The sequence below is a fragment of the Elephas maximus genome, chromosome 25, assembly GCF_024166365.1.
Source record: "Elephas maximus indicus isolate mEleMax1 chromosome 25, mEleMax1 primary haplotype, whole genome shotgun sequence".
Lineage (NCBI taxonomy): Eukaryota > Metazoa > Chordata > Mammalia > Proboscidea > Elephantidae > Elephas > Elephas maximus.
Window position 1 is genome coordinate 39189680 of NC_064843.1, and position 71371 is coordinate 39261050.

The 71371-nt window shown below is 46.0% G+C and overlaps 2 protein-coding genes across 3 annotated transcripts; one reads left to right on the forward strand and one right to left on the reverse strand.

Moving 5' to 3' along the window:
• The first annotated feature begins 2937 nt into the window (after window positions 1–2937).
• PSMF1 (proteasome inhibitor subunit 1) lies at window positions 2938–48814 on the forward strand. Its single transcript, XM_049869101.1, has 7 exons — window positions 2938–3216; window positions 12597–12749; window positions 14672–14754; window positions 23113–23298; window positions 46612–46665; window positions 47667–47825; window positions 48409–48814. The coding sequence occupies exons 1-7, from the start codon at window positions 3088–3090 to the stop codon at window positions 48458–48460; spliced, it is 816 nt and encodes a 271-aa protein (XP_049725058.1). The 5' UTR covers window positions 2938–3087; the 3' UTR covers window positions 48461–48814.
• Window positions 48815–63749: 14935 nt separating this feature from the next.
• TMEM74B (transmembrane protein 74B) lies at window positions 63750–69293 on the reverse strand. 2 transcript variants are annotated; one of them, XM_049869565.1, is made up of 2 exons: window positions 69226–69293; window positions 63750–64714 (listed from the first exon to the last, which is right to left on the reverse strand). In XM_049869565.1, exon 2 carries the CDS (start codon window positions 64671–64673, stop codon window positions 63975–63977), a length of 699 nt encoding a protein of 232 aa, XP_049725522.1. In that variant the 5' UTR covers window positions 64674–64714; window positions 69226–69293; the 3' UTR covers window positions 63750–63974. The 2 variants fall into 2 exon arrangements, with proteins under 2 accessions (XP_049725522.1, XP_049725524.1); XM_049869567.1 differs by lacking the exon at window positions 69226–69293 and adding an exon at window positions 69003–69044.
• Window positions 69294–71371: the final 2078 nt, after the last annotated feature.

Consider the following 71371-nt stretch of genomic DNA (forward strand, 5'->3'; position numbering starts at 1 on the left):
GGCAGCACTGACCTCTAATCTCACCATTCTAGCTGCATTTCACAACTCTAGGCCTTTGCATATGCTATTCTCTCTTACTAGAACACCTTTTGTTCTTCAGTTTACTCCCAGAGCAGGCAATGAAGGGGAGCATTGTCAGTAAAACACGTAAAAGCAGTAATAAAACTGACCAAACGTAGGTCTGCTTTTTGTTGTTGTTAGGCCAAAGGTTCAAGGAAGCCAGGCATCTCTTCCTCCAAGAAGCCCATTCCTCATCCCCAGAAGTTAGATCTCTCCTCTGGGCTTGCACAGACCCCTGTGTGCCCATCTGTCAAGGCAGTTGTCACGCTAGCTACCTTCGTCATTTCTTACCACTAGATCGTCAGCTCCATAGGAGCAGGGACTCTGTCTTGTTCATCTTGACCTGGCTCCCAGTAGGCACTCAGGAACAGGGCTGCCACTGGGTGTGTACATTTTTTGCAGTATATAGCCTGCACCACTGTCCATGGCAACCCAGCCTCTGGAGGCTTGTTGACTTAATGAATGAACGAATCTGTGGGAATTTGCCGTTTCTGGGGAAGGACACTGCAGGCAGAAGGGAGTGCGCAAAAACAGGGAAGCCTGAGAGTGCAGGGCTTCTTGGTGGAAAGAGCAGATAGCTTTATGCCACAGATAGTACGTATCAGGGAGAGGTTCTGGGACACCACCCTCAGCATCACCCAGAGTGTGGTCAACATACCTGCACCCCACCTCAGAGCTGCTTGGCCAGAATCTTTGCAGATGGGGTTTGAGAACCTGGGCATCCCAGGGTAATCTCAGGAACATAAAGTTTGGAGAGGCACAGGGCCAGCTGATTGGTGGACTGTGAAAGGGTGAGACTGGCCTGATTTGGTTGAGCTCAGGATATGAATTCATTCATTCATTATCCACTCATTCATTTAATAAGCATGTATTGAGCCGTATTGAGCCCAGAAGACCCTCAAGTACAGCTGTGAACAAGACAAACATGGTTCCTGCTCCCTTGTCATGGTCTAGTGGGAAGACAGTCACTAAATAAGCAAGCAAATAAATGAATACCTAATAGTGTCAGGTTATGATTAATACTTTGCAGAAAAGAAAACAAGGTAAGGGGTTAAAGAGTAGAGGAAGTTATTTTCAATGAGGTGGTCAGAGAAGATGTCTGAGGCTGGTGGGTGAGGGAAGGAGTCATTTAAATGAAGAAGCAAATCATGCAGATGTTTGGGGGAAAAGCAGTGCAGACAGAGAGAGCAGTACATGCAAAGGCCTAGAGAACTAAACATGTGGAAGAACATACACAGTAGGAAGCTACTGCAACAGTCCAGGTGTGAAATGCTGGAGAATCAGACCAGGGTGGAGGCAGTGGAGTTGGTGGGAAGTGGCCAGACTCAGAATATATTTTGAGGGTAGAGATGACTTGCTTCGCTGTTAGATCAGATGTGGGTGTGACAGAAGGGAAGGGAGGCAAGGCTATTGCAGCCAGGAGCGCAGGGGTTGAGGAGATAGTTGAAGGAGATGAGGTCCAAGAGGGAAGTGGCTGGGAGCAGACCATACGTAGGTCCCTGCAGACCATGAGGAGGTCTTTACTTTTCCTTTGAATGTTATGGAACTTTGAGAGGCTTTTGAGCAGAGAGGGGACATGATCTTGAGTTCTAACAGACTCTTTCAGGCTGTGGAGAAGATAACAGACTGTAGGGGGTCAGGGATGGAGGAGGGCACTTCAGAGGCTGATGCAGTCATCCAGTGAGAGATGATGGTGGCTTAGACCAGGGTGCTGACTGGAAGGGAAATCTAAATTTATTTTAATAAAAACTGTAAGAGGATTTCAAGAAAATTATTGAGTAAATAATGGTGGTGAAAATCATGAAGGTGGTAGAGAAATGATTGAAATTTGAGAAGCTCCGGTAGTGAATCAAAGGTCCCTGGGTGGTATAAACTGCTAGCTCGACTGCTAACTGAAAGGCTGGCTGTTGGAACCTACTCAGCGCGGCTGGGAAAGAAAGGTTTGGCGGTCTGCTTCCGTAAAGGTTACAGCCAAGAAAACTCTAAGAAGCAGTTCTACAGTGTAACACATGGGGTCGCCATGAGTAGGTATGACTCCAGCGTAGTCATAGGACAGGTAGTAGTAGCAGCAGGTAGTGGATCAGGATAGAGGTCAGCAGTTGTGCTCTTTGGGGGAAGGGGCTTCAAATCTTTGAGTAGTTTTGTCATCTGCAAAACGGGGACAATAATGGAACATATCTCATAGAGTTGTTGAGAGGATGACGTAAAGGTTTTTGGCACAGGATCTAGCACACAACATACGCTTACTAAACGCTATCCTAGGAGCCAGACTGCTGTCTCTCCCACTCACTGAAGGGCCGTGTCACCCTAGTCAAATCACCGCTCCGTGGGTATCACTAACACCAATATCGTAGGCTTGGGTCATAAAGATTAAATAAATGAACACAAGTGAGGCATTTAGAATACGGCACGCAGCAAGCACTTCTTAACTGTCAACTATTATCATGACTATATTTTAGGCATATTTCCTTACCTCATTGATTAACAGCTCGGCTGCTAACCAAAAGGTCGGCAGTTAACCCACCGGCCGCAACGCTCCTTGGAGAAACCCTACGAGGTAATTCTACTCTGTCCTATGAGTCGCTATCAGTCAACTCGTCGGCAACAGGTTTGTTTTTTTTGTCAGTTTCTCCCTTTTGCGGATGAAAAGTCTGTGGCTCTTTGTAAAGGATTCTCATCACACGGACCCAACGCCCTGAGAGTAACGATCCAGTCCGCTGCGGGCGAGATGGGGATTCCAGTTTTGAAGGGCCGCGCCTCCAGCCGCCAGCCCAGTCCGGAGGTCGCCGGAGGAACCTTAAAGCGTGGCGCTCTAGTTTCCAGCCGGGACCGCGCAAGGGCGCCCGCGCGACGACGTACTTCCGACGGCCCCGCCCCTTCCCCGGACAGCTCCATTTTGGCCGTAGGTGGAGATTGAGCTAGAGCGAGCGGAGCAGAGAAGTGTGGAGTCGTCTGTTTTCGGAGTGCTGCTCCGGCTCACCACACTCTCGCCCTTCTTTCTCCCGCCCGCAGAAGCTGCGGGCAACCATGGCGGGCTTGGAGGTGCTGTTCGCGTCGGCGGCGCCGGCCATCACCTGCGCGCAGGACGCGCTCGTCTGCTTCCTGCACTGGGAAGTGGTGACGCACGGCTACTACGGCCTGGGTGCCGGCGACCAGGTACGATGCGGAGCCTGGGGGGAGGGAGGTGCTGTCTTCTTCTCAGACCCAGAGGACCGGAGGCCGGTCCAGAGCGCCTGCTGTCCCCGCCCTCAAGTCCGAGGCCTGGGGCTCAGGACACCGTTGGCATAGCCTGCGGTTCACGGAAGTGCCCACCTGCCCCAGCCCACGCCGGAGCACCTCACAGCACAGCTGGCACAACATGCTTTGTAAACTCAAGGACAGAAGCTCCCATCAGCACAGCCTGGCAGTCTCCCCAGGCCACGGTTGTGTGGACCTGGCACCGGGACTGGCTGTTGCTCCCTGAGCACAGCTCACCTACCTGAACTTCGCCCAGCTTCTTACCATACAAGCTTAGGGGAGCAGAATCTGCACACATACACCCTCATACTGTTCTCGAGCCTCCAACAGACACCCAGATCCGCGCACGGGTATGGAGATCAGAGCTTTGACCTTAACACAGCCCCAGCCCAGAATCTCGTCTTCATTCCTCAGCGTGGGTCCGGGGAGCTCCCCTGCTCTTCACTGAACGGCCTAGTTCAGACCTCACCGCTGAGTGCACACATACACCGTGGGTGTGAGGGCCAGGTAATGTTCCCTCCCCAGAGCTGTCCTACAGGGCCGGCCACTCTTGTTGCCCACTGACCCTCTGCCCACCCCAGCGCTAAGTCTGCCTGTCCTCTGGGAGATGGGTGTTTGGATTGCATACCGACTCTAGTGTATTTTTGCTCCGCTCCGTCTCGTGGGATGGTATCTACTTTTTCTTCTTAAGTGGCATGGAGGCTCAGGTTACACTTGTCCTCTACGGACTTCTGCTGAGTCTGCTTTCATTCACAGTAGAAGTTACTTGGAGAGGCGTCTTCTCTGTTAGTTTATTTAAGAGGGGGTTTAATTTTCTGGGTTGGGGCCAGCAGACTGCTCAGAGGGCCAGTGTTTGCCAAGCTCAGAGCATGTTTGTGTTCCCTCTTCAGATACCTCCTGCTCCCCACCCTTGTGGGGGCGATAAGAGAGGGGAAGGTCCTGAGAGAGTGTGTGTGACTGTATCATTTCTTGATAATTAAATAGAAAGCTAAGTGGTCTACTTTTTTGTTTGGTTTTGTCTACTCTGGTACAAGTTGTGTACACAAAACTTAATTAGTAGAGCAGCGCAGCCATTGCTTCAACAAAAGTCCAGTATTGGAATTTCTCACTTGAAGTCAGCACCTCATAAGAGCTTTATTAGCAGTGTCAAGTGGTTTAAGTGGCAGGGGATAGAGATTTATAGACTTAAATTAGGGAATTTTATTTTCTGTTATGGGAATGTAAAGATTATGATGAAAGAGGGAAAATGCCTCCATGTGCATTGCTTTGGGTGCATTCGGCCCGGAGGCGCTGGACTGAACCCATTGCCACTGATAACTGGTTCCAGCCCCCAGGATTTTGCCAAAGGGGACACTACCGTTACTCTCTTTGGGCCAGCCTGGTGGACCTGGCAGGGAATAGCTCCCCTCCAGACTTAGCCTAGTCAGCCAGAAGCTCTGAATTCCAAAGCCAGATGCACCTCACTTGCTGTGACCTTGGACAATTCTCAGCCTTAGATTTTTCATCCCAGGGAGTTAAACTACATGACCATGCACTTTGGCTACTTTCCAACCTTCGCATTCTGGGAGGTCTGATATTTGATGTCAGGGCCTAGAGGGTGGTTAAATGCTGTGTTTGGCTAGATATCTCCAGAGCCATTCCCTCTCAGTTGCACCTGTTTCCCCGTGTTGGGGCAGCCCAGGCCGGAACATGGGTTCCAGTGTAGTGAGAGGTTATCAGCCTCTCCCAGCCTCAGGATTATCTCTTCCTCTGGAAGCCAGAGGTGATGGGGTGGTGAGCAGACCAAATTATCTATATTTCAAGAGAGAGTTCTGGTGGATTGAGTGATGTACGTGTGAAGATGTAATATAAACCAAAGGGCCCTCGACAGAACAAAGACAAACCATGTTATTAAATTTCTGGGTCCCAGAGTAAACCCTGAATCTCCAACAGTAAACATGTTACCGGGGCCCTGGTGGCACAGTAATTAAGAGCTTGGATGCTAACCAAAAGGTCGGCAGTTCAAATCTACCAGCCACTCCTTGGAAACCCTATGGGGCAATTCTGCTCTGTCCTGTAGGGTCGCTCTGAGTCGGAATCGACACCACCGCAACTGACAACAACGAACATGTTACAGGAAGTCTGCTGAGGGGGTGGGGCGGGTGTCGACTTTCTCCCTTCGCTGAGGGGTTTGGTAAGTTTCCCTTTGGTTTTGTGGCTCTCATTTCTGTACCTCAGGCCTGCGAGTTTCCTTGTCGTCCAGCCAGATTTTAAACCCTGCCGGCTGTGACTGCCTAATGCTTCGCGCAGTGAGTCCCTGAGCACCAGGGGTGCCCAAGAGGAGAAACTCGAAGTTCGCGTTTCCTGCCCTCCCGTGGCCCTTGGCCTGTGGCATAAGGCCTGGCTTTGCTGGCCCTTGGCTTTTCCCTTCGTCCTTTATCTCTGATGCCACTCTACCCCCCGCCCATGGACACCCGTACATGGACACAGGTCTCCCCAGGTCCGCTGCTCCGTGTCTAGCTATATAAATGTCCATCCCTGAAAAAAATACGTAGTCTGTTCTGTGTTTGTTGTTTTATACAGATGATGCTAGGCTGTCAACCTTGATTTTTCTGAACTTGTCTGTAAATTATATATTTTACCTTTACCTACAACGGTACACAGATAGATCCAGATCATTCCTTCGGACTGTGATGTATCCCACTGTAAACATATTTTGCATTTTACCCCCACCTGGATGCTCCGGGCAGTGCTGTGCATCGGTGCACAGGTTTCTTCCAGGAGTGGAGATTGAAGTGATAATATCAGTCCAGCGGCTCTGACCTGGTATCTCATTGTTATAACTTGGGCTTCTCTGATTGCTGATAAAATTGAACAACGCTTTGTATAGTTATTAGCCACTTAATCTTTTGTTCGTATCTTTTGCCAGCTTTTCACGTGGGTTCCCAATTTTTTATTGTTTATTTTCCAGGCAGTCTCTTTATGTGCCGGATATTACTTTTTCATTTGTAACCATGGCAAATGTGTCTTCCTAGCCTACGGCCTGCCTGTTGACTTTGTGGTATCTGTTGTTGAACAGAAGCTTTGAATTATGAGCAATCTCAAAGGCTTCATATTTTTTCTTTTGTGGAGCTTGTTTAAGAAATCCCACCTGGAAATCATTCTGTTAGCTTTTACATTTGAGTTTTCCCTGTAGAACTGTTTCTCAAACTTTAGTGTGTAAAAGAAAAGCCTTAGAATTATTTTAAAAAGAGGCAAAAGAAAGCAAGACACTGCAACTGACAATAAAATGCATTTTACACCTACCAGGTTGGCAAAAAAGCAGCAGCTGGCATGAGCAATGTTGCTGACGGTGTACAGCGACAGGGGCTCTTTGACATTGCTGTTTGGGAGTGTAAGTCAGCACTTTTTTGGAAAACAATCTGACTTTATCTAACATTGTCAGGCTGGGGTGTGCCATAAAACCATGACCCTGGCCCTACAAACCGAGGAACCAAATCCCGTGAAGTGTTTGGTTGTACATACACAGCCTCAGCAGCTACTCCTTTTTTGTTGTTGATGTGAGTGTATCTATCGCACAACTTTTGTCAGTTCGACTCTTTACAGGTGTACAACTTGTTGACAGCGCTTACAATAACTGTGCAACCCTACCCTTAATCAGTGAGATTTTTCAATCCCCCTTAGCCCCCCTTTTTCTCCTCCTTCCCACCCCTGGTAACCACTAATAAACTTTGGTCTCTGTGCATTTGCCCTTTCTTATCTTTTTATGTAAGTGAGGTCATACAATATTTGTCCTTTTGTGATTGGCTTTATTTAGCTCAGCCTAATGTCTTCAGGCTCCATCCATGCTGCAGCATGTATCAAGACTTCATTTCTCCTGCTGGCTGAGTAGTATTCCATTGTATGCATGTACCGCATTTTGCTTATCCATTCATCTGTTGATGGGCATTTATGTTTCCACCTTTTGGCTATTGTGAATAGTGCTGCAGTGAACATTAGTGTACAGGTCTTTTTTTCATCCTCTGCTTTCAAGTCTTTTGGGTATATTCCCAGGAGTGGAATTGCTGGGTAATGTGGTAGTTCTGTTTTTCAAGGAACCGCCACACTGTTTTCCACAGCAGCTGTACCATTTTGCATTCCTACCAGCAGTTGATAAGGACTCTAATTTCCCCACATCCTCACCAACATTTGTTATTTTTTTGTTGTTGTTTTTTAATCTTAGCCGTCCTGCACCAAAAAAAGCCAAACCCGCTGCTATTGAGTCGATTCCAACTCATAGTGACCCTACAGGACAGAGTAGAACTACCCCATAGGGTTTCCATGGAGTGGCTGGTGGATTCAAACTGCTGAACTTTTGGCTAACAAAAACTTAACCACTCTGCCACCAGGGCCCAGCTTAGCCATCCTAAAAAAAAAAAAAAAAATTTCCTATTGGGAGTGAAATGGCACCTCCTTGTGGTTTGGGTTTGCATCTCTCTGATGGCAGTGATGCTGAGCATCTTTTCATGTGTTGGGTGGCCATTTGAATGTCTTCTTTGGGAAAATGTCTACTCAAGTCCTTCGCCCATTTTATAGTTGGGTTATTTGTCTTTTTATTGTGAAACTGTGAAAGTTTTATATGTATATATATATATTGGTTATTAGATTCTTATAGGCTATACGGTTTCTGAAGATATTCTCCCAAAAGGTAGCTTCTCAGTTTCTCGGTCAAGCCTTTTGATGAACAAAAGTTTTAATTTTTATGAGATTCCATTTATTTATTTTGTCTTTTGCTGTTTGTACTTTTGTTACTAGACAATCAGTTGTTAAAAGGTAGGACTGACAGCATTGCCCCTGCATTTTTTAAAGAATTTTATGGTTTTAGTTTGCACATTTTAGGTCCTTAAATCATTTTAAATTTGCTTTTGCATATGGTGTGAGGCATGGGTCCTGTTTCATTTTTCTGCACATGGATATCAATTTTCCCAGCACCATTTGTTGAAGAGATTCTTCTTTCCTCATTGAATGGACTTAGCACGCTTGTTAAAATCAGTTCACCTAGATGTGTGGTTTCATTTCTGTACTCAATTCAGTTTCACTGGTCTATGTTTCTATTGTTACACAAGTACCAGGCTGTTCTGGTTACTGTAGCTGTATAGTATGTTTTAAAATCAAGAAGTGTTAGCCTTCTTACTTTGTTCTTCTTTTTCAACATTGCTGTAGCTTATTCGGGGCCTCTTGCCATTTCATATAAAGTTGAGGATCGGTTTTCCTATTTCTGTAAAAAAAAAAAAAAGACTGTTGAAATTTTGATCAGGATTGCATTGAATCTATAAATTGCTCTGAGTACTGCTGACATCTTAACAATATTAAGTCTTCCAAGCAGTGAACATGGAACCTCTTTCCATCTATTTAGGTCTTGTTTAATCTTTTCCAGCAGTATTTTATATTTTTCAATTGTTTAAGTCCTTCACATCCCTGGTTAGATTTACTCCTAGATATTTTATTCTCTTAGATGCTATTGTAAATGAAATTATTTCCCTAATTTCCCTTTCAGATTTCTCATTGCTGGTGTATGGGAACCTAACTGATTTTTGTTTGTTGACCTTATACCCTGCAATTTTGTTACATTTCTCTATTAGCTCTAGAAGTTTTCTTGTGGACTCTTTGGAATTTTCTTTAGATAGGATGCATATCATCCATGAATACAGTTAATCTCACGTCTTCTTTTCCAATCTGACCGGTCCTGAGCCATCCTTACAATCGTTGCTATGCTTGAGCCCATCGTTGCAGCCACTGTGTCAATCCACCTCACTGGGGTTCTTCCTCTTTTCCGCTGACCCTGTACTTTGCCAAGCATGATGTCCTTCTCCAGGGCCTGATCCCTCCTGATAGCATGTCCAAAGTATGTAAGACGCAGTCTCACCATCCTTGCGTCTAAGGAGCACTCTGGTTGTACTTCTTACAAGACAGATTTGTTCGTTCTTTTGGCAGTCCATGGTATATTCAGTATTCTTCACCAGCACCACAGTTCAAAGGCGTCAGTTCTTCTTCGGTCTTCCTTATTCATTGTCCAGCTTTCACATGCGTATGATGCTATTGAAAATACCATGGCTTGGGTCAGGCGTGCCTTAGTCTTCAGGGTGCCCCGTTCTTCATATAGTCCAGCTTCAGGGATTATTTGCTCAGCATACAGATTGAATAGGTGTGGTGAAAGGATACAACCCTGAAGCACACCTTTTCTGACTTTAAACCACTCAGTATCCCCTTGTTCTGTGGGAACAACTGCCTCTTGCTCTGTGTAAAGGTTTCTCATGAGTACAATTAAGTGTTCTGGAATTCCCATTCTTTGCAATGTTATCCATAATTCGTTGTGATCCACACAGTCAAATGCCTTTGCATACGTAGTCAGTAAAACACAGGTAAACATCCTTCTGGTATTCTCTGCTTTCAGCCAGGATGCATCTGACATCAGCAATGATATCCCTGGTTCCACGTCCTCTTCTGAATCCGGCCTGAATTTCTGGTAGTTCCCTGTTGATATACTGCTGCAGCCCTTTTTGGATGATCCTCAGCAAAATTTTACTTGTGTGTGATATTAATGATGATGTTCTATAATTACCACATTCGGTTGGATCACCTTTCTTGGGAATAGGCATAAATATGGATCTCTTCCAGTCAGTTGGCCAGGATCTCTTCCAGTCAGTTGGCCAGGATCTCTTCCAGTCAGTTGGCCAGGAAGCTGTCTTCCATATTTCTTGGCGTAGACAAGTGAGCATCTCCAGTGCTGCATCTGTTTGTTGAAACATCTCAGTTGATATTCCATCAATTCCTGGAGCCTTGTTTTTCGTCAGTGCCTTCAGAGCAGCTTGGACATCTTCGTTCAGTACCATCGGTTCCTGATCATATGCTACCTCTTGCAATAGTTGAACGTCGACTAATTCTCTTTGGTATAATGACTCTGTGTATTCCTTCCATCTTCTTTTGATGCTTCCTGTGTCATTTAATATTTTCCCCATAGAATCCTTCACTATTGCAACTCGAGGGTTGAATTTTTTCTTCAGTTCTTTCAGCTTGAGAAATGCTGAGCGTGTTCTTCCCTTTCGGTTTTCTATCTCCAGCTCTTTGCACACGTCATTATAATACTTTACTTTGTCTTCTCAAGCCACCCTTTGAAATCTTCTGTTCAGTTCTTTTACTTCATCGTTTCTTCCTTTTACTTTAGCCACTCAGTGTTCGCGAGCAAGTCTCAGAGTCTCCTCTTATGTCCATCTTGGTCTTTTCTTTCTTTCCTGTCTTTTCAATGACCTCTTGCTTTGTTCATGTATGATGTCCTTGATGTCATTCCACAACTCCTCTGGGCATCCATCACTAGTGTTCAATGCATCAAATCTACTCTGTAGATGGCTTCTAAATTCAGGTGGATAGACTCAAGGTTGTATTTTGGTTCTAGTGGACTTGCTCTGATTTTCTTCAGTTTCAGCTTGAACGTACATATGAGCCGTTGATGGTCTGTTCCACCGTCAGCCCCTGGCCTTGTTCTGACTGATGATATTGAGCTTTTCCACCGTCTCTTTCCACAGATATAGTCAGTTTGATTCCTGTGTGTTCCATCTGGCGAGGTCCATGTCTGTAGTCGCCATTTATGTTGGTGTAAAGGTATTTGCAATGAAGAAATCATTAGTCTTGCAAAATTCTATCATTCGATCTCCGGCATTGTTTCTATCACCAAGGCCATATTTTCCAACTACCAGTTCTTCTTTGTTTCCAACTTTAGCATTCCAGTCACCAGTAATTATCAATGCATCCTGATTGCACATTCAATCAATTTCAGACTGCAGCAGCTTGATAAAAATCTTCAGTTTCTTCATCTTTGGCCTTAGTGGTTGGTGAGTAAATTTTTAACAATAGTCATATTAACTGGTCTTCCTTGTAGGCATATGGATATCATCCTATCACTGACAACGTTGTATTTCAGGATAGATCTTGAAATGTTCTTTCTGACAATGAATGTAACCCCATTTCTCTTCAAGTTATCATTCCCAGCATAGTAGAATATATGATTATCCAATTCAAAATGGCCAATACCTTTCCATTTCAGCCCATTAATGTCTAGGATATCAATGTTTATGCATTCTATTTCATTTTTGATACTTTTATTTCTTTTTTCTTATTGCTCTGGCTAGGACTTCTAACGCAGCATTGAATAGAAGTGGAGAGAGCCAGCAACCTTGTCTTGTTCTCTGTTTCCAGGGGAAAGCTGTCAGTCTTTCTCCATTAAGTGTAATATTAGCTGTTGGCTTTTCATATATGCCCTGAGTCATACTGAGGAATTTCCCTTCTATTCCCATTTTCTTTAGAGTTTTCATCAAGAAAGGGTGTTGGATTTTATCAAATGCTTTTTCTGCATCCACAGAGATGATCCCGTTGATTCTCTTCCTTTGTTTTGTCGATGTGGTGTATTATGTTGATTGATAATTTATTCTAGCATTCCTGGAATAAAACCTATGTGGTCATGGTGTATGACTTTTTTAATATGCTGTTAGATTCTCTTTGCTAATATTTTGTTGAGGCTTTTTGCATCTATATTCATAAAAGGTAATGGCTTGTAGTTTTCTTGGGGTGTCTTTGTCTGGTTTTGGTAATAGGGTTATGTTTTGTTCATGGAATGAATTAGGGCGTAGTCCTTCCTTCTCTATCTTTTGTATGAGTTCAGACAGTATTGGTGTGAATTCTTCCCTAAATATTTGGTAAAATTCCCCCTGTGAAGCCGTCTGGCCCAGGACTTTTTTTTGTTTGTTGACCTTGTACCCTGCAGTTTTGCTGAATTCCTCTATTAGCTCTAGAAGTTTTCTCGTGGACTCTTTGGGATTTTCTGTATGTATGATCACTAATTCAATCTCATCATCTGTTATGAGTCTGTTGAGTAGAATCTGTATTTTGAAAAAATACTTGGTGATCCTGTCACAGATGGCCCAAAGTCCAAACTTAAAAAGCAATGCCTTAGGATTTCGCAGTATTCCTTGAGATGATTGACTTATTCTTGGCACAGGGACAGAGGGGAGATGATTATAAAACAAAGGCTGCAGATTTTCGAAAGGTTATGGTGTTGTATCATGAAGGCAGTTGGATATGGAGAAGAAAGCAGTATACCAGGAGTCCATGGGCCTGGGTCCCAGACTTCTAACTTGCTGTGTGACCTTGGACAGGTCACATCTTTTGACCTCCATGACCTCATCCTGTGAAGTGAGGAGGTGGGATTAGATTATCTGTAAGGTTCTTTATAGCTCTGTGTTCTGAGATCATGGTCTGCCTCCTCTCAACCCTGGGTTTCTTCTCAGCCAGGTCCCAATGATAAGAAATCAGAACTGCTGCCAGCTGGGTGGAACAACAATAAAGACCTATACGTCCTCCGATATGAGTCTAAGGATAATTCCAGAAAGCTGCTTGTGAAGGCTGTCACTGTAGAGAACAGCATGATCATCAATGTGCTGGTGAGTCTCCGGAACACGTGGGGCCTGCTGATGGGAGTGGATACTGGGATGGCCCTTTAGGCACCTGTGTCACAGTACAAATCAAGAGCCTTAAATGTTTGCGGACCTTTACCCATGATCCCACTTTTGGAACTTTATCCTGAGGCGAGAATTCCAAAATGCAGAAAAGGTTTGTGCACAAAGATGTTCATCACCTGGTATTATAAAAGCAGAGGCTGTCCCTGGGTGGTGCAAATTGTTAACACCCTTGGCTCCTAACCAAAAGGTTGGAAGTTCAAGTCTACCCAGAGGCATCTTGGAAGAAAGGCCTGGTTATCCACTTCTGAAAAATCAGCCATTGAAAGCCCTATGGCACACAGTTCAACTCTGGTACACAGGTGGGTTTGCCGTGAGCCGGGGGGACTCAGTGGCAGCCAGTGGTGATGGTGTACATCCACAGGGGAATGATCGGGTTAATTCAGGTTAATCATTCAGTGATAGCGTAGAAGAAAGCTGATTGTAGCCCCAGTAGGGAGCACTGCTGGTGCAATGGTTAAGTGCTTGGCTGCTAACGGAAAGATCACTGGTTTGAACCCATCAGCTGCTCTGTGGGAGAAAGAAATGGCAGTCTGCCTCCTTAAAGATGACAGCCTTGGAAACCCTGTGGGGCAGTTCTACTCTGTCCCTGTAGAGCTGCTATGAGTCGGAGTCCATTCAATGGCAATGGTTCATTTTGTGGCCCCAGTGGCCCACTTATAGTTCCTTAGATAAGCCAAGCTCTTTGCTGCCTTAGAGCCTTTGCTTTCCTCTGCCTGGAACGATCTTCTTCCACCATCTGCCACCTCTTCACAGATACACACCCTCCGCCATTCCTTTAGCCTGGCCATTTCCCTATTATTCTTCACTTCCTCAAAAAGTTTAGTCCTGACTACCCACTACCACCCACCAAAAGAAGCTGAATTTTGACTCTTTACACCATCATTTTATTTTCCTCTCTGATACTTATCACAACTTGTAATTCTGCACTTACTTGTGTTTGGTTTAATGTCTGTCTTTTGCCACTGGACTATAAATGCTATGAGGGCAGTGACTTTGTTCTGTCGAGTTTTGTCTCAGTTGTCTGTGTATATTCATTTAAAGTATCATGCTGTATGTGTTTTACTGCACCTTAACTTTTCCCACTCAGTAGGTTTTGGAGGTCTTTACGTGGGACTGCATATAGATGTACCTGATTCATTTTAACTGCTATGTGGTGTTCTGTAATATGAGTATGCTGTAATTTATTTATCCTTCCCCCTTTTAATGAACATTTAGATCTTGTATGAAACAGGGTTCTTAGTTGCAAACAGCAGAATCCCCTCAGGTTAGTGTAAGTAGAAAGCATTTATTAAAAGAACTGGAATAGTTCAATAAATTGTTGGAAGGGCTAGAGAAACAAGTTCAAGTGTAGGTTTCCAGGAACAGTGGCCTAAACCATGCCGTGGAAGCTGCTGCTGCTGTCATCACCCCCAAGCATTACTACTGGCTAACATTGCCAGGCCTGGTGCCTGTTCTTCTCAGCCGCTAATGCTGTGGCCCCTGCCACTCTGCTGCTGCCCTCATTAGCAAGTTGTCTGCCCCTTGCTGGGCCTGTTTCTCCATGTTGCTCGCCTCCAAATTGAGGTTGTGCATCCATTTGACACCTCAGTTAACATACCAGGGTTGAGCTGGGAAGTAGATTTTCTTGCCTCTGCCTTGAAAAGACTGTTCCTACGTCAGAGGTGCCCGAAGCATTAGATAGGGATTTCATTTACTACAGACAGTCCTGTCTGTGTCTCTTCGTGCACCGGTGTATTTCTTTAAGTTGGAAACATAATTGTTGTTCTTCTCTCTCTCCCTCCTTCGCCCACCCATTAGTCCAGAAATGCCCGCAGTCTCATTTTTTTTTTTCCCCATTTTTCCAGGAATGTGGTTCACAGCAGGTGGCAGACTTGACTTTGAACTTGGAGGATTATATCGATGGAGAACACCTGGGTGATTTCCACAGGTACTTCCAAATGCTGTCTTTTCCCTGGGGAAAAGGAGAGGGAGCCAGTGGCAAGATACAGGAAATGGAGCGGAGGTGTCCAGAGAAGTGAGGAAGGCTAGCAGGAGGGTCTTCACCCCTAGGCACAGTCACGTCTCAACTCTTTCCTATTTTTAATGTATTTGAAGAAAAAACTCACATAAGAAATCCCACACAAGATAAAATGGTGCAGACGAATCCACAAGAGCTGCAGTGGGTACAGAGTAGGTGGGGCCGGGCCAGCAGGTTCAGGCGGGGTGGGCTTCTGGGTTCAGGCGGGGTGGGCTTCTGGGTTCAGTCGGGGTGGGCTTCTGGGTTCAGTCGGGGTGGGCTTCTGGGTTCAGTCGGGGTGGGCTTCTGGGTTCAGTCGGGGTGGGCTTCTGGAAGGAGGTATGCCTCCTCAGGTCCCCACTCCACCCTCAGCTTTTTATTTGGAAAATTTCAACTCCACAGAAAAGATGAGTTGCAAGAATAGTACGGTGAACACCCATATACTCATCACCTAGACTCACCAGTTTTTAATATTTTGCCACATTAGCTTCATCTTCCTGTATGTTTTTTTTCTTTTCGAACCATTTCAGAGTTAGTTGTAGACTTTGTGAACCTTCACCCCTAAATATTTTTGCATGTATCACCTTGTTTTTACAAGGGCATCTGCCTACATAACCCTAACCCAGTTATCACACTCAGGAAATTTAGCGTTGATACAGTAATATCATTTCGTACACAGTCCATGTTCAGATTTAAGACTCCAGGTCAGTTGTTTTGCAGAATGTCAGTTGTTTCCTCATGATTGAACTTACCAGATGGTTCCCTCATCGTTTGATTCAGCTTGCACATTTTCCACAAGAACACTGTATAGGTGAGGCTGTGAGATTCTCGGCGTTTTACATCAGGCTTGTGGTGTCTGTCCTTATTGTTGATGTTGTTGGCTAAGACGGTCTGCCAGGTTTCTCTGTAGTAAAGGCACCTGTTTTCCTTTGTGTTTAATAAGTAATCTATGGGGTTATACTTGGAAACTACGTGAATATTCTGTTTCCTAACGGTTTTTCACCCTATAGTTTTAGCGTTTATTGATGATTCTTGCCTGAATCAGTTATTACTGTGGTGGTTAGAAAAGAGTGATTTTCTGTTTTTATCATTCTTTCTATATTTATTAGTTAGCATTCTTTTCTAAAAAAGAGCTTCCTATTCTCGCCTTTCCTCTTTACTTTTAATTTTTTAAATATCTACATGGGCTGTGGATTCTTTTTTATTCAATGTTAAAATCAATTCCTGTCATTTTGAATGCTCACGCTGTCCCAGAGCTGACCAATGGGAGCCCCTTGAAGCTGACTCCTGTGTCCTTTTGACATGTCCCATCATTCTTTGAGCATTTTAGAATTTCCTGGCAGAATAAGATGTTGTCCTTTGGCATGCCCCAGCCCTGGAATTACATTTTGCTTTGCTTGCCCCAGCCCTGGAATCAGTTATGTCTCTAAGGACCTGTGATTTCTGTTAGTGAGGAATAGTATTTAGAAACCCAGATCCAGGCTCTGGGTGACACTAAGGTGTCATTGCTTCTAGGCCCTTTCAGTGGACAGAGCTTGGAAGCTTTTTTCCTTAAATCACGAGTTTCTACTGATACCTCTGATTCTAATTTAACACCACCGAATTCTTCTCTTACATCCCCTTTTTCTTGTGGTGAGAACCTTGATTCCTGAAAGCGTCAATATATTTACTCATTTGCTTCATCCTGAAATACAAGTAGTTTCTGAAACCCTACATTGTATCTTGTACGTACCAAGAACAAACTTATTAAGTAAAGTTCCAGATGTGATTTCTTTCCGGTCCTTTTTGTCTTTTGACTGTGTCCCACTGAGAATGTATGTAAGTTAGAGTGTTATGTTCAAAAGGTGCTTAGCTTAATGCTTGTTTTTTTCAGCAGTGTAGCTAACTTACCTGTTTGATATATAGTTAGATTAATTTATTTCCACTTTATTCCATTCTGGGGGAGGTTGTGCCCATTGTCACTGACCTCCTTAGCTTTTAGAGGAAGCCTGGCATCACCATAAATTCACAGTCACCAACTCAGAACTGCCCAGAAACTTGTTGCATGTCTCTAATCAGCTAGCTTTCCAAAGCAACAGCCATTCTGATCGTACCCACTGTGCTCACACGTTTTCAGACCACCCACCTCCCTCATTCTGCCCACACTTCTTTAACTCCTCCCCCTTCCACACAGCCTGAAATCCTCATCAGGGTTCTTCCCTCACCGCTTACAGATTCTCCCCGGCTGGTGTGCCCGCTTCTGTGGCTTCTGTTAACAGAAGGACTTATTTGGTGAGTTTCCTCCTGGGTATCTCTAGCCCATACTTGTTGTCTGAACTCTAGACCCTAGTGTTAATTCCTGCATGTCATCACGTGGAGGTGTAACAGCCACATCAAACTTGGTATATCCAAAATCCAGCCCTGTTCTTTCCCCCTAAACCCACTCCTTTTCTTGTGTTACAGTCACAGCAAAAGGGTCCACCGTTCCCCAGCTGTTCAGGCCAGAAGCCTGGGTCATCACTGATGTTGCTGTGCTCACCCTCACCCCCATGTTCAGTTCATTGTCAAGTCCTCTTTCTCCCGTCTCCTAAGTTATTTCTCAAGTTTGACATTCCCCATCACCTCCACCCCAGTACAAGCCAGGTCTTCTCGCCTGGAGCAACTGCACCAGCACCGTCATTGGTCCCCCTGCTTCCACTGCTGCTCACCACCCTCAACTGATTCCCCACATAGTAGTCAGGCCAGTCTTTTTAAAACATGGATCAGTCATGGTTAAAACCTTTCCTTGTTGAAAACCCTTCAGTGAATGTTTTCACTGGTAGGATAAAGAATAGAATTCTTAATGAGGCTTAAAGGTTCCGTTTCCACCCCTCCAACCTAGTCCTAGGGAGCCCTGGTGATACAGTGGTTAAAGTGCTTGACTGCTAACTGAAAGGTCCAGCTCTTAGTAAACACGCAAGAAAAAAAATCTGATTGCCAGGAATCATCCCCGTGGAGACTGAGGCTCTGAGAGCTGGAGTGTGGATCTCCCTCCTGTTCATAAGGCCCACCCTTGCCCCTCTCCCTCACAGCCAGCAGTGCTGGGTCCTCATCACCTTCCTTCCTCTGGCCCTCATGGCATGTCTCACCTGCTCTAGGAATTCTTGCCACTCGGTGAACAAACTGGTTTGCTAAGGAATGCAAGTGTAACCTTGCTTTGTTCCTTTCTGCCATGCATCTTCTGTGTCAGGCAACATGTGACAAGTTGTCTTTTGCCACTACCAAAGTGGCAGTTGCTCTACCAAGACTTTGAACCTACCTGCAGGCAGTTTTGAAGCAGGTCTGATTTCTACAAGGAAACACTTAGCTAGGGAGATAAGAGATCTTCTGACGCTGTCACGCGCAGCTCATTTGAAAGGACAGAGCAGTTAGACTTATCCTCTCCACCTGGCTTGGCCAGGGAAGCAGCAGGGTCCTCAAAGGTCTATGTTCTAAGTAAGAACCTGATGTGTGTAGGGATGTTTGGGTCACAGGCCCTGAGATCTTCCAAGCCATTGTTGGTGTTAACACTTTTTAATCATGGAACTCTTCTTCAAGCACAGTGTTCTTTAGGGTTGGTATGTTAGTGGAGTTGTCCTGGTGGAAAAGATCAGGCAGGAAGTGGAGGTCCCTGTGCCCTCTCCACTTGGCTTTCTCTCATGCCCTCCATGGGCCCCCTTCTATGCTAGAGAAACCCTGAAACCACTGCTAGTTTAATATTCTGTATTTTATGGTTATAAAATAAATACACTTTTTAATTAAACTTTTTTATTTTGGGATACTTGTAGACTAACATTCACTGTCAAAAGCAATAGATCCTTTGCACCCTTTACATAGTTTACCCCAATGGTAACGTCTTATAAAACTGTACTGCGATATCACAGCCAGGATATTGACATAGGTACAGAGACGATGATACAGAACATCTTCACCACCACAGGGTCCCTCCTGATGCCCTTTTATGTGGTCATGCCCGCCTCCCCTGCCCTGTCCCTAAGCCCTGGCAACCACCAATCTGTTCTCTGTTGTACAAATGTTCATTTTAAAAACATTATGTAAGTGGAATCATAATGTATGTTACCTTTTGGGATTGCTTTTTCTCACTCAGCATAATACCCTTGTGATCCATTCAGGTTGCCGTGTACATCAATAGCTGCTCCTCTTTACTGCTGAGTAATATTTCACGGTAAGGGTGTACCACAGTTTGTTTAACCATTCACCCGCTAAAGGACGTCTGGGTTGTTTCCAGCTTTTGTCTGTTACAAATAAAGCTGCTATGAACACTCATGTATAGATTTTTGTGTGAACGTAGCTTTTTGTTTCTCTGGGATCAATGGCCAATGATAATTGCATATTTAGTTTTATAAAAAAATTACGAAGTTTTCTAGAGTGCTTGTACATTTCACATTTCCACCAGCAGTGTCCAAGTAATCCAGGTCCTCCCCATCCTCACCAGCATTTGACGTCGCCACTGTTTCCTATTTTAGTTATTTTTTATTCTGATAGGTGGATAGTGATATCTCATTGTGACTTTAATTTGCATTTCTCTAATGACTGTTGACATTGAACATCTTTTTATGTGCTTATTTGCCATCTGTATATCCTCTTTGGCAAAATGTGTGTTCGTGCCTTTTGCCCATTTTCTAATTGTATTATTTGTTTTTTTTTTACTGTTGTGTTTTTGAGAGTTCTTTGTTTATTCTGGGAACAAGTCCTTTGTTGGATATGTGGTTTGCAGATGTTTTCTTCCAACCTTTAGCGTGTCTTCTCATTCTCTCAACAGGAATTCTCACAAAGCAAAAGTTTATCTCTTTTTGCCTTTGTGGGTCATGCTCTCTGTGTCGTTGCCTATCCCTAGATCTCAAAGATTTTCTGTTTTTTTCCTCAAATGTTTTATAGTATTATGGTTTACACTTAAATCTGTGATGTATTTTTAATTTTTATATAAGGTATGAGGTTTAGGTTGAGATTCAGTTTTTTTGTTTGTTTTTGGTTCTGTTGTGCGTAGGGTCACTTTGAGTAAAACCGACTGGACATCACTTAACAACAACAACAACATGGATATCAAGTTGCTCCAACTCCATTTATTCTTCACTCATTGACTTGCTTTTGCAACTTTGTCAAAAACAAGTTATCCATATGCGTGTGGGTCTATTTCTAGATTCTTTATCTTACTCCATTGGTATGTGTGTCTATCCCTCCGCTAGTATCACCCTGTATTGATTATATAGCTTTGTAATAAAACCAAACTCATTGCCATCCAGTTGATTCTGACTCATAGCGACCCTGTAGGACAGAGTAGAACTACCCCACAGGGTTTCCAAGGAGCAGCTCGTGTATTCGAATTGCTGACCTTTTGGTTAGCAGCCGAGCTCTTAACCACTGAGCCACCAGGGCTTCAGCTATATAATAGGCCTTATTATCTAGTACAGTGACTCCTCTCACTTTGTTCTTCTTTGTCCAGATAGTTGTAGCTATTCTTGAATCTGTGCCTTTCCACATAAATTTTAGAATTAACTTGTCTGTGTCTCTACAAACCTTGTTAGGATTTCGATAGGAGGCGCCCTGATGTTGTAGTGGTTAAAGCGCTCGGCTGCTAACTGAAAGGCCGGTGGTTCGAGCCCACCAGCTGCTCCATGGGAGAAAGATGTGGCAGTCTACTTCTGGAAGGATATACAGCCTTGGAAATCCCATGGGACTGTTCTACTCTGTCCTGTGCGATCACTGTTGAGTTGAAATTGACTCAAAGCAGCGAGTTTGGTTTAGTTTTCGGTTTGAGTTAAACGTATAGATCAGCTTGGGCAGTATTGATACCTTTACCGTATTGAGTCTTCTAATCCATGAACACAGTATGCCTTTCCATGTATTTGACTTCTCTCATTATCATTTTATAATTCTCAGTATACAGATATTGCATATGTTTTAAGTTTATACCTAGTATTTCTTTTTTTGTTTTATGGAGTGGTTATAAATGGTACTGTTTTTAGTTTGGGTCTTCAAATGTCCATCGTTAGGATGTAGAAATGCGGTAACTTTTTGTCTGTTGATCTTGTGTCCTGTCACCTTGCCAAACTCAAGATGTTCTAAGAGGGTTTTTTTGTAGATTTCTTGGAAATTTCAAGGTATACAGTCATGCCATCTGCAAATAGGGACAGGTTTATTCCTTCCTTTCCAACCTGTGTGCCTATTATCCCCACCCCCTCTTACTGTAGAGGCTGGAACGTCCAGTCTTAGGTTCAGTAAGAATGGTGTGAGAGAACCTCCTTGCCTTATTCATCGCGGAGTATGTTTTAGCTGTAGGTTTCTTGTAGATGCTCTTTATCGATCTGAGGAAATTCCCGTCTACCCTAGTTGACTGAGAGTTTTTATTATGAATGGGTATGGGATTTTGTCAGACGCTTTTTCTTCATCAGTTGATAGGATCATGTGATTTTTCGTTTTAGCTTCTGGATTTGGTGGAGCACGTTGATCTGTGAATGCTGGATTGGCTTTGCATACCCGGAACGAATCCTGCTCGGTCACGGTGTCCAGTTCTCATACGTCGTCACGTTCAGTTTGCTGATATTTTGTTGAGGGTTTTTGTGCCTTAAGTGCATGAGAGACACCGGTCTGTAGTTTGTTTTTGTTTTTTGTACTGTCTGTCTACTTTTGGTATCAGGGCAATACTGGTCTCATAAAGTCCATTGGGAAGTGTGCCCTCCTTTTCTGCTTTCTGGACGTGATTGTGTAAAATTGGTGCCAATTCTTCTTTAAGTGTTTGGTAGAATTCTCCAGGGCCTGGAGACTTCCTTTTTTGGTGTTTAAATATGCATTCAGTTACTTTAATAGGGCTATTCAGATTATCTGTTTCATTTTGGCTGAATTGTGGTAATCTATGATTTTTGAAGAGCAGATCTAAGTTGTTGAATTTATGACTGTAAAGTTGTTTGTAGTGTTCCCTTATTATAGTTTCGAAGACTGGAGAATTTGTTGTAATAATTGCCTGTTTCATTCCCGATACTGATAATTTGTGTCTTCTGTTTATGTTTATCAGTCATGCTAGAGGTTTGTCAATTTTACACATTTTGTGAAAACCCTGGCTTTTAATTTTCTCTGTATTCCTCTTTTGAATTTCATCTCTTACCTTCATGGAACCCTGATGGCAAAGTGGTTACGCATTCAGCTGCTAACCAAAAGGCCAGCGGTTCAGATCCACCAGCCACTCCTTGGATACTCTACAGAGCAGTTCTACTCTGTCCTGTTGGGTTGCTATGAGTTGGAATTGACTCGACAGCAACGGTTTTTTTTTTTTTTTAATCTTCAATATTTCCTTACTTCTGGCTTGCTTAGAGTTTAATTTGCCCTTCTTTTTCTAGGTACTTGTTATCAGACTTTGGATTATTAATTCGAGATCTTTCCTCTTTTCTAAAGTAAGCATTTAGTGCTATAGATTTCCCTTTCAGCACTGCTTTAGCTGCATCCCACATATTTTAATATGTTGTCTTTTCATTTTCGTTCAGTTATATATATTTTTTTATTTGAGACTTTCTGTTTTATTCATGTGTTGTTTAATTTCTGTGTGTTTAGAGATTTCCTGTTGTATCTGTTACTGATTTCTAATTTAATTCCATTTGATCAGAGAACATATTCCATCTGATTTCAGTTTTTTAAAATTTGAGAAATTTTGTTTTATGGGCGAGGATATGGCTTATTTTGAACCACCAATTGTTTAGGAACCTAGAGGCGTGCCCACTCCCTGTTCCCTCAGCCTGTCTCAGCATCTCAGCTGAAGCTCTCATTGGTTTTCTCTCATAGGCAGAGAAACGAGGTTCTGGCAGGATGGGGTAGGAGGTCGGGGCAGCCTTCTGAGAGCCTCTGAGTTAGTGACAGAACTGGGCCTTGGGTTCCCAGAGCCTTGCCTCCCTGGACCAGGAACCTGGTTTATCCCCCATAATGGACCCTTCCCATGACACGTGATGAACACACAATGAGGCTGAGGGCGGGGTGGGTGGGACGGGGTGGAGACAGATGCTAGCCAGTCCAGGCCCTATGCCCCTGCACCCTCAGCTCTTTCTAATGGGGTGGTAAGTGAGGAGGGGCAACTCAGATGCCTAAGAAGCTTAGGCCTAAACTTCGGAGACAACGCCGGGCTATCGCCCCCCTCACCCAGGTCCGCCGGACGGCCCGTTCGCACCCTTGCCAACAGGCCAAGCGCAACACCAAGAGCTGTCGGGGTGGCCGCCGCCGGCGGAATACTGTGCATAAGGTTGCCAGCCAGCTGCAAACAGCTGACACCTCATCTGCCTCCTGCAGGACCTACAAGAACAGTGAGGAGCTTCGGTCTCGTATCGTATCTGGAATCATTACACCTATCCATGACTTGTGGGACAAGGCCAGTGTGAGCAGTCCTCACCGGGAGTTCCCCCCTGCCACTGCCAGAGAGGTGGACCCACTTCGGATCCCTCCCCACCACCCGCACACCAGCCGGCAGCCTCCCTGGTAAGTACAGAGCCCCCAGCAGGCAACCCATGCTTCTGTAGGACCATTTCAGTCATCCCCATGGTGACACTTGACCTCATGTGTCCACAGCCAAGTCGGCAGAGGCAGGTATATGGAGGTAGAAATGAAGACAAGTGGAACAGTGAGTTCTTGCACTGCTGCCAGTCCCCCTAACTACCTTGTATCTTAAGGCTGCCTCCCTCCTTTGTAGGGGCCACACGGGGCCCCTGAGTCTGCCCAGGGTCATTACCTTTGGAGCTTGTGTAGTAGTCTAGGGTTTCTGTCCAAGTGATTAGTTGTTAATCATTCCAGAGCTCTTTGTGCAGAGAACCATAGATCAAGCTTTTTGGGAAAATGCAAAGATGTGGAAGTATAGTAAAACCTGCGAAAGCTGGAACCCATGTAAGGCAGAAACCTGTCAGAGAAGGAAAACTCAAGTATTTCCCACTAAAATGAGCAATAGAAAATAGGAAAACTGCACCCTTTCAAAGGAGGAAAACTTGCAAGACCCTGAAAAACAAGATGGGCCTGTCGAGTTCTGGCCCATATAGTTTCACTATACTTTCCGGGAGGGGCTGCAGTCCCAGTCTCTTGCCCATCTCTCTGCAGTTTAGTCCCCTGACCTCTCTTGACAACGTCACAGCTTTTCCAAAACAGCATGGTGTGAGTGAGTCACTTCCAAGGTCTTTGCGGATTCTGATGGCAGCATTTAGGACTGAGAATTTGCTCTGAGGGAGGAGACAAGGACCAGGGAGATTTTGTCTATAGCTGAGATAGCACTTAGCTCACAATGTGGTAGTCATGGTGGGCTTGGTGAGATGGAGGTGGAAGGAGGTTCACCAGGACACTGCCTGGCACATAGTAATCACTCAAATATTAGCTGCTATTGTTCTTTTCTTCTGGTATGCAGTTATATACCTTTGATTAGTTAAAAAACCCACTGCCGTTGAGTCGATTCCGACTCATAGCGACCCTATAGGACAGAGTAGAACTGCCCCAATACACCTTTGATTAGTTAAATGGGAAATCAATTATTAAAAAACCTAGTGAAAAAAACTAGGTGGTAAGTCTATTTTTTTTTAAGTCTATTAGGCAAAACCTTAAAAATAATAGGTCTCAGCGGGAGTGTGGAGAATAATGTTAAGCAGTTGAAAAGACTGTCTGATCTAACCTTATTTTACAGAAGGGAACAGAGGCAGAGGTAAGATGACCTACCTAAGGTCATCAGCCAAAATAGAGGCAGAGCCAGGGATAGGGTCCAGATGTCCTTACTCCCAGCACGGTGTGCTGGCTGTGATCAATCTAGAATCTGGTGGTAAGATTTAAGAGTAAGCCCTGGATAGGAATCGAGCTGGAAGAGATTTTGAGACTTTAAGTACGGAGTAATTCTCAGCTCTCTCAGACTCACTGCCCCCACTTTAAAACAAATAGCCTGTGAAATCTCTTTTACTGTCTTAAAATGGAATTCATAGATAATCTAACTTACCTAATGCACAATTTCAAAAGAAATTGGTATGAAGTCCTGACTATGAGAAAGAGTAATTAATAATAAAAAAAAAAAAATACATATTTAAACATGGAAATGCCTGGGCATGGTTACACTGGAAAACATAGTCAGACATTTGTGCCTGTATGTGGAGTTATCTTAGATTCCACAATAACAAAAGCTGGCAGATGCAGGTGTGTTGTATTGGCAACTCAAATACCACAAAACTGTGTTGCTATTACTAACATGATTTTTCTGAAATGGTATACAGCTCTTAGGAATATTGTGAACAGTGTTACTTCAGTTACACCATAGTGCATTCCTGGAAAATTGTGTTTCTATTAAAACAGTATAAAAGATGCTTAGCATTCATACATAAAGGGGCCTTAGACTCAGGTAATTTTCGTAGGCTCATGAATATCTAATAGGACATGTGAAAGTTTTGTGATATACAGGTTGTTTCTTCATCATGTGGGACTCCTGTGAATTGCAGTGTCCAGCATCTCTGGTTTCTGCCTATTAAATGCCAGGAGTCTCCCACCACCACTGTGACAAGCAAAAATGTCCCCAGGGCTTCTAGATTGGCCTGGAGGTGCTGCCACCCTAATTGGGAATCATAGACTTGGAGGTGACAGTAGTGAAGGTAGAAATCCTAGCCTTGGAAGAAGTGAAAGAATCAGAAAATAACCATGTTGCAACTCCTGCTGAAATAGTGTACCTAGGCGCAAAGTTCAGTGGTTGCTAAAACCATTAGGTAAAAGGTTACTGGGAACTTTATAATGTGTAGATCAGACTGATAACACCTGAACCCACTGATCAGTCAGTCTTAACACTAAAAGTGGGACAATTAGACCTTAAGTGTCTCCTCATGTGATGCAATAGCATGCTCACAGCAACCTGAATCCAGACCTAACTCAGTTTAAAGGAAGTGTGAGGGCTATAAGAATAAGTTAAACAGATCCATAAAGATACAGTAGTCAAACCTGGAGAACGGAAAAAATTTTACAGGACAAATTGACCTTGTGTTTTTCATTAAATAAGTGGCATAAGATAAAAATGGGAAACGGGTTGTTACAGATTTAAAGAGACTTAAGAGTCACGTTTGCTAAATACCATATTGAATCTTGCTTCACAAAAACTAATTTTTGAAAATGATTTTGAGACATTTGGGGAAATTTGGACACAGACCAGGTATTATATAACATTTGGAATTACTGATAATTTTGTTAGGTGAGATAATTGAATTCTGATTATGTTTTTTTAAAAAGCAGCCTTTATCTATTAGATATGTGTTGAAGCATTAAGGATAAAATGATATGTCTGGGATTTTCTTTTAAATAATTTCCTCCCCACGGAAGGGTAGGAAAGTATGAGGGGTAGTGGAAATAGTGAAATAAAAATGGTAGAATATTAATAATCATTGAAGCTGTTGGACAGGTACATGGGAGTTCATTATATTTCTCTTCTTACTATTTTTGTGTAATGGGAAATTTCCTTAGTAATGAGTTTTTTGTTAATACCAGTCTTTCACAAACTTTCTCAAAATATGGAAGAGAGATCACCCAATGAGGGCGATATTACTGATATTAAAACCAGAAACATAACAAGAAAACTACAGACCTATATTCCTTAGGAATGTAGATATAAAAATCCTCCACAAAACATAGAAAACTGAATCCAGAAACATATAAAAAGGATTACACACCATGGCCAAGTGAAATTTATACCAGGAATTATTGGTAAAACATCTGAAAATCAATATAGTATACCATACTAAATGAATAAAGGAGAAAAAACACATGATACCTCAGACAAAAAAAAAGCATTTGACAAAATTCCACACCTTTTCATGATTAAAAATAAAATCAACCATACACAGAAAAGAACTTCTCAACCCAATAAAAAGCATCTACAAAAAAAAACCCCACAGCTCCCCTTGTACTTAATGGAGAAAAACAGAAAACTTTTCCTCTAAGGTTAGATACAACACAAGGGTAATCGTTCTTGCCACTTCTATTCAAATTGTACTTTAGGTTCTAGCCAGGGCAGTCAGTCAAGAAAAAGAAATAAAAGGCATCCAAGTTGGAAAGTAAAAGGTAAAACAGTCTGTACTTGTAGATGGCATGAGATTTTGTATATGGAAAATCCTAAGGAATACTCTAAAAAAGTAGAACCAATAAATGAGTTCAGTAATGTGATAGGATACAAGAGCAATAAACAGAAATTAGTTCTATTTTTATATACTAGCAATGAACGACATGAAAATGAAATTAAGGAAGTGATACCCGTTATAATAACCCCTCCAGATTACTTAGGAATAAATTTAACAAAAGAAACACAAGATTTATACACTGAAGATGGCAAAACATCATTGAAAGAAATTAAAGAATATCTAAATAAATGGAAAAACATCCTGTCTTCATGAATTTTAAGACTTAATATTGGCAATACTTCTCAAATTCATCTACATATTCAGTGCAACCCCTATCAAAATCTCAGCTTTCTTTTATAGATGTTGACAAGCTGATCCTAAAATTCACGTGGAAATGCAAGGGACTTAGAATAGCACAATCTTGAAAAATAACAAAGTTGGGGGACTCCCGCTTCCTGACTGCAAAACTTACTACAAAGTTACAATAATCAAAACAGTGTGGTGCTGATGCTGGCATAAGGATAGACATATAGATTACTGGAATAGAATTAGAGTCCAGAAATAAACGTATACATTTATGGATAATTGCTTTTCAACAGGGGTGTCAAGACAATTAAATGGAAAAACAATAGTCTTGATAAATGGTGCTGGGACAACTGAATAGCCACATGCAAAAGAATTAAATTGGACCCGTACCTCACACTATATACAAAAACTAACTCAAAGTGGATCATAGACCTAAATGTAAAAGCTAAAGGTATAAAATGCTTAAGAGAAAACTTTGTAAATTTTTGTGACCTTGGGTTAAACAGTGATTTCTTAGATATGACACCAAAAGCGCAGGCAACCAAAGAAAAAATAGATAAATTGGACTTCATCAAAACTAAAACCTTTGTGCTTCAAACACCGTCAAAGAAAACAACTCACAAAATGGGAGAAAATATTTGCAAATTATGTATCTGATGAGACATGTATCTAGAATAAAGATCTGTTATAACTCAACAATAAGACAAACCAATTAAAAAATGAGTAAAAGATTTGAATAGGCATTTCGCCAAAGAAGATATACAAATCACTAATAAGCATATGAAAAGATGGTCAACATCATTAGTCACTAAAACCAAAAACCTGTTCACTCAAATCACTCCTCTCACAGTATCAGTTATTATAAATGGTTAAACTGGCACTCTCCTTGTGAAGAGGAGTCTGTGTGAAGCTGCCGTGGCATGACTTAAGATCTGAGAGGCAGGTGCACACCTTGGTGTACTGACAGATTCAGTGCCTGATACGATAATTCTGCTTTACCTTTCTCCCATTATAAAAGTGATGTGTGTTCATTATTTCTTTTTTCTACTTTGTTTTTGTTTCTAAAATCACTCATTCCGAACATCCAAAATCAGCTACTACTTACTGGAAGTTTCCTTCCAATCTGTTTTCTACGCATATGGAGATAACATTTAGCAGCTAATTAATTTCCTTTTCATAAGAATGTAGTACAGATTTGCGATACCAACTGACAGAATTCCTAATCAGCTGTGCAGGGAAGGGCTTGGCTGCTTCCTTCATTAAAAAAGAAAAAGAAAAAAACCAAACCTGTTGCCATTGAGTCCATTCCAGCTCATTATTAGAGAAATGCAAATGGAAACCACAATGAGTTAATCCTCATTTGTGCACACATTCACGTGTAAGTTTTGTACATGCACGTTCATTGCAACATTATTCATAGTAGCCAAAAGTGGAAGCCACCTAAATGTCTACCAGCCGACAAATGAATAAACAAAATGTGATGCATGCATGCAATAGAATATTATTTGGCAATAAAGAAAAAGAATAAAGTACTGATGCATGCTATAACATAATGAATCTTGAAAGCATCATGCTAACTAAAAGAAGTCAGTCACCAAAGACACATATGGTATGATTCTATTTATATGAAATGTCCAGAACCCATAGGTACAGAAAGTAGATTAGTGGTTGCCAGGGCCTAGAGTGTACGATTCGGGGAGCAGAAATGGGGAGTGGCTAATGAGTATAGGCTTTCTTTTTGGGGTATTGAAAATGTTCTATAAATAGATCATAATGATTGCACAAATCTGTGAACATTCTAAAAACCACTGAGTTGTGCATGTTAAATTGGTGAATTTTATGATATATGAAATATGTCTTAATAAAATTATTTTTTAAAAAGCTTTTTTTATTTGCTTTTTAAAAAGCCTTAGCCTGACTTAAGTGGGAAGCCACTCAAAGATTCTGGGGGCAGCATTTGGCTAGAGTCTGGTGGGTTGGAGAGGGTGAGCCTGGTCACTGCTCCACACCACTCTTAGTAGCTGGGACTTGGTCTCCTTTCCTCACCTCCTGTGCTGCCTCCCTTACCCTCCATGTCAGGGAGAGAAGAGAGTATTATATGGCAGTTAGGAGCACAGGCCTTGGAGATTGAGCAGCTGAGTTGAAATCCTGGCCCTGCCACTTTAACTACCTCTTAAGTGAGTACATTTAGCCTCTTAGAGCCTCAGTTTCTTGATCTGCAGCTTGGGAATAATTATAACTGTCTCAGAAGTTTCTTAGGATTAAATGTGATGATGGCTGTCATATGTTGAGCTCATTGTTCAGAATACAGTAAATGTCCAAAAAATAGTAGACTCAGTGGATGCTGTTCAGGTAGCAGGCAGAGATGAGAGCAAGACTGAAGGAGTAATGAGTGGAGGGTCCCCAAGAGGGGGAACCTTGTTTTATTTATTCACCAAAAAAGGAATTTGATGCAGTGCAGCCACTTAGGTATGTCAGTGAGAGGGTGTCTTGGAGCTCTGCGTTTAAGCCCAGACCTGGGCTCTTGATGGGCATCGTTTGCTGTATCACCATCAGGGACCACCATTTATTGAGGATCTGAGAAGCTGCCATTTCTTGGCCGTCCACCATGTGTTGACTGCTGAGCCAAGTGTCACTTATGGCTGCTCATCTTCCACACAGCCCTACAAGAAGACCAGTGGCCTCCCACTCTACATGGGGAGGAGACAGAAGATCGGGGAGGTAGTGTAACTTTCCAGGGTTATCTAGCAGGGAGGGTGGGTCTGAACTAAGAAGCTTATGCTTCCCCCCTCTGCCCTCTAGCTTTAGCTCAGTTGTGTACAAATTCAGTGTAGTACAGACTGATTATGGAGGAACCCCCTGCTGCTCTCCTCCGTCCATGAGGTCTTCCCCAAGCAGGCCTATCTCCCAGGACTTGGGCATGGAACTGGTTGAGACAGTTGGAAGAGGAGGCAGAATGTTTGGGCTTTTTGTCAACCACCCGCCAGTTGATAGCCTATCAGATCTCCCTCTGTAGTCACCTCACCGCCCTGCGCCCCCACCCCTGCTTACCGCCTTGCGAGCCCCCTCTTTCAGCACAGATGTCTGTGATGACGTTGATTTCTTTATCATAGCCACCACCACCATGTTGCTCAGCAACCAGACGCTCACACTTTTACCTTTTTGTTTCTCCCTCAAATGCCCAATTTGGGGGTGGGGCTGCAGGGCAGGAAGGAGGGAAAGCAGCATAGCAGCTGGCCCATTTGGCTGCTACAGGGTGTTAATTACCCATCACTGAGCAACAGTCACTGAACAGCCCTGGCTGGTACTGTGAGCAAGAAATAGCAGCCCCTGCCTCCTTCCCATACGGCATAGTCGTCTGCCTCACCCCTCAGCTCCCCTACCCTCATCTTGCCTGCTGCACACCTTGAAACCTACAAATGCAAACCACAGTCTGGCTGTCTGTCCTAGTCCATAAAGAGACCTGCTTCCCTAAGCATATAGTGATGTGTGTCCAGAGCTTGTTAAAGGATACTGTGTCTGCTGGTTTGATACTGTCTGCTTCTAGGCTAGGAGTATAGATGGAAAGGACTTTCCATTGTAATGGAAAATTGGGGGTAGAAAGTAGATCTGTCCTCCTGAGCTCTCTAGAGAAGAAGAACTGAAAACAAGCCATCTGTAAGGGAAGTTTTTTCATGTGAGCCTAATTTTTTTGTTGTTGTCTTTATGGTTTTAAACTATTTCTCGTTGCTCCATCTGTCCACGGCCCATCAGGAGACTTAGCCCAAATTCTGTTCCCTGTTATGAAAAACCAATTTTTCTATGCTTAACCAGCTTCGCTAAAAACAAATGGTTAGATATAAAGCATTTACTTATGTCATTCTAAATCCTTTTTTTTTTTTTTTTTTGGAGCTCTGGTGGCGTAGTGGTTAAGAGCTATGGCTACTAACTAAAAGGTCAGCTATTCGAATCCACCAGCTGCTCTTTGGAAACTCTGTGGAGCAGTTCTACGGGGTCACTATGAGTCGGAATCAACTCGGTGGCAACAGATTTTTTAATTCATTTTTAGAGCCCTTGGGTGGTGCAGATGGTTAAGCACTGGGCTACTCTCGGAAAGGTTTGTGGTTCAAACCCACCCGGAGGCACTTTGGAAGACAGACAGGTCGATGTGCTTCTGAAAAGTAACAGCCTTAAAAATTCAATGATGCTGTTCTACTCTACCCACATGGGGTTGCCATGAATTGGAACCGATTCACTGTCAGCTAACAACAACAAATTCATTTTTAATCTTGATCAGTGTATCTTTATGTATGTATTTTAAATGTTCACAATTAGTTTGAGTTCTGCACTTTTTAAAAATATTTCATAATCCATTTGCTAAAGGGATAAACATCTCATTTTTAGTAAGAGGCAGTTGTTTGAACAGAACAAGGGGATACTGAGTGGTTTAAAATCAGGAAAGGTACATCAGTGTTGTATCTTTTCACCATACTTATTCAGTCTGTATGCTGAGCAAATAATCCAAGAAGCTGGACTATGAAGAAGAATGGGGCATCAGGATTGGAGGAAGACTCATTAACAACCTGCATTATGCAGATGACACAACCTTGCTTGCTGAAAGTTCAGAGAACTTGAAGCACTTACTAATAAAGATCAAAGACCATAGCTTTCAGTATGGGTTACACCTCAACAAAAAGAAAACAAAAATCCTCACAACTGGACCAGTAAGTAACATCATGATAAACGGAGAAAAGATTGAGGTTGTCAGGGATTTCATTTTACTTGGATCCACAATCAGTGCCCATGGAAGCAACGGTCAAGAAACAAAAGACATGTTGCATTGGGCAAATTGGCTGCAAGAGATCTCTTTAAAGTGTTAAAAAGCAAAGATGTCACCTTGAGGACTAAGGTGCACCTGACCCAAGCTGTGGTATTTTCAGTCGCCTCGTATGCATGCAAAAGTTGGACAATGAATAAGGAAGACCAAAGAAGAACTGACGCCTTTGAATTGTGTTGTTGGCTAAGAATATTGAATATATCATGGACTGCCAAAAGAACGAACAAATCTGTCTTGGAAGAAGTACAACCAGAATGCTCCTAAGAAGCAAGGAAGGCGAGACTATGTCTCACATACTTCGGGTATCATCAGGAGGGATCAATCCCTGGAGAAGGACATCATGCTTGGTAAAGTAGAGGGTCAGCAAAAAGAGGAAGACCCTCAATGAGATGGATTGACACAGTGACTGCAACAGTGGGCTCAAGCATTAACAATTGTGAGGATGGTGCAGGACCAGGCAGTGTTTCATTCTGTTGTACATAGGGTCGCTATGAATCAGAACCGATTTGACAGCATCTAACAACAGCAGCAGTATTATTGTACTAGTATACTGTGGTTTGCCTAACCTCAATGGGGGTATTTCAAGCATTTCCAATTTTTTGTTATGAACAATACAGCTATGAACATCTATATAACATTTTTTTCTCTTACTTTCTTGAATTATATTCCCTATGCCAGCAGATCTCAAAATCTTTCGTCTCAGAAACCCTCTTAAAATATTATGGAGGACCCCAAAGAGCTTTTGTTTGTTTGGGTTATACCTATTAATATTTATCATATTAGAAATTACAATTGGAACTTTAAAAATACATATTCTTTCATTAAAAATTTTTATATAAAACTGAGGCACCCAACCCAAAACCAAACCCATTGCCACTCATAGCGACCCTATAGGACCGAGTAGAACTGCCCCATAGGATTTCCAGGGAGCGCCTGATAAATTCGAACTGCCGACCTTTTTGGTTAGCAGCCGTAGCTCTTAACCACTACACCACCAGGGTTTCCAACTGAGGTACAGAGAGGCTAACACAGGCATTCAGGCAAGAAATAATGGTGGTCTAGACTGGGTAGATGGACTTGGGGTATATTTGAAGACATATCTGACAGGACTAGATGATGGATTGGCCTAATGAAGGAAAGAAAAAATAAAGGATGATACAAGTTTTTTTTTTTTTTTTGCGTAAGTAATTTCTGATTTGAGGCTACCATAGCTAATGCTTCAGTGAACATTCTTCCCATAAAACTCTCAGACCGTATCTCTGAGTATTTCCTTAGCATACATTCCTGAAGGTAGAATTACTGCATTAAGGACTAAGCCTATTTTTTAAAGATTTTGATACATACGTATCATATGCCTGGTTGCCCTCCTTGAACAGTTTTATTAGTTGGCATTCCCACTATATTTCAATGCCATTTCCCTATCCATGCCAGTGTCAGGAGTTAGTCTCATTTTTCTTTTAGATTATTTACTAAAACAACATCCCATAACACCTGTAAGCTAACTGAACCCAAATTATAAGGCAAGTAGACTGAGGAAACTGTTTGCGGCATATGTGTATTAGGTTTTTATTGCTGCATAACAAATGACCATAAACTTAGTGGTTCAAAACTACATCCATTTATCATCTCAAAATTCTGTAGGTCAGGATCATAGATGGACTCAGCTAGGCTCTGCTCAGGGTACCATAAGACCAAAGTCAGAGTGTCAGCAGGGCTATATTCCTGTCTGGAAATTCTGGGGAAGAACGTGCTTCCAGTCTTACTAAGGTTGTTGGCAGAATTTAGTTCCTCGTAGTTGTAAGATTGAGGTGCCCATTTCTCACTGACTGTCGGCTGGGGGCCTCTCCCAGCTCCTCAGACTGCCCACATTCCTTCTCACATAGCCTCCTCCATCTTCCAAGCCAGCAGTGGCATGTCAGGTCCTTCTCATGCTCTGAATCTCCCCATCTGCTTTCCTCTTCTGCCGCCAGCCAGAGAAAGGTCTCTGCTTTTTAAGGGCTCGTGTGATTAGATTAGCACACCCAGATAAGCTCCCCCTTTTAAGGTCAACTGTGCCACGTAATATAAAATAATCACAGGAGTGTTATCCCATTATATTCACAGGTTCTAGGGATGGAACCATTGACATCCAGTTGATTCTGACTCATAACAGCCCTATGGGACACAGTAGAACTGCCCCACAGAGTTTCCAAGGCTATAAATCTGTACAGAAGCAGACTACCACATCTTTCTCCCACAGAGCAGCTGGTGGGTTCAAACTGCCAACTTTTTGGTTAGCAACTGAATGCTTACCAACTAAGCTACCAGGGCTAATCTAGAGATTAAAAACAACAAAACCAAACCCACTGCCGTTGAGTCGATTCCGACTTATAGCGACCCTATAGGACAGAGAAGAACTGCCCCATAGAGTTTCCAAGGAGCGCCTGGCGGATTCGAACTGCCGACCTCTTGGTTAGCAGCCGTAGCACTTAACCACTACGCCATCAGGGTTTGCAATCTAGAGATTAGGGAGCATGAAATCCTGGGGGGCATTTCTAGAAATTCTGCTTACCACAGTCCACCTGCTTAACCCCAAGATTCACATCCCTACTGTCACGGATTGAATTATGACCCCCCAAAAAACGTGTGTATCAATTTGGCTGGGCCATGATTCCCAGTATTGTGTAGTTGTCCTCTATTTGGTGATTGTAATTTTATGTTAAAGAGGATTAGGGTGGAATTGTAGCACCCTTACCCAGGTCACATCCCAGATCCAATGTAAAGGAAGTTTCCTTGGGTCTGCACCACCTTTTATCTCTCAAGGAAAGGGAATCAAACAGAGAGGGGGGACGTCATACCACCAAGAAAGCAGAGCACGTCCTTTGGACCCGGGGTCCCTGCAAGGAGAAGCTCCTAGTCCAGGGGAAGAATGATGAGAAGGCTGACAGAGAAAGCCTTCCCAAGGAGCTGATGCCCCGAATTTGGACTTTTAGCCTACTTTACTGTGAGTAAATAAACTTCTCTTTGTTAAAGCCATCCACTTGTGGTATTTCTGTTACAGCAGCACTAGATGACTAAGACACATACCAAATGCGAAATTCCTTCACAACTATCCCTGCACCCTCCCACACACAAAGTTCCCAAGAGTTTTATCCCATTACTGCATCAACTCAAAATCCAAAATCTGATCTAAATCCCATCTGCTTGAAAGATCTAAATCCCCCTAAATCAGTTGCAGTTGAGCCTCCTGGACGCAACTCCTTTCCATCTGTGAATTATGTGAATCTAAGGAAACAAGGCATGGGCTCTCAGCACAGCCAGCGTACACAGTGGTGGGGCATAGGATGAGTTACCAGTTTCTAACAAAGAAGCCATGTGCGTGAAAAATACTGATTACAGCATTATTTATAGAAGCAGCATTAATACCCTATAGTAGAAGATTAAGTAAATTTTAAATTTGCTTCACTTGAGTAAATATTAAAATGTTAATAAAATGTTTAATGGGCATTAAAAATGTTAATAGGAAAGATGAACAACTTGGGAAAATGCCAGATATAAGTGGAGAAAACCAGTGGAATCCAAAGTACATTTGTAACATTGTATAAAAACATGCTTAGGAAAGAAGACTTAAAGAGAATAACACAATGACTGTAACATAATAATACAATAATCCTTGTGTTAAAGTCAGATTATGGGTGACTTTTTTTCTGAATGTTTTAAATTTTTTTGGTATAATTTATGCATGTCTTTTTTTTTTTTTTTTTTTAATCCTTATCACCTTAAATGCAGTATTTCCCAACCATCCTCAGTCTCTTGTTCACCTTTGGACTCATAGGATATCCCTCGAGTGGTAAAACGAAAGGCTTATTGCCCTAGTTGCTTAGGACATTCTAACTGGTACCATACTTACACGTGTACACACCCCTGACTGCAGTTACCAGCATCGTCACTTCATCCTAAATTTTCACATTTGGCAGAACAAGGTAAATAAACTCAGACCACCAAAATTCCCTGGCTAAATATACCTTGACTGGGAAACAACCTAGCCCCATATGGCTGGGAGCTTGTTAAAAATGCAGAATCTCTGGCTCCACCTTTGATCTTCTGAATTAGAACCTGCACTTTAACAAGATCCCCCACTGATCCATGTGCACATTATAGTTTGAGCAGCACTGGCCTAGGTGCTTCTGAAGGAGCCTCTCAGATGCTGTGGAAACCAACCAGGCATGAGGGTCTGAAGTCCTCATGTTATTGCTGCTGGGTGCTCTGTGAAACCACAGCTGGCACTCCTGGAGAAGCCTGGTGTGCATACTGAAAACTTTGTGTTCTCACTCAGTAATCATCCACACGTGCAGACCAGCAGCTGTGTTGAAGGCAGTCATATATTGGTGTTCTGCCCTGGTTGGGAGCATGGGGTTTGAAGGTTCTGGTTCTGGAGTAAGTACGCTCCATCGTGACTTTCCTGTTGAATAACACATAGACAGAATGCATAGAGTAGCTGTTTGAGGGCTCTGAAAAGGTCTGGTAGGCAAATTAGGGAAGAAGGCCAGAATTCGAAGTGACCAGCAGTGAATTTACCATTCCCCCACCCCTCTCTCCTCCTTCAGCACCCTCCATCCTGAACTCAAGGAAACCCAGAATGAGGAAGTGGGCATTAGCATGGACGGAGAGTGCTCCAGAGCCCTCTAGTTCTGACTCAAGTTAGAAACGGGTCTCTTAATGCTCAGAGAGTAAGAAAAATGAACCTTTTCCTTTTCTTCCCATTTCTCCATTCTTTTGCACACCAGTCTGCAGCAGTCTGCAAAAACCTAAAACCGAGGGAGAGAAACCTTCCTTTCCATTAAGAAAGCTTGTGGTATAGCAAAAAAAAAAAGGTGGAAATAACCTAAGTGCCCATCAACAGATGAATGGGTAAACAAAATGTGATACATACATACAATGGAATACTACTCAGCCATAAAGAAAAATGAGTTCCCAAGTCATCTTGCCACATAGATGAACCTGGAGGACATAATGTTGAGTGAAATAAGTCAATCACAAAAGGACAAATTTTGTACGATCTCACTTTTATGAAACAACAATAGATAAATATACAGAGACCAGTGTTCATTGGTGGTTCCTAGGGATGGGGACAGGGAGGAAAGGGGGAAGCATTCCCTAGGTAGTAGTCATTTTTTGTTTATGGTGATGGGAACGGTGGCACCAAATGTGGGTGAAGTTTGCACAGCTTGACTAATGTAACTGATGCTGGTAAGTTGTACATGCAAAAAATAGGATGAATTGGCAAATGCTATGTTATATATATAAAAAAAGGGTCGGCAGTTCGAATCCACCAGGCGCTCCTTGGAAACTGTGGGGCAGTTCTACTCGGTCCTGTAGGGTCACTATGGGTCAGAATCAACTCAACGGCACTGGGTTGGGTTTTTATGTTATATATAATTTTGCAATAACAACCATATGTATATATATGTAAAACAAATAGGGACTACAGATGCTAATACTTCTTAGATATAACCATTCACCTCACAGGATTAGTTTTCTTGGTTCAAAGACTTAGGGTCATGGCCTTGTGGGACAGTTCGGTCAGTTGGCATAATATAGTTCTTAAACTTTATGTTCTACCTCCTAGTTTGGTGAGTAGTATCTGGGGTCTTAAAAGCTTACAGGCGGCCATCTAAGATAGAACTGTTTGTCTGTATTTGTCTGGAGCAAAAGAGAAAGAAGGAAACCCAAGAATCAGAGAAGGTACCAGACTACAGAACTAATTATCTCCATGAATCACTGCATCCTCTACCTTGAGACCAAAAGAACTAGATGGGGCCTGGCTACCACTACAGAACATTCTGATCAGGAATACAATGGATGGATCCTGACAGGGAGAAAAACTGTGGAACAGAACTTCAAATTCTTAAAGAATCCAGACTTACAAGACCCACAGAGACTGAAGGAATCCCTGAGATACTCTAAACCTTGAAGCAAAATTGTTCCCTAAAGTCACCTATTAACTAAATAGCAGGTTAGCTCAAAAAGTAATGACTGTCACCCTTGAGTACTGTGTTGTTTTTAAGTAAATTATGAGATCAAATGGACAACAGTTACTCTAAAGCATAGATGAGAAGTTAAGAGGGCAGTGAGACTAAGTGGGAATAAGAATGGGGACACAATGTGGAGAATGTAACCATTGTCACTGATCGCTGTGTAGAAATTGTTGAGTGGGAATGTGTTTTGTTATGTGTATTTTGAAACAAAATATTTAAAAAGGGTCTCAAGAGTAATGAGTATTGAGTAAACCTGTTTTTTTCTTCTCTCTGTCCTCCTCATTTGGCTCTGGACACAGGTGCAATCACAGAAAGTACATGGTGACCAAACCAAAAACCACACCCAGTGCCACTGAGTCGATTCCGACTCATCGCAACCCTACAGGGTAAACAAAGCCAGCTTACTAGCAGAGAATAAAAGAGTCCCAGGGATCTAGAAAGTACTGAAGAGATCACAGAGAGGAAAAAGCTCAGAAAGCGAATTCATAAAGTTGTTTATAAACTCCTGGCCTCGTTCCCAAGCTGTACTAAGTAGATCTGATTGTGAATAGCATGCCAAAGACTTTGAGAACAGAACTGCAGGGTAGCCTGCCATCAAGGTCCCAGACTGGGCACTGGATAATGTGTACATGAGACATCTGAACAGCACTGCAAATACTTTGAAAATAGAATTGACATCGAAATAAGAATTCATAGGAGGCTGGTTGGAACTTGGGCCCTGAACCCAACCAGGTTGGTTACGTACTAAAATAAAAATATCAATATTCTCCTAGAGCCTTGTAACAATGTCCAAAAGGTTCAGGATACAATCCAAAATTAACAAGCATATGAAGAACCAAGAAAATTTCATCTCACAAAAAAGTAATCAACAGAAAAATGTGAAGATGACACAGATGTTGGAGTTGTTTGACACTGACTTTAAAACAGCTGTTATAAAAATGCTCCAAAAAGTGAGGGCATTAGTCTTGAAACTAACGGGAAGATAGAAAGTCTCAGCAAAGAAATGGAAGCTATAAAAGGAGAACCAAATGGGATTTTTGAACTGAAAAATACAGTAACCGAAATAAAAGCCTCATTGGATGAATCAGTAGCAGAATAGAGATGGCAGAGGAGAGTCAGTTATTGTGAACTGAATTAAAGTTCCCCAAAAAGATGTGTTGGAGTCCTAGTCTCTAAATATGACCCTCTTTGGAAATAGGGCTTTTCTTTTGTTAGATTAGTGGAGCAGTGCTGGAGTAGGGTTTGTCCTAAACCTAATTGTGTCTAAGTGGTGTCTTATAAAAAGGGAATAGACACAGAGACACACAGGGGAAAACAGATGATATATGATGATGGAGGCAGATACATCTACAAGCCCAGGAACACCAAGGATTGCCGGCAGCTACTAGAAGCTGAAGGAGACAATGAAGGACCTTCCTCTACACCTGGTATCTGTTTTGGTTTTCTGGCCTACCAAAACTGTGAGACAATAAATTTCCGTTCTTTAAAGCCACCCACTTGTGGTATTTATGTATTGGCAGCACTACGTAACTAACGTATCAGTGAACTTAAAGATAGATCAATAGAAGTTGTCCTATCTGAACAACAGAAAAAAAGATTTTTAAATAAAACAGTCTCGGGGATCTGTTATAAAAGGTCTAACATTGGAGCCATCTGAGCCCTAGAAGGAGAAGAGAAAGACAGCAATGCAGAAAAAATATTTGAAGAAATAATGGCTGAAAACTTTTTCCAAAAATTGGCAAAAGACGTAAAACCATCAGATATAAAAAGCTCAGCAAACCCCAAACAGGATAAACCCAAAGAAATCCATACCCAGACACATCATAAACTAAAGACAGAGATCTTGAAAGCAGCCAGAGAAAAACGGCACATTGCTTACAGAGGAACAACAATTTCGATGAGTGTGGATTTCTCATCAGAAAGAATGGAGGCTAGAAAGAAGTAGAACATTTTTTAAAATAAAGGGGAAAAAGAACTGTCAACCCAGAACTCTTTATCCAATGAATAAGTCACCTTCATTTCTGAAGAATATTAAGAATTTTTAATAAAGGGAAACTAAGAAAAGTCATAGTCAACAGATCTGCTTAAACTGCTAGCAGGTGATATTTGACAAAGGTTCAAAGTCCGTTGAAAGGGGAAAAGACAGTCTCTTTAATAAATGGTGCTGGATATCCATCTGCAAAAAAATGAAACAAGACCCATAGCTCACACCATGCACAAAAACTAACTTAAAATGGATCAAAGACCTAAATATACAATCTGAAACGATAAAGATCATGGAAGAAAAAATAGTGACAATGCTAGGAACCCTAATAGATGGCATAAACAGAATACAAACTATTACTAACAATGCACAAACACCAGAAGAGAAACTAGATAACTGGGAGCTCCTAAAAAATCAAATACTTACGCTTATCAAAAGACTTCACCAAAAGAGTAAAAAGACAACCTACAGACTAGGAAAAAAAAAACTTGGCTACTACACATCCAGTCAGGGTCTAATCTCTAAAATCTACAAGATACTGCAAAACTTCAACACAAAGACAAGTAACCCAATTAAAAAATGGGCAAAGAATATGAATAGGCACTTCACCGAAGAAGACATTCAGGTGGCTAACAGATACATGAGAATGCTCACAATCATTAGCCATTAGAGAAATGCAAGTCAAAACTACAATGAGATACTGTCTCACCACAACAATGCTGGCACTAGTCCAAAAAACACAAATAAATGTTGGAGAGGTTGTGGAGAGACTGGAACCACTTACTGCTGGTGAGAATATAAAATGGTACAACCACTTTGGAGATCAATTTGGCGCTTCCTTAAAAAGCTAGAAGTACCATATGATCCAGCAGTCTCACTCCTTGGAATATATCCTAGAGAAATAAGAGCTGTCACGTGAATATGTGCACACCCATGGTTTATTGCAGCACTGTTCACAATAGCAAAAAGATGGAAACAAGCTAGGTGCCCATCAACAGACAAATGGTTAAGTAAATTATGGTATATTCATGCAATGGAATATCACGCAACGATAAAGAACGACGACGAATCCGTGAAACATCTCATAACATGGATGAATCTGGAAGGCATTATGCTGAGTGAAATTAGTCAAGTCGCAAAAGGACAAATATTGTATGAGACCACTATTAAAAGAACTCAAGAAAAGGTGTTTAAACACAGAAGAAAACATTCTTTGATGGTTACGGGGGTGGGGAGGGAGGGAGAGGGGAATTCACTAACTAGACAGTAGACAAGAATTATCTTAGATGAAGGGAAGGACAACAGACAATACTGGGGAACTCAGCACCACTAGACTAAACCAAAAGATGAAAAGTTTCAAAACACAACTGAACACTTAGAGGGACAGAGTAGCAGGGGTAGGGGTCTGGGGACCATGGTTTTGGGGGATACCTAGGTCAATTGGCATAACAAAGTTTATTAAGAAAATATTCTGCATCCCACTTTGGAGAGTGGCATCTGGGATCTTAAAAGCTAGCGAGTGGCCATCTAAGATGCATCAATTGGTCCCAACCCACCTGGAGCAAAGGAGAACAAAGAATACCAGAGACACAAAGAAAATATTAGCCCAAGGGACAAAAGGGGCCACATAAACCACAGACTCCATCAGCCTAAGACCAGAAGAACTAGATTGTGCCCGGCTACCACCAATGACCACCCTGACAGGGAACACAACAGAAAGTCCCTGACAGAGCAGAAGAAAAATGGGGTGCAGAATTCAAATTCTAGTAAAAAGACCAGACTTAATGATCTGACTGAGACTAGAGGAACCCCAGAAGACATGGCCCTCCAGACTCTCTGTTAACCTAAAAGTAAAACCATTCCCGAAGCCACCTCTTCAGACCAAGATTAGACTGGACAGTAAGACATAAAATGATACTCATGAAGAGAGTGCTTCTTAGTTCAAGTAGATAGGAGACTAAATGGGCAGCTCCTGTCTGGAGGTGAGATGAGAAGGCAGAAAGGGACAGGAGCTGGTTGAATGGGCACGGGGAATCTGGGGTAGAAAGGGGGAGTGTGCTGTCACGGTATAGGGATAGCAACTAGGGTCACATAACAATGTGTCTATAAATTTTTGTATGAGAAACTAACTTGAGCTGTAAACTCTCACCCAAAGCATAATTTAAAAGAAAAAGTTTTTTTTTTTTTTTTTTGGCTAAAGAAATTTCTTCAAACAGAGGGAAAATGATACCAGATGGAAACTTAGAACATCGGGAGTAAAGGAAGAACAAAATAGTAAACATGTAGCTAAGAGGACTGTTCTCTTGAATTCTTGAAAATGTTTGACAATTGAAAACATTGTCTAAAGTATGCAGATGTATTATATGACAACCATAACATGAAGGGGGGAGGGTAAAGGGACTTATGTGGTGGTAAGAGTTCTACACACCACTTGAAGTGGTAAAGTATTGATTCTGTATAGACTGTGAAAAGTTATGTATATTGTAATCCCTCAAAGCAACCACTAAAAAAAACTATACGGAGATATAATAAAAAATACAATAAATTAAAATTGAATACTAAAAGGGGAAACAGGAGCAAAAATCAGAGGGAACAATCAGAAAACTAATGAAATGGTAGACCTAAGTCCAAACATTTCAACAATCACATTAAATGTAAGTGATGTCAACACACCAATTAAAAGAGCCTGAGTTTTGGAGATCCCTGGGAGCAAATTGCTTGTGCTGGACTACTAACCGAAGGGTTGGCAGTTTGAACCACCCAGCAGTGCCATGGAAAAAAGGCCTGGCAATCTACCATGAAGATTACAGCCAAGAAAACCCTTTGGAGCTTGGATCTACTCTGTAACAAATGGAGGCTGTGTGTTGGAATCAACTCAATGGCAACAGATTTGGCTTTTGGATTTTTGGCTTTTGAAGTTGGGCAGATCTGGTTTGAATCCTGTCTTTGCCACTTACTACCTGTGTGGCCTTGTGCAAGAAATTTGGCCTCTCTGGGTCTGTTTCCTCATCTGTAAAATAGGAATAATAATAACACCTACCTCAGAAGGCTGCTGCAAAGGTGAAAGAGTGTATGTAAGGAGTTCAGCGCATTTATCTGTTAAAAAGGTAGAGAGATAAATACTTGCTCATATCTGCACAGAATATCTGTGGAAGGACATAAAAGAATCAGGTGACACTGGTTGCCCGTGGGAAGACCTGGTGGGCTAGGGGACAGGGACAACAGGGAGGCTTTTGACTGTTACAGGTCCACAATCTCTTATCCAGAATTCCAGAATCAAAAGAACTTTGAAAAACAAAAGCGTTTTTCTTAAGTTTGGTGCTAAAACATGTTTGGTGGCAAAGCCTAAACTGAAGTGGCACGAACCTCTTTATTCTTTTTTTTTTGAGGTTTCATATATTTTTTTAAATAATATTTTATTGTGTTTTTGGTGAAGGTTTACACAGTTTAGGTTCCCATTCAACAATTTCTAGAAAAGTTGTTCAGTGACGTTGGTTACATTCTTCACAATATGTAAACATTCTTATTATTTCCTTTCTGGTTGTTCGTTTCCATTAATGTAGTTTCCCTGCCCCCTTATTCCTCATCTTAGTTTTAAAGTAATTGTTGACCATTTGAAACTCCTTATATCTTCATTTAGCTCAGTTAGGGTGAACAGTCATTCATTTTGCAGCAGAAGTATTAGGGCATTGGTTGCAGGGTGCTGCTTGGAAGTATTACACAATATATGTTGGGTGCACCCGTCAGACCTTTCTAAAATATGAAAAATTCTGAATTCCAAAATGCATATAGCCTAAGATTATGCTCCTGTGTCCATTTTTACTCTTTAATTTTGAACCTGGTTAAACATATTACCTATTCAGAAAATGAAATTAAAAAAAAATAACCTTCTCAGAACTAAATTTAGCATAGCTCCTGACACATAGCAAGCTCTCAGTAAATAGTGGCGGCTGCTGTTATTCCGTTCTTCCAGACCTTTACCATCAACAAATCTGTTCACTTCCAATACTATATTTCACCATCACTGCAGACCCTGCGAGTGTTAACTACTTAGATTTTACATCTTAAAAAACTGAGGTGCAGAGGTTCCGTGACAGGTTGCTGCCAACCAGCTAGATAATCCCCAAGCCAGAGTCCAGAGCACACCTTGTAACTCCAGTCCAGAGCCCTTGCCGGTTCTCCAGACCACCTCAGCCAGCAGAAGGGCATCAGCTGGATTTGTGTGCCCAAGACAAGTGTGCTGCTGTTACATAAGGGGGGAGGGGCGCGCAGACAGGAGGATGCTGTGTAGTGTCACAATCCCCCTTAAGTCTCTTAGAGGGGCTCTTGGAGCTGGGACACTGGGGCCCGGCCTACAGGGTTACAGTGGGTCACTCTTGCCTTGAGCTGGTTACCAGATGAAGTGGTAGGGTTTGAGTTCAAAGGCCGTGTATAAAAATTACTTTTTTTTAATCCCTAGAACCGCACTTGGCACAGCCAGGTGCTCATACCTGAGAGATGTGAGGGACTGAGACTTGGCTGAGCGGGCTGTGGAGGGCAAGACAGGCCCCTGTGCTGTTTGTTTTTAAATGGGTTATAATGTATACACAGTGCACGAAAGTGTGCGTGTGTGCCGTGTGGCTGTGCACAGTGTGAGCCTCACAAACACGCTGTGGTGATTTCATGTACACACATTGAGGTGGGCCTTCCCCTCCCCACGCTCTTTGGCCCAACAGAGAAGAGAAGAGATGGCTGCATGTTTCAGGAGCTATCAAGGCTCAGTTCTTCTAGGCATTTTAACAGCCACTGGGTTACTGGTTTAGAAGCTCCCTGTGTTGGCTGCTCCTTGTGGGGGAGTTCATGGAGATGTAAGTTCAAGGGAGATGCTTGCTGCCCTCTGGCACCATCTGGTCTGTCCAGTGAGGAAGAGTGTTGGAGGCTGCCTGAAACTCTGGCCACCAGCTCCATGAGCCATGGCTTGGGCATAGTGACCTAGGTCAGGAAAACTTATTTCCCTTGGAAACCTAGCCACCTCTACCTAAATTGCAAAATCCTTTCCACCCAGTAGGTGGAACTGACTGAAAAGCGTCTACTTTTGGATTCTTTCCCAGTTCTTTAATTAATGGCTTCTTACCTCTAAGCTTAGATCAGCTGCCGTGTACCAGGCTTCCCTGAGGTCTGGCAGGAATCTGCCTGTGCCCTAGAACTGTCAGGTCTGCATGGCTTGCCTGGGTTCCAAGCAGATTCTAAAGCACCTTTTAAAAATCACAAAATCTTTTTGTTTTATTATAAACAAAGCATGCATCCTTTATGGAAAAAAACAGAAAAGTATAAATAAGAAGCTCACCACCCAGCTGTAACCGTCACTGTTTGCACTCTCAGTATGCATCTTACTAGTTTTATTTACATACACACACATTTTTACACAGTTGATTCCTGAGGCTTTTGGAGTCCCCTCTCTCCCACACTTAGCACTAGAGTGTCAGCATCTTCCCCGTCCTTTGTAAACATCTGAAGAACCTCGTTCCTGTTGTCTCTCTGCTGCATTTATGGGCACATCATAATGGGCCTCTGTCCCCATGTAGGCTGATCTTGGCTCCCTTGATTAATGTCTGTGGTGATGCTGAATTCTGTATTCTTTCCTTAGGATGGACTCCTAGACATAAAGTTACTGAATCAAAGAATATAGAGATGGATAAAGCTTTTAAAAAATAGATATATGTTATTTGATAGATAATATAAAATTGCTATCCAGGAAGCATGCAGTCATTTTGCTCCCAGCTCATGCATTCTCAGTAGTGGGGAGGGAGGTGAAAAAATCTTAGAGATAATGGTTTGTGGTCCTCCAGTGGGCTCCTGTACATAAGTAGGTATCTGTGATATTAATGATCTTTTACATATATATTAAACATTACAAATGTTTTATATATGTTTTTTGTGTGTGTTATTGTTAGGTGCCATTGAGTCAGTTCCGACTCCTAGCAACTCTGTGTACAGCAGAACGACACACTGCCCGGTCAGGTGCCATCCTCCATATATATATAGAAATAGAAATATCTGTGGTATTAAAATGTCACGGCAAGGCATAATGGAAAAAAGATTGAGAAGCACGGTTGTAGCTGTGTACGAGCACCCATCTCATTCCACCCTCGGTAGCTTTTAAATCTTGGCTTTGAGGTTTTAATTTTTGGTTTAGGATAATATATGTCTGATAAAAAATTGTTGCTGCTTTATACAAAGTTTAGAAACTTGAGAAAGGTATGAGTAAAATAAAATTTATCTGGAGACTGTCACTGTCAGTATTTTTATCTGTCTACAGAATTGGGATCCTCCATGTTTTTAGCTTTGTGTTTGGCTCTTTTCACATAATTGCCATTATAATACTATGGCTGTTAATCTGTGCCAAGGACCACTTTGAAATATCCCTTGTGTGATGGTCTCATGCAGGGCTTTCCCTGTCCCCCATACCTGGGAGTGCGTTTGTGACTCGCTGCAGGCGTCAGATACAGGCCCCTGGGAGCCCAGGTGCCCGGCTGCTCTGGGACTTGGCTAATTGTCCCTTGTTTGTTTCAGGCGTGATCCTCTGGGCCCGTTTTCTGTCGGGGGAGAGGACTTGGACCCATTTGGGTGAGTACTGCTGGAGAGGTGACAGCAACATAACTTGCTCTCATGGCTCGTCAGCCCTGGCTCATCTTCTAATTTTAGAGCTCTTCGTCAGTCTTGCATTGGGGTGAAGGAGGCAGGAGGTGAGTGCTCTGCCATGCCCGGAGCTGTGCAGGAGTAATCTGAGCGCTGGGGCAGGGCTGAGTAAGCCCAGCAGGCCGCTCCTCCGTCATTTCCTGGCCTGGGGTGCCCTGGTGGTGGAGTACAGCAGGGGCCCTGGGGTGGCAAACTACCATGAGGATTTATCAGGCACAGGTTGAAGAGCACACTGAAAGGCAGGCTTCAGACTTTGGGCAGTTCAGAGCTCTTCAAAGGTCACCACACTTGGTAAGGGGAGTCTCTGAGCCCCGTTAGACTCTCTGTGCTTCTTGCTGTCACCCTTCAAAGTTATTACAGCCTCTTTATGTGTAATCTTCTCTGAGTGACTCAGACTAGACTTTAGCCTCTGCTGCAGAGTGACCCCAAATTTAATTGACTGCAGCACAACTTGAACCATGACCTCAACATTTGGGGAATGTCAGTTCATTCACCCTAGTTTGAGCACATGGAACTATGCAGAGGGAAAATTTCCTCAGGAGCCAGACGGGCAACTCATAGGCCCCTTCAGGAAATGGCAAAAAAAAGAAAACAAACATCATGAACTGTCTCAATGCTATTATTAGTCCTTAGACCTAAAGTAGTGCCCTGTGGAGCCTTGTGATGGTTCTGCAACAACCCTGGTGAGTTCTGGCTCCTGTTCGTCACCATGTTGGCCCCTCGGGTCTAGGACATGACAGGGATCTTTATGGACTTGGAGAGCCTCTCATGTGGAAAGATGTGCCTTTTGTGTTGTTGTGTCTGCCCGGCTCCTACCCGCACTCAGGCAGACATCCCAGTCGTTCTTGGTCCATTCTCGCCTCCTTTACCTCTTCTCCAAGGGCAGCTCCTTGCCACACCTGCTTACCCATCTTTCCTTCTTACCTCAGGTGTCGGAGAGGTGGGATGATCGTGGATCCCCTGAGATCCGGCTTCCCCAGAGCACGTATTGACCCATCCTCAGGCCTCCCAAACCGGCTTCCTCCAGGCGCTGTGCCCCCAGGAGCTCGCTTTGACCCCTTTGGACCCATTGGAACCAGCCCGTCTGGGTAGGTATTCACTCAGGCACTCTGAGAAGTAGAACCTGATGGCAGCCATAGCTCAGCATGGCAGGAGCGAAGGTGTCTCTGACACCAGGTGGAAAGTTGCCACCTCCTTTGGCCTATTACCTCCGTCCCCTCTGCCAAGAGAGAGGAGCCTTCTCCAGGCCTCTGCTTGATGCCTCCCTGGAGCCCTCCAAGAGCTCCCCATTCCTGGGGTCCTCCTTTCCCCCAGCTCCCCTCAGGGGAGGATTCAGAGAAGGAGCTAACACTGACTGAAAATTTAGTGTGTGTCAGAAACTCATTGGAGCCTTATATCAACACTCTCCACCGGTAGATGCTACTATCCATATTTTATAGATGTAGAAATTGAGGCCCTGAGATATTAAATAACTTATCTAAATTCCTACAGCTAACAAGTAGAAGAGTTAGGATTCACACCCAAGCTGCCTGGCTCTAGAGCACATGCTCTTAAACCCCAAGAACCACCACATCATTCTGGAGGGCAGACTCCGTCAGTTCAAGGCCACGTCTGCCTGTGTGTGCAGGCCCCTCCATCACTTCAACTCACCAGCCCCTCTTTCCATTCCAGACCTAACCCAGACCATCTCCCCCCGCCGGGCTACGATGACATGTACCTGTGAAGGCCTCAAGAATGTAACATCCCAGCCTTCCCTCCGCTCTCCTGGAGCTGCCACCGTTGGCCCTATCAGCAACCGTGTTCCAGCGGGCTGGGGGCGAGGGACTCGGCCCATGTGTTTGCAGGCTGGCCGGGACTGCCTCCCCATCCCCTCCCATTGCCACGGCGCCTGCTGCAGCTCTCCGCCTGGCCGGCTGTAGGTCCCGAGGAGAAGTCTCTCCCCACCAGCTCCTCCCCACCTCCCAGGGGAGACCCCGGCAACACATACCCCCGACCCGATGCAGCGCTATGAGAACAGAACGCGGTTTGGATGTTATTATTGAGAACCAAATGTGAATACAGAAACCATGCTGCCGGTCTCCCGCTCTCCTTTTCCCGTTCACACACGGCTCCTGCCGCTTCACGGGGCTGGAGCATTTGCGTCTTTGGGGATTAAGCCGCCCCTACCCAGGGCCCATTTTTGCTTTTCAGGTGCCTTCCTTTGATAAATTGTGATTGTTCTTGACATCACTAAGATGGGTCTCAGTCTGGCTATATAGGTGGAAATGGGTGACTGGAAACCCAGTGGGCCACAAGGACGACTTCCACAGCATAGGCACATTGGGCAAAGGCAGCGTCATTGTGATGGGGGTAAAATCCTCCAGCTCTGCCCATTCTGGGCTGGTCTTCTGGATCTTTCTGGGCCTGGGCATTAGCGGCCCAACAACAAAGGAGCAAACAGACCTGAAGGCTAATCTCATTTTTGCCACTAACTTACTGAGTGACCCTAAGCAAGTCCCTTTGCCTCACAGAGCCTGCGTGACCACCTATAAAATTTGAGGTCCATTTCCTGCTCTAAAACATTCTGGTGTCTCTTTCTGTATATGGCAACCCATAGGAACTGAGGCCAGAGGAAAAGAATGAAGGTTGATGGCTTCGTGTGGCACTTAGCTACAGAGCCTGTAACTCAGTGCCTTTCGTTCCCTCAGGGCACAGATACGCACAGGAGCATGGGCTCCATCTGAGAATGGTGTTGAACTTTGGAAGGAGCAAGGAACCCCAGCGTCTAGAAGCCAGTGGTAGTGAAGCAAGACACAACCCAGGAAAGCGCTTCACCCCCAGGGAGCCCCTGCCACTGGAAGCCTGTGTCTGTGTCCCACCTGACCTTTGGTGTTCTCCGGATCCTTTGCAGCCCGAGACCTGACAGACGTGGTCAGTGATGAACCCGTGTGCTGGAGTGGAAAGAGCACCATAGAGCACCAGGCTAAGAGGCAAGAGACCAAGGCGCTAGTCACTTACGCTCGGCAACTAGCACTTCAGCCATGGGTGGGTCCTCTCATTTCTCAGCACCTTGGGTTCCTCCCCACAAAATAGGATATATTAGTTACCTATAGGCAGGGGGCTACTAGCTTTCTTGAGATTCCAGCTTGTGTTCTGTAGTTTAGGATTGCCTGTCTGCTCAGCCTGCAAATGAGTTAGGGAAACTAAACTGACACATAGGCCCTGGGTCAGTCTCAGATGGAGGCTGGGCCTGGGTGGGGAGGCTAGCATGAGCTTGCTTCCCAGGTATTTCTGGCAGATCATTGCAAGCACCAGTTTAGTAAAAGGCCCCAGAGATAGGAGAGCTGACCAGCTTGAAGCCTGTAGAACATCTCTGCCTTGCACAAAGACCCAGAGGTCAGACAGAGCCACAAACACAATCATCAGTCATAGTCTTCTTCCTCGGGGGCTGGCACATGGGTGGAATGTTAGCTTTTGCTTTGGAATTGGCCTACACCTGCAACCAGAAGAACCTGGGGCAATTTGCTCATAAAGGCATCCTTTATTATAAAAGGAAGCAATTAAAGGACCACCAGACAGAGTAGGGAAGAGAGAGAACTTTTAGGACCCTGATTTTAGTAAAAGACGAAACTTAGTAAGTTTGGCACTTCGATTTTCTAGTAACAGGTCGAAAGGAAAACCCTTTGGGTGGTCATATATATAATCCCGTTTTCTGAACAGAATCAGTGTTTTCCTGAAGCTAAATCCAGGCAGCATTTTCTCTGTGGGTCTCCTTGCATCAAGGACACGGAGGAACAACGTCCTAGACGTTATGTGGGGAAGAAGTGAATGGGGCCTTTAGGAACTTCCTAGTCCAGCTGTTAGTGCTTGTTTGGTCTGGGCCACATTCCTCCTTCCAGCTGTGAAATCACCAAGCAGTAATGGGAATACTTTAGGTGTGTGTTTTGTGGAACTTAAAAGCTAGAGGCTTAACAATAAACATCAGCACTTAATGACCTGTTCCTCTTTTTATTTTTTAATAACTTTATTGAGATATAATTCACATACCATTCAGTCCACCCTTCTAAAGCATACCATCCGGTGGTTTTCAGTATATTCACAGTGTTGTGCAGCCATCACCTTATCTGCACCCCAAAACAAGCCCCATCACCATTAGCAGCACTCCTATTTCCCTCCCCCCCCAGCCCCTGGCAACCACTAATCTTTCTAAGGATTTGCCTATTCTGGACATCTCTCATAAATGGAATCACACAGTATGTGGCCTTTTATGTCTGGCTTCTTTCACTTAGCATGTTTTCAAGATTCATACATGTTGTACATTTATCAGTACTTCATTCCTTCTTATGGCTGAATAATGTTGTTACACCACATTTCGTTCATCCAGTCATCAGTTGGTGGACGTTTAGATTATTTCTGGTTTTTTGACATTAATGATGCTGCTGTGAACATCGAGTATGAGTTTTTGTGTGGATATATCTTTTCATTTCTCTGGGAGTAGAATTGCTGGGTGATATAAGTCAATGTTTAACCTTCTAAGGAACTGCCGAACTGCTTTATGCAGAGGATATACCATTTTACATGCCCCCCACCAGCAGTGTTGGAGGGTCACAGTTTCTCCACATCCTTGCCAACATTTGTTATCATTTGTCTTCTTGCTTATAGCCACCCTAATGAGTGTGAACTGGTATCTCATTGTGGTTTTGTTGTCTTTTTTTAAAAAAAAAGAAAATTTCGACGTAGGCCGAGCAAGGCAGAGACCAGAGCCAGTCACCCTGGGTGAGCAGACAAGGGCTTTGATAATCACCACCTTGGGCTGACCATGGCTGATGAGCTGCAGGGGAGTTGGCTTTGACTTTTGGAAAAGTTCTGGGCTGGATGTGTGATACAGAACAGGTCCTATCTCTAGGCAAGTTCCCATGACCTTTCCAGGTCTAGTGAGCTCCACGGGCATTACCTTTGGTTGGTTTTAAATTTCTTTGTTCATCGAGTGACTTAACATGTAAAATGAAGGTCTGGTTCCAAATCATTGTCTTTCAGTGCTGAGGTGCCATTAGACCTCTCATACCATCTTTAAGATGCACCAATAGTCCCCACACCCCAACCTTCACTCCCTTGACTTGTCTTCTCCCCAGTTTTTAAGCTAGTATTTCTCCTTTCAGTCATGGACTTCTTCAACCTACACAGTGAAGTCATGAGTCTCGTAAGACACCATCTCCAAGAATGTATTATGCTCAAAATATAGGCTGCCTCTATATTCCTGGATAGATGGTCAGTACCTGTTGACCCTCGAGTAGTTAGAAAAGCCCCACAGAACCTCACTTTTTGGGACCCAGCTTCTTTTGTGGCCTCTCTTTCTACTGTCAATGACATTCTGCTCCTGATCCATGCCCCTCTTCACAGGAGGAAAATTAGGATCCGTGAAGCACTTCATATCCCGTCACCTTTTATTCTTGTCTGCTTTGGTGCACTTCCTGTAAGAAACCAAGGGGAGGAAAGATTCCTCACATGCACAGCCCAGCTTTTTCTGTCATAAAACTTGCATGGTTGCAGCCACTCAACGTTTTGCACCAAAACCCAGAAACCCAGTGCCATCGAGTCGATTGCGACTCATAGCGACCCTCATGGCACCAAAGGAGAGACTCAAAGGCAGGCTTCCAAGCCCCCAGCCCTTGTTTTCCCTTGGGGCACCACAAAGCCTACACACTCCAGCTGTGTTTGGCCTCAAATCTGCCCTGGAGGGTGGATCACAAAGGCAGAGGTGTCAGGCACTGAGCAGTAGTGGCAAGGCCCAGGGGACTGAGGACAGGTCTTAGAATGCAAGGAGCAGCAATGACAAGTTTGACACCCCACTAGTGGCAGGGTCCTGTGGGGGGCGCAAAGTGGAAGGCCCAGTCCCTGTTTGGAGGAACGGTGGGCTGATAAAAAAAAAAAAAATTGGGTGTTTTTTCAATCAGCCCACCGTCTAATAGAGGAGGCTGGACATGCCTGAGAGAGGCTGTGTCCAGGTGAGTCGCATAAGGTGAGTGGTGAGAATCAGCGTGATGGGGGATCAGGGGGAGGAGGGAGTGGGCCCTGCTGAGGTGTTAGTCCTTCTGGAGTTCAGCTGCAGGAAACAAGCCATCTTAACTATTTTAAACAAAAAGCTTTAGCCGCAGAGATCGGCAGGATCACAGCCCATTGCCGTGATCTGGGGATCAGGAAATTCCAGAGCCTCACACAGCTGCCTAGACCTGCACCAGGAAATGGATGACCTTCATACTGCCACCTCCACCCCTAATCAGCTCAGTTCCAAATTGAAGGCTCGGCAGAATGCATCTAGTTGTTGGAACTACATCACCTCTTGAACCATAGCTGCAAGGGAGCCTGGGAAAATGTCCTTGCTTCCTTTCCCCATCTTGCTATTCAGGAAGGCACTTTAGGAAGCTGGGACAGAGGTCTGGTGAGCCAATCTCGTGGGCCTTCACCATGTGTCATGATACAGATGGGTCCCACAGCCATGCGTCCCTGGCTTGCCCAAGCCCAACAGTCTGAGATAATTGCTCAAAGCACACATTTGAACATGCTCTGCCCCAGCCCAAACCTGAATCCAAATCTCCAGGCAAGGGCCTGCAAATCCGCTTCTTATGAGCCCCTTGAATGATACATATTATCGGGCAAATGTGAGAACTGAGAAGGGAAAGAAAAACTTTCTATATCCTAGCAATTCAGACTGCAGCAGTAGCATTACTTGGGAGCTTGTTAGAAATGCACGTTCTCAGGCTCTGCCCCAGACCTGCTGAATGAGAATCTGCATTTTAGCAAGCTCCACAGGTGATTCCTGGGCACAGTAAAGAAACTCTGGTCTACAAACTTCAGCTCCTTTTCCTTCACCTGGACCTCAGCTGCAAAGAAGTGAGTCACTCATTCTTGGTTCCTAGTACATTATGTATGATTAATGCATGCAAGAACCCTCTTGTTAAGTTTTCCCCCCACTTACCCTAGTCTCCATTCCCCTGCCCCCATGAGTCACTCAGATGTGTTCCATATATGTCCTTCAGTATATGTGCATCTTTGTAAAATTGTGTGTGTGTGTGTGTATCTTCAAATCATAATGGGGTACTATCCCTTTTTTTAAGACCAGAAAAAGAGTTTAAAAAGGTCCAGTAATTTGTTCAAGACCAAGCAGAGGTCTCAGCATCAGGCAGGCATGGGTGTGACTCCCAGCCACCCTTTGCCAGTGTGTGAACTTCCTCATCTGCAAAACAAGCATCACCCCTACCTGCAGGATTGTTGTAGTAAACCAAAAATGTTTCTTATTAGCAGGTGGTTGGATCGCTCAGTGGTTAAGCTCTTGGCTGCTAACCAAAAGGTCAGCAGTTTGAACCCGGCAGCTGCTCTGCAGGAGAAAGGTGTGGCAGTCTGCTTCTGTAAAGATTACAGCCTTGGGAACTCTAGGGGACAGTTCTGCGTTGTCCTGCAGGGTTGCTATGAATCGGAATCAACTCAGCAGCAATGGGTCTGGTTTGGGTTTTTTCAGTTGGGGCTCAGTGGGTGCCAGCGGTTATTGTTACCGAGGGTGGGTGGGTAGGTAAGGGTGGGTTCAAGGACAAGAGGAGAGGAATGCTGGGCTGCCCCACGATGCAGGAAACAAGCATGTGCCTGGTGCCCACAGTGTTTTGGGCTTTTCCCTCTAATCTCATGTAGTCCTAACAACCCATGAGGCAAACACTATCGGCGGCATTAGGGTGCTGGGCATGCCTCTCTGGGGTGGCAGAACCACAGTTGGAACCTGGGCCAGACTAATCCTAAAGCCAGTGCTCTTTTTAGTAGAACCACTGCACCCAGACTTCACAACCCCTCTCAGGTGAGGAGCATAGGTGCCTGGGCCAAACCCACTCCTGAAGCTGGGAAGCCAAGTCAGGACAAATGTGGGAAAGGAACAAGGCTGTGTAATTCCCAGGACAGCCGAGACTCAGTCTTGTTTGCAAAGTGTGGCTTATGTTTCTGAGCACTTCCACCTACAGTCATGGTGCCCAGGGCACCGAGGTTAGGGGGAGCGTCTGAAACCACCCAGCACAACCTCCACCCTCAAGGGAAGAAATGGGCCCGGAACCCCTCTGTGAGGGTGAGCTTCTGCGAGACTTCACAATGCCCCATGGGTGAGCTCGGGCCCTGTGCAGGGCTTTGTCGCCTGGCCCGAAGTGACGCTCACCTCAGCCTGTGAGTTTAGTAGGATACGAGCTACTCTACATTTAGCAGGTGGGAGAGCCAGTCTACAGCAACTGAGAGGCCACAGGCCACAGAAATCCTGATTCCACGCCCAAGGCTTTCCCATAAACACTGTGTGCAAAACAGTCGGGGGGGGGGTCCCTAAGTGATAAAAACATGAAGATCCCCTTTCCACCTCCATTTCACCCATCAGCTAGAGTGAATATTAAGAGGATGGTGCCTGACAGGTTCAGCACCCTGGCCAGCGCCCATCCTCTGTGATGCTACCAGAGGCAGCCTTCAGGCCAGATTAGGTTAAATGGTATCTGCAGCTACCCAATGCAGGATGGCCCACTCCTGGGGGCGGGTGGCAGGCATCCCAGGGACCTGGACCTGGGTGTCCTGCTTCCCAGACACAGCCCCGCCCTCCTCCTCCCCTTCCTCCAGACTAGAACCACAGGAGCATTTTCCTATAGGCATGTTGGTTCCCAGAGCATAAATTCAAGTGAGAAGCATATGAAGAAGAGGCTTGAGCCGTGGTGATCCTGGACAAGTCCTGTCCCCCCTTAGTTTTCCCATCTGCAAAATCGCCTAAGTGGACCTGATTGTCTTTAAGAGCCTACCCAGCTGTGAGGTTCCATGATTCTAAGTGGGCCATGAGCCTGACTGAGTTCAGTACAATCCTTCTTGTCCTCCTCCTTTCCCCAACAGAGCTTCCCAATTTACATCGAGACCACAGCAGTCCACAGCTCAGATCCTTCCACTAACATGCCCTGAGTGGCCTGCACAGCATGTTTTTAAATATGAATTATGACTGCTGCTTACCAGCTGTGTGACCTTGGGCAAGTCATGTAACCTGCCTGTGCCTCAGCCTCCTCATCTGTAAAGTGGAGACAATGACAGTGCCCACTCCACAGGGCTGCTGTGAGGTTTAAATCTGCTCAGAGATGTGAAGCACTTAGGAGAGTGCCTGGCACAGCAAGAACACTATATTTTGTTGTTTAAAAACTAGATGATCTAATGGGACAGTTCACTGAAATGTTTAAAGCTGAAATGGTTTCTTTTTACCCAACTGAGCTCTGTTGGATAAAAAAAAAAACTCCCTTCTCAACATCTAGGGCCCAAACAATAACTCAGTCCAGTCCAGTTTAAAACTTTGCAACTCACACCCAGTTCCAAGCTCGAGAAGTCTCCTTTGGCCTCTTCGGGGCTCTTGCTCAGGGTGGGGAGGAGGAAGGGAGAAAAGTGTCTCTAGACTGGCCATGGTTATGGGGATGGTGAGGGGTGGGGAGTGGTCTTACTCTAATTCATACTGGGTTTTGTTTTTGTTTTTGCTGGAGTCTCCAATAGACAGCATGTATAATTTTCTTGGGGTGGTGAGAGCTTTGCCCTGGGCCTTCCAAGAGGGATGGGGGTCTCTGTCCAGTCCACCAGAAGCTCACTGCCCATTCCCTTACTGAGGTAGTGTGCTGGGCTGCACAGCCACCTGTGTCACCCCACAGCTCTCAGCTACCTCTCACCTCGCCACATCAGCACTTGGAGCCCCTGGAACGCCGGGGCCTTCCATCTGCTTCCACGGGCCTCTGCATCAGGCAGGGATGCAGGACGGCCCTTCTTCCTCCTCAGTCCTCAACACTACTGCCCCTTCAAGCCAGCATGGGCTGCTCCCAGGGGCCTCCCACCTTCAGAAATCTCTGGGTCAGAAATAGACTTTGTCTCCATGTTCACAAATGCTCCTGAGCTCCAGAATACTCTCTTTACACTTCCATCTGTCCAGTGCTATATTTCCAAAGCCTAGCACAATGCCTGGCACAGATCCAGTGCCAAGAATGAACGATGGCAACACTGAAGTGGACTGCAGGCCCGCAGCTCAGCAGCCTCCAGCTGGGAGGCAGAGGCCAGTCCCCTACTTGAAGGCACCCCCACCTTCTCTATGAGTGACTTGTCATGGACCTTACCTCAGGACAAGGAGGGGAGAGAAACAGCCAATGATGACAACCCCTGTAACTCTCCCCTGTCCTCTCCTGATACTGGATGGAGGTGAAGGGCTTAAGGGCCTGTTCTGCCTTGACTTGTTAAGCCTTGGGTGAGGGGGCGGGCCCCAGTCTGGCCCCTGTAGGTGGCATCTCATTGGCTACTCCGTGGTTCTCAGCTTTGGCCTCAGTCAAAATTCTGAGGCAGCAGGATAATCCCATTCAGCATTCTTTTACCCACATAAAGGTCCAGATGTCCAGCTGTTCTTGAAAAACAGGAGCTCTGGCAGCCTGAGCCCAGCCGCCACAGGGCAACAGCCAACCAGAGTGAAGCATGCATCCCTTTAATCCTGCCACAGCTGGCCACAGCCACCTGCTTCATCCATTAGCATCACCTGCCAAGCCCTGCAGGCATTTGCTTTGGGGCCCCTGCTTTAATCTTGATGGGGGAGGACAGGGACACACAGGAGAGTCAGCAGCAGTAACAGCTCACCTGTGGATGTCTAACCCCCAGCACTGGCTTCAGTGAAAGGAGATGAGGACACAGAGGAATCAAAAAGAGCAGGAAGGAGGATAGGGAGAGGCTGGAGGGAGAGAGGTGGCCTTTTCAGAATGCCCTTGGCCCCAAGTCAGAATCTGTCCAGACGCCCTGCCACCTGGGAAGAGGTTGGCATGACAGCCGCCTTCTTCCCCTGCTCCCCTGGGGCCACCTTTCCTGCAGAAGATCCTCCCACTCACTAACCTTCCCCTGGGCCCAGGAGAGCAGTATTCACCACCTTGACCTTGGCAGCTCAAAGGCCCAGGAGGGACAGGCCACTGACACGGAGGGAGGCCGAGAGCTCGAGGTTGTGTCCACTGGCTATAGCTGGAGCCCTGAGAGGAAGGCTGAGGGGCTGGAAACCACAGGCCCGCAGCCTGTCCTCCCCAGCGCGTGTTGCCCCCACAGTGCACCCAACACCAGAAGATGCTGCCTGCCCACACATTTGAAGGCAACGACAGTGGTGAACAGCAAGCTTACAGCATGGACCAGGCACCATGCTGGGCACTCGGAGAATCCTCACAGTGACCCTACGTGTTACTACTGTGGTAGTCCCCATTCTACAGGCAGTGAACGCCAAGGTCCACTGTGAGGCCCTGCCCTCCAGTACCCCCTCCCTCCTGCCCCCACTGCACTACACACCAGGCTGTCTTATGCCTCTGAGCTCCTGCATATGCTGTTCCTCTCAGCTCAGAGTGCCTTTCCTTCTCCCCAGTCTCACCCACATCAGACACTGCATCATTGCTGAGATTCCTATTAGACATCACCTCGTCTGGGAAAGCCTTTTCTGACCCTGGCTCAATCAGATGCCGCCTCTGCAGCCCATACTCCCTGCAGCCCACCGTGCACCCCCATCACAACACAGTCACCCCAGGCAGTCTGTGAGCGACCCAAGGGCGGTGTCTGTGTGTCCCCACAGTGCCTAGCCCAGGGCCAAGTGCAGGGCAGGTGTGAATGAACAAATGGATCAGTGAAGAATAAGAACAGGTAACATTCACTCAGCAGTTATGATGTGCCAGGCCCCGTGCTAAGTGCTTTATAGGCATCGACTCATTTATACCCCCCACACCCAGCCTTACAGGGAAAGTGCTGTTTTCAGACCGCTATTTTACAGGTAAGGAAACAGGCTCAGAGATGTTAAGCAACCATTAACTGCTCAGGCAATGAGACTCCTGTGGAGCCAGTGCCTGACACCATGATCTGATGGAGATCCTCAGCGGACCCTGCTTAAGGGACCCTGCCCAACTCCTCTGAGGTTTGAACAGGGTGAAGGCGCAGCACTTGGCCCCAGTGAGGGGGGAGGCGGCCGTCCTTCCACCCTCTGCATCATTCAGGAGTCCTGCCTCTACCCATCTGCTCACGGACAACGTGACGCAGAAAGAGCGATGATGTGGGGAAGAGGGTATTTGGGCCACAGACAAGAAGATACAGCAGGGCCAGAGTTGCTACTGTCTTTAGCCAGGTTCTGGCCTTTGGGACATTGGCTGTCCCCAGTGGAGCGGATTTGGAAACCTGGGGGGGGCTTTTGGCCAAATCCTACCCAACTCCACTACACTCCATCCCTGAAGATACCCAACACCTGACCAGTGAATGGTAGCATACCTCCAGTGACAAGGAGCTCCCTCCCTACCACTCCATTCTGGACAAGATCTCAGCAAGCTTCTTCCCTTAGCTGAAATCGACCTCCTGGGGGCCACCAGAGGGGCCCGCTGTGTCGAGGAGGAACTAATGGGCCCAGTCATGTAGAAGATGACATGCTGGAAGTGCTGAAGAGCCTATTAGACTTTGTTAGTGCCACCGACAGTGCCACTGACACTCACCATTCCTCCCTAACAGACTTGGATTTTCCCTACCTCTTGTGGCTTCTTCATCACACCTCCCTTCCTCCCTCCTCCTGTCCCACCAGATACGGGGTACCATGTCTTAACTTTGGAAAGCCCTTCTGCTATGCTTCCTGATTCCCTTAACCCCAGGAGAAGGCAGAATGAGGAGGCTCCCTAATTTTACTCTGAAAAACCAGAGAGGTGGAGTGATTCGCCAAAAGGCCCAGAGGAAAGGGGGTGACCAGGAGGGCCTGGCTTACCTGGTTCCGGCCTGGGACCACCTAGTGCCCTCCCCACATGGCTGGGTGGAAACACTCCCTGCTCCCTTGCAGTGGGGAAGCACGAGGGCCACAGAGGCACCCAGCCAAGCCTGGGAAGGGAAACTTGACTGTTGCTGAGAGTTTACCGTCCTGGGAACTGCAAGGCCTGCGCTTCTAGAGAAAGAGAAGACGTTATCAATAATCCCGAGGATGTCCTGGCTTGGAGCTGCTTCAAAAGAGTATGTGTCCTTGGCTTCTAAGCTGGGTCAGATGACAGAGGAAGAGAGAATGTGCAATGTGTGTATGCCTGCGTGTGCTTGTGTGTACATGTGTGTAGGTGTGTGTACATGCAAGGATGATATTTTAAAGAGAAGCCCAGAGAAGGTAATGCTTAATCCCAAGAAAGGGAACAATAATGGTGGAACCCCAGGCACAAGCGTCGGGGGCTGGGAGGCTCTCAGGATGCCTAAGGTAAGTGAGCAGGTGTGATGACGGACACTGGGATTTCAAAGGTCCGGGTCCAGGCACTCGAGGCCTTTCAGTGGGCAAGACTCAGCCTGGTGTGTCTAATAGCCTCCCAGACACTCGGCAGATGTCTCCCGGGACTAGCTTGGCAAGTTGGCTGGGTTCAGACAAGGCTGGGGGAGAGGGGCCGTTACCCAAAGTAGAACCAAGGCCTGAGAGAGGAAGGCAAATGGGTTCCCAAGCTCCGACTGCAGGGCCCAGTGACAAATCAGCTCTTCAACACTTCCAGCACGTCATAATTCTGCACGGCTGATTCTCACCTCGGGGTTCCAGGAGATGGGGCAGAGATGGTGGGTCTCCCGGGCCCCACCTGTACTGTAGGCATTGGAAATATTTGCAAAATTCATTCACTCAACAACAAATACGTACTATGTGTCAAATACTGTTTTAGGCACTGGGGGTGCAGCATGAACAAGTGAGACCAAGATGCCAGTCCTCATGGAGCTTGCAACCCAGTGGGGAGGTGGTGGGAGGTAGACAATAAATAATGACAAGATACAGCCTGCTGGGTGGTGATTAGAGCTCTGGAGAAAAATAAAGCAGGCTAGGAGAAGAGGGAGTGAGGGTGGGTGGTGGGGTACAGCTTTAAATAGGGTGATCAGCAAAGGCCTTAGTGAAGTGATATTTGGAAAAAGACCCTGAGGAGGTTGAGGGTGTGGGCCTTTCAGATATTGAGGGGAAGTGCCTTCAGGCAGAGGGAGCAGCAAGTGCAAAGGTCCTGGATGCCAGTGTACCTGGCACAGTGGAGGAACAGCAAGGAGGCCACTGTGGCTGGAATGGAGTGAGTGAGGGGCAAGAGGTGGGAAATGAGGTCAGAGACGAACAGGAGTTCAGATGCATTAGGGCCCTGTGGGCCACTGTGAGGAATGAATCCAGGTTTTGGGTGTCTGAAGCTTATGCAATTTAGGGGGCTAGCCTTAAGAAGAATAAATTAAAGTTACAAATACAAAATTCAGTTTAGGGCCTTGAATAAGTCAGGGGCCCAGACACTTAAACTTCACTAGCCTTGTGGTAAATCTACCTCCAGCCACGGTGAGGACGGTGGTTTTTGCCCGGAGTGAGGGTTTTGAGCTGGGCATGACATGACCTGATCACCCTTTAACCGGCTGCCTCTGCTGCCAAGTGGAGGATGAACTGGAAGGGGCAGGGAGCCAGGATGCCACCGAGCAATCTGGACCAGGTACTGGTGCCAAGGAGTGAACAGCAGTTCGATTCCGAAGGTAGAATCTGAACCTACAACATCTGCTGATGGGTTGGATGTGAGATGCGAGTTTCTCCTCATACCGTGCACGTCTTTATCTTATCTCTGATCTGCACCAGCCCCTGTGGCAGAGCTTTCATTAATCCCACTTCACAGATAAACTCAGATTTTAACTGGCCCACGGTCACACAGCCAGTAAATGGCAGAGTCTGGATTCAAACCCATGTCTGACTCCAAAATAGACATCTGTTCTGATACAACAGGAAACGCAAAGTTTGGAGACCTTAATAGCATGTTGGGGTGGAAGAAGCAGTTCCTGCAGGTGAGCCATTTTCAATAACCACAGGGTCCTCTGGGGCCACACCATACCTACCCCCAAAGAAACCTGCAAAGAAAGTTTTTGCAATTCTATCCCAACTCCTTCCTAACCCTCTTTCTGCTCTGCTGACTGGGAGATCTCAGCTGCAATCTCAGGGAAATGTTTTTGGCATCTCTAGGTTTTCTTAATTCACTGACAAGGTAATGACTGCCTCGCGCCATTGTACACATTCTCTAAAGGAGGCTTCTCCATTGGGATGCAAAGCAGGCTTCTCAGGCTTGGAGCAAACCTGAGATTTCTGGGATTTAATCTTCTAACAGATTTAGACCTTAAATACAATTCATTGCATTTAAACTCATATGAATTGATGGTCCCAGATGCATCCACTCAACGGGTTTCATCTCCAAATGAGCCCCCCCCCCCACTGTCACAATAATCCATCTGGTTTGGATGGATATTTTTATTATTATGGATTTGAAAGACCTTAGCCCATCATTTGGGGTGTCCAGTTCTACTGTAGCTAACCTAGAATGGCTCATGCCACTTCCTGCAGCCATTCCTTGCCTGGAACCTGGAAGAAATTGACCCACCAGTAGAAGTCCACAACCTGTCCAATCTTTCACCATCTTGGGGACTGTGTTCTTTCCAAACCGTATTCCTTCAAACTACAAACAGGCCAAGCTAAACAGCCCTTGTCCCCTGCAGCCCTCCCCCAGCCCTCTGCTCCTGGCAAAACCTGCCAGCAGGAGCAGATATTTGATCTGTCGCTGAAGCTGCGACTTTACACTGCCTAGATGTTCAACCCACTGGACTGAAGGTTAGTGTTACAGCTAATCAAGGCCTCTCTGGCCTACAGACCCCAGCCCCACCCCACACTCCAGCTCCCAGGAGACAGGTAGGATCCCACAGCCACACCTACTCAGCAGATTGAGATACAGGCAGGGGGCTCACTGGAATGACTCTTCTAGAGGTCTTTACCCCAGTGGCTTAGAAGGTGTGTATTCTTGAAGTCCCCTAGGGCAGTTCAGGCTGGACGAGGCCTCCCTGCAGACCTCTAACACAGCTGTATCTCCCTGCCTCCTAGGGCCCACTTCCTCTCCTTGTTGGGAGTAAAGAGAGTCTGAAAGAAGCCTGAAAGCACTCCAGAAGACACACAGAGCAAAATGGTGATCAAGGTGACCAGAGTGTCTAGGCCTTCCAAATGAGCCTGATTTCTCCTCCCAAATAAATCGGGGCTGTATTTTACTACAAATGGGGGTGGGGGCAATGTTACAAATTCAGCATTCAATTCTTTTTCTGCTACCAGAATAAGGGTAGGTCCAACAGACATGTTACTGAGGGGACAATGAAGGCCCAAGCCACAGCCGCAGAAACACTAAAAAGTCCTCACCATTTCATGCCTAAGAGACCCCTCTCATCCAGACAGCTGGTGTGGCTTTGTAAAATGTGTGCTAAGAGTTAGTCGTGTCAGGAAATTAGAGCCTAAGACCAAAAGCCAAGCTGTGGGGGACTTTGGATGTAACTGGTTGGAAACCCTGGTGGCGTAGTGGCTAAGTGCTAACCAAAGGGTCGGCAGTTTGAATCCGCCAGGCACTCCTTGGAAACTCTATGGGGCAGTTCTACTCTGTCCTATAGGGTCACTGTGAGTCAGAATTGACTCGACAGCAATGGGTTGGGGGCCTGACCAGGGGCTCGGGGGCCCTTCAGCATAACTGTGAGCAGTCTGAGCACTGCTGGCCACCTAACAATGGTGATCACTAAAGCTGGGCCAGAAAATGGCATGGAGAATGGTTAGTACCTGCTGGGCCCCTGCCTCTCCTGAAGGGACTGCTGCAGGCAGAGATGCTTCTGCCCCAGGGCAAACTTGAGGGGCCCGAGACATCACCCAGTCTAACCCCTCACCTTATAGACAGGGCCGTTGAGGCCCTGAGAGGGAGGGTCACAGTTAAGTCAGTGAGGGTATGTGGGCGGGGGGGGGGGTCATGCCAGTGCTGACTTCTCCCCACATCATGAAGCCATCTCCCACCTTAACTGGTCAGGGATAAAAAGGGTCCCTACAAGGTTACCCAACACCCACGCTTGACCAATGAGGACAGCAGAGGTCCTGGAACTCCCCAAGGCGTAAGGAATGGGATGGGCCACATTTCAAACAGCTCCCAGTCCTCAGAAATGCCAAGAAACCTCATCCTCCAAGCGCAGTGGTTTCCAAACTTTTGTATTTTTAGCAGCAGAAGCCATCTTCCAAGCAAAACCTCAAGCTACAAAACAGACCAGCAGACCGCTCGCCTGAGTGGGGCCTGCATCAGGCCCCAGGCTTCTGCCCCAGCGCCCAAGGCGCCTTCCACAGGATCCTGTGTGGGGCTCAGTTGAAACCCCAGGCCTTCAGAGGCCTTGTCCTGGAGCTACAGCAGCCAGAGAGGGTGGGCTCTTACTTAAGAGCCCTGGAGGGTATGGCTGGTCTCTGAGACCTGGACAACTTCATTCTCCACCAGGGCCTGGCCCCCATCCCCATTGAGCTGTCTCATGCGCAGGTTAATAGAGCCGTAGGTTTTCCTGGGGCCCCTGCCAGGGACGAAGGTCTGCCGGCGGTACAGCTCGCCCTTGCACAGGGAGACCATGAGCAGCACCGACAAGAGCATGCCGCCCACCGTGAGCAGCCCCAGGCCCGCAATGATGCACTTGTCCAGGTGGGAGCCCAGGCGGGCGTAGTACATCTCTAGGCGTTCCATCTCCCGCGCTGTCACTGTGTCTGGGTTGACGCGGGCCTCGCGGGGGATGGCGTACGCTGTCACCACCAGGAGGATCCCACTCACCAGGAAAACCAGGGCAGAGACAAAGCCGTAATCCACTGGGCGGCTCACGGGCTCCAGGCCTGGCCCTTCTTCTGAATGCAGGGACGTATCATCCCGCTGGGATCGGGGCCGTAAGGTGACACCCCCTGGGAGGCTAGGGGAGCTGCCTATTCCCGCTTCCCTGGGGTTCTGGAAATGGGTCTCGTGCTCCTCCGAGGAAAAGCAGGCATTCTCCACACCGTCCCTTGGTGGAGCCACTGGGCCCAGAGCAGCCAGTCTCCTAGAGGCCTGGGGACCATTGCTCAGTGTCTTCAGTTCCAGACCAGGGGGCGATGCCATTGGAAAGGAGGGCCTCAGCTCATCCCTTGGCCCCTGGGCAGCTAGAAGAGACAATGGAAAGTCAGTTGAATTTAGCAAACCTCTGCCAAGTGTCTGCTGGTGCCGGACATCACACTAGGCCTGAGCAATGTGAGCATGAGTCAGACCCAGTTCCCACCTGCGGAAGCCCACTTATGGGGGGAGACAGGAAAATAAGACAATGACAGAGCAGTGCAAGCCTTTCTAGGAACCCAGTCTCTTAGCCTCTCTGAGCCTCAGTTTCCCCATCTATAAAGTGACAATAATACTACTACCCACCCCCTGCTTCATGAGGCTGATGAGAGATTGAGATAATGCATATAAAAGTCCTCACAACAGTACCTGGAACATAGCAAGTGCTCAATAAATATTAACCAAAGCCAGTTGCCATTGAGTCAATTCCAATTTACGCCTACCCTATGTGTGTGTCAGAGTAGAACTGTGTTCCACAGGGTCTTCAGTAGCTGATTTTGGGGGGGGGGGGGATACAGGTCACCAGGCCTTTCTTCTGAGGTGCCTCCGGTGGACTCTAGGCTCCAAGCTTTCAGTTAACAGCCAAACGTGTTAAGCATGTGCACCACCTAAGGACTCCTTCAGTGTTAGTGGTGAGCTATTATTATGATTGACATCTCTGGGTGGTACAAACGGTTAAGCCCTAGGATGCTAACTGAAAGGCTGGAGGTGGAGCATCTAGAGGCACCTCGAAAGAAAAGCCTGCAATCTACTTCCAAAAGGTCACAGCCATTGAACACCCTATGGAGTACAGTTCTTCTCTGACACACATGGGGTCACAATGAGTCGGAACTGACTCAATGGCAACTGGTCTATTTTTTGTTTTTTTTTTTCAAATGATGCAGGGATGTAACCCCCCTCACACCCCCATACTCATCTGTAAAGTGGGAACAAGGGAAATGCCTCCCTTGAAGGGTAGTTATGAGGATTTCGTAAAATAATACACATAAGGTCTCAAGCTCACTCAACAATTGGAAACCACTGTGATGAGATGAGAATGATGGGGGTGGGGGCAACAGACAGGATGAAGGTGGTGTGGGAACAAAGAGGAGAAAGTCAGGGAAGCTTCCATGAGTTGATGGCATTTGAAACAGCCCTCAGAGGATGCATCAAAATCCCCCAGCAACAAGAGGGACCAGGGCATTCTGGAGAGGGAAGAGGGGCCTTGGAGGTCAGCTGCTGCCAGATCATAAAGCTCTCTGAAAGCCAGGCCAAGCAGTCAGGGCATCACTCTGGGAGCGACAGGGAGGAGAAAGCTCACCTAGCTGCACATGGGGGACAGGCGAGGTGGGAAGGAGCAGAGTGGAGGCTGGGAGTCCAGTGAGGTCAGCACAGTGAGCGATGGCCTGAATGGTGGCTGAGAGGGCAAACGGGAAGGAGCAGATCTGAGAGCCATGATGGACGGCAAAGCCAAATGTCTTTGTGACCAACTGTATGTAAGAGAGCTGGGGTGGAGTCCAGAGTTGAGGTCAAGGACTTGGATGAGGAATCAGGAGGAGAGCCGGGAAGGGGAGGGGGCAGATCATGAATTCAACTTGGGGGCTATTGAATTTGGGGATCCAAAGGAACAGAGGTGAGAAGGGGCCACTCTCTGTGCTGCAAGGAGAAAAAAGCCCACCCAAGTACCTGGACACACCGGCACAGACAGATAGCACATGGGCATCCCCATCAGAGGATGCCAACTCAGAGCCTGAGGGCCACATTTGGCACATTAAAGTTTTGTTTTGTTTCTGGTCTATTTGTTTTTGGTGGATTGGTTGCCAATAGATGAAAAGCAAAAGATTTTACATTTGAAAATTTGAATCCCTGGCTTCTCTTGCAAAATGGGAGGGTCTGACCACCCTGGGCCCCATTCCCTCACGAGAACACTCAGCTGGAGTTGGCAATGGGGTTTCCCTTAGGCAGATCAAGTGCTCTTCCCCTACAGCTCCTTCCTGGGGACCCCTATCCAACAGGCACGCGTGATTCCTGATCCACCCTGACGTCCTGGGAGTACATCCACCCGAGGCCCCAGGCCCACACACCCAAGTCCCCATGCTGTATAAAGACCCCCAGGTGCAGAGTGGCTCATGCCCTGGTATGTCTACACATGCATAGGTCTCTAGATGTTTCTCTGTATGTCCGTGCCCAAGTTCATTCTCCGGCGTTCTGCTGTTTCTTGTGTGTGTTTGTCTGTGTGTGTGTGTAAGACTGACGGTATGAACAAATGAATCAAGTGTGAATGAATGAAACCCAAAGAGCCTCCGTGCAGGAAGGCGCATTTTCCATCTTTCTGACCCCCCTTCCAACAAAGACTTGCCTCACACACCCCCTTTTAGCACACACAGGGCCTTTCATCTGAGTCTGAAGCTGTTTCCATTTGCAACCTGTTTGTACACCATATTCGTTTTCCCCGAGTTCCAAATTAATAGATTACTGAGCACCTACACTACCTGCTGCGTCCTGCACCAGGCACTTCACTCGGGAATATCTTACAACCCTCACCAGCCCTGCAAACAGGAATTACTATCTCCACCTTGCAAAGCAGGGGCAAGATCCTATGACACGTACGTGAGGGCCAAGAGTTGAACGCAGGTTCCTTCTAAATTATTATCACCCACAAACCTGCAAACCCACATTCCTGTGCTAGTGGCATCACCGCCCCCCCCACCTCCTTGCTCTTCCAGCCCCTGCTTCTAGACCCTCCACTTTATCAACTGTTTAACAGCAATGGTGAGCCTCCTGCAGGCAGGGATGTGTCTGAATTACATCTGGGTCTCCAGGCCCCTGCACAGGGGGTTTGGCACATAGTCAGCTGTCAGGAATGACTTGTCAAGCCCCTCCCCAGGGAGATTATCCCTTCCATGCCCTGGGGGGGTGCCTACTCAGGGCCAGACCCTCCCCAGATGGCTCCCACTTTCCAGTGAGATAGAGAAATGTCATGGTCGGCTTCTACTCTTAGCACCAAAAGCATTTTTCTGAAGCGCCCAGCCACAAGCAGGGCCTGACAATGGCTGCTCTGCCCAGTGGGTGCCGCAGAAGGCTAAGATGCAGCCCTACCACCCTAGCCAGGCCCTCCGTGCCTTCCACAGCACTCAGCTCCTAGAGCAGCCCAGGAACCCCTTTTCCAGACCAGCACATTGATGCCTCCTCATCCCAGGGGAAACTGGGGCACCCACACTCTGGGGGCTCATCCCACAGGAGTACAAAACTTCTTCTTAGGGTGCCCAGTGAGAGGAGACAGAGAAAAAGGAGACTTCCTCTCACCCAGAGTTGAGCACTTTTTCTCTCTTTCTCTCAAACACACACACAAGTTCAGAGATACCCACCAATTACACAAGGGCATTCTCAGTCAACTACCCAAATATCAAAAAAAAAAAAAAAAAAAAAAAAAACCACGAAGCCATCAGTAGGTTCCCACTCATAGACACCCACCAGGACAGAGTAGAACTGCCCCATAGGGTTTCTGGGAGTGGCTGGTGGATTCTAACTGCCGGCCTTTTGGTTAGGAGCTGAGCTCTGAACCACTATGCCAGCACCCAAATATAAGCAGAAACAAAAGGACACACACTCATGCCTGCCACTCACACTCCCACGCCCATGTATCACTTAAACTCCAATTTCATCTGTAGCCCGCTCCGGTCTGAAAGGCACACTCCAGCTCCACACACACATCCCCTGAGGTCATTTCCTCACACAGCACCCAAAGATGTGGGAAGCTACGCACGGATTGGCGGGCCACACTGTACCCACACCCGAGGGGCAGATCTGGTTACATACATACACACAAAGTTAACTACCCCAAGAACTGCTAAGGTCCAAGCCAGATCTTCCAAGGTCCGCCGGGCCCAGCACTACCCCCCTAACGGCACGCACTGACACGCGGGGAGACGGACGCACAGCGGCTGGAAGTGAAGCTTCACAAAACCCAATCTAGACACACGCACGAGTTGTACACAAAGCCTCGGGGCGCGCACATACGCACACCCAGATCCACACTGTTAGACCCAAAGTTCCGCGCAGAGAGCCCCAGTACCCCGGCTGCCCGCCGTGCCCCCCCGCCCGCCCGCCGCTCACACCCCCTGCTCCTGCCCTTGGCCACGAATGCGGCCGAGCCGGGCCAGGCCGGACCGGGCCGGGCTGCGCCCGCAGCAGGACAGCCAGGCGGCCAGGGAGGCCAGGTTCCGCGGGACCGGCATTTTCGCAGGTCCCCTCCTCGCCCGGTGTCCTTCGGCCGGGCAGTGAGGTCAGGAGAGCACGCTGCCTCCCCGCCTCGGGCCCTCCGCTCCCGCTGCCCCCTGCAGCGGTCTCTGCGCCTACCTGCGCCGGGCCCCCCGCCTGCCTCCCCACGCGGCGGGGAAGGGCGCGGGCGGCGGGTGGGCGAGGGCGCGTCCTCCCCGGCAGCCCGCCCGCCCACAGGCCCGCCGCCGGGGTATCTCCTGCGGCGCAGCCCGGGGAGGCGCGGGCCCGGCGCCGCGCCTCGCCCTCCCCGGATCCCGCCCCCTGCCCGGCCCGGCCCGAGCCGCTGCCAAGGCGCACGTACCTGCTCGCGCCGGCGGGGCTGTGCGCCGGCGGCGGCCGCTGGGGCTCCGGGAGGGAGGGCCGGGGAAGGGGCGGGGGCCGGGGAGCGCCGAGCGCCGCGATCGAGCTCCGCCCGCGGCCGGCGAGGGCGCCCGGAGAGTTAGCCCCCAGAGGAGCGGGCAGGGGGAGGATGCACTGGGGTGAGGGTAGCGGGGTGCCGCGCCATCCTCCTCCCCATGGCCTTAGCGCGGATCTGTCTCGGCAGCGCCGGGCTTAGGAAACCCGAGCGCAGACCCCGCGGTCCCCGGGCGCAGGGGCGGGGCGAGGGGGGGTGCTGGAGCAGACCCTTCCCCCGCCGCCTGCCTGCCCCCGCCCAACTCTCCTTTCTGCTGGGGACATCTTATTGCGCCAAGGCCAGTGCTCTGTCCCCCTCCTAACTCCCCCGCACCCCATGAAGGACTCAGGGTCCTTCTTTAGGTCCTTAGGTCGGGATAGTCTCCTCCTCGGGCTCGTCCGGCTCTATGACTTAAGGGCGCCACCTGGAGGGAGAAAGAAATACTCGGACGACCCTCCCCTCTGTTCTCCCCGCTATTTCCTTGTGGGACGGTTGAGTGTAGCCCTAGAGGGGTGTTCCCTTGGGGCACTGCCAATGGTCACACACAACCTCGCCCTCCAAGGCCCAGTGGCAGTGCTTCCTCCTCTGGGAAGCCTACCTGGACTTCCCTCACACACACTCCTCGTCCACGGGGCCTTCCCTCTGGACTCCCCCTTTGACTGCATTATTGTCCTTATCTCTAAGGGTTGTGGTTTTCTGTTTAGTGCCAGCCTCACCCGTCAGACTGGCAGCTCCTGGAGGACAGGCCTATGTCTGATCCCCGAGAGCCCAGCGCAGTGGGTGTGGGTGAACAGAAATGAATACGGTGACTTTCACTCTTTCTTCCTTGAAAGTGAAGATAGTGAGGTTCTAGAGCACAAAATTTGAGAAGGAACTCCCTTTCTTTGGGGCCCAAGTAGCCCAGAAAGAGATGATTGGAATACTCGGTGGCCAGCGCACTCACTGTGTGGCCTCAAGCAAGTCCTGTCGCCTCTCAGCCTCAGTGTCCATCAGGTTAGTGCAGATTGTAAAAACGCAGGCTGTGGGGGCTTTGAGAGACTCAGCAGAGGCTGGCCATTTGGAAGGATGGGCAGATACAGATGCCTGGTTCTAGCTCCTCAGCCACTTCCTCCTGAACTGCTCTCCCTGACAGACCTGTGCAGAAGCCACCCCAGAAGCTGGGTGCCTGGGCCTTCAAGGCTGGCATGGGGGAGCCCTGGGAAGGACCTCCAGGGCTAGGAAGGCCTTAATCTCCTCCTGACCTTCCAGACCTTGGCCTCCAGGTCTGCAGAACTGACTGCTCTTCGGGACTCCAAGGGGAAGCCAAGTCTGGTGCCGAATTCCTGTGCGAATCCCAGCTCCGCCACTCACAGCTGTGTGGCCACGTTCAAAGGGCTTCCCTCTTGGAGTTCAGTTTCTTCATCTGTGAAATGGACTTAGCAAGGGTTACTAGGGTTTAGATGAGATACTCCCTGTAGAGAGCCCAGCACACAGCTCCTTTCCTCAGTCATGCACAGTCCTGCCTCAGAGCCTTTGCATTTTCAGTTCCCTCTGCCTGGGACAGGCTTTTCCCTGATATCCCAAGAGCTTACTTGCTACTTACTTAAAGTCTTTGCTCAAATGTCACCTTTTTAGAGACACCTACCAAGACCACTCTTTTAAAAATAGCCGTGTCCTTCACTCCTTCCCCCTGAGTTTTTCTCCGTAACAGTTAAGAACTCCTATCATTGTTTACTGTTATCCTCACTAAAAAATAAGTGCCAAGAGTGCAAGGGCTTTGCCTGTTTCCCTCCCTACTATATCCCTGGAGACCTAGAAAAAGGCCCAGGACATAGGAGGCCCTTGGTGACTATTTATTGAATAAAGAAAGAAGAAAAGGAACAAATATTTACTGAGCACTTATTACACACTAGTTTAACTAGGTAGGCTCCATTCTTGCTCTGAAGTTCATATTCTAGTGGGAGAGAAGGATGAGTAACATTGTGTTAAGTGCTACAAAGCAAAAGTAGATAGCTCTGTGTGAGCCCAAAGCAGAGGTGCTGACCTAATTTGGGAGGTAGGGAGGATCACGGGG

What these genes read in the sequence shown, in the direction of transcription:
- PSMF1 (XM_049869101.1), top strand. Translation starts at nt 3,088, where the DNA reads ATGGCGGGCTTGGAGGTGCTGTTCGCGTCGGCGGCGCCGGCCATCACC. An exon ending in ACCAGCCGGCAGCCTCCCTG is followed by an intron (nt 23,299 to 46,611) that starts GTAAGTACAGAG and finishes TGTTTGTTTCAG; the next exon opens with GCGTGATCCTCTGGGCCCGT. An exon ending in GAGGACTTGGACCCATTTGG is followed by an intron (nt 46,666 to 47,666) that starts GTGAGTACTGCT and finishes TTCTTACCTCAG; the next exon opens with GTGTCGGAGAGGTGGGATGA.
- TMEM74B (XM_049869565.1), bottom strand. Translation starts at nt 64,673, where the DNA reads ATGGCATCGCCCCCTGGTCTGGAACTGAAGACACTGAGCAATGGTCCC.